This window comes from Crocodylus siamensis, chromosome 14, assembly GCF_052110815.1.
Source record: "Crocodylus siamensis isolate JL-2025a chromosome 14, ASM5211081v1, whole genome shotgun sequence".
NCBI lineage: Eukaryota > Metazoa > Chordata > Crocodylia > Crocodylidae > Crocodylus > Crocodylus siamensis.
This window is the reverse complement of record NC_143408.1, coordinates 14408731-14466007: the sequence shown is the minus strand read 5'-3', so window position 1 is coordinate 14466007 and position 57277 is coordinate 14408731. Positions and strand designations below refer to the sequence as shown.

The following is a 57277-nucleotide window of genomic DNA, read 5'->3' as shown; positions in this document are numbered from 1 at the left end:
CATAGGACCCTTTAATCTCTCCAAATCAAATTGGAACCCTCCAATTAGATTCAGAGAGATTTGGACATAGACACAGTTTAAATGTTTTTTCTACATATCCCTAGGTAGCAGGCAGCTTGTGAATGCTGTGATGCTGGGGTGCATGGAGTGTCCCACAGAAGTGCAGGGAAGGGGGTCTCCAGTGCGCTTGGCAGCAGGCCCGGTAATGGACCAGAAGCACTTCCAGTCCACTTCCAGGTCTGCCGGAGGGCATGTTGGAGGGCCCGCCCCATGCCAACAAGGCTACAACCAAAACTCCTGCACTATGTTCAGTTCAACACAGGATGCTAATTTGACACTGCCACACACCACAAAGCAGCTACAATAAACCAGGGATTACTGTCATTGCCACCTTTTTCCTGGGGCACCTAGTTTGTACAACACCAATACTCCCTGGGCTGGAAATAGAGTAAAAGTGGTTAAGGAAAGCACCATTATGCATAGGTACTGAACTAAAATGTATGTAAACCTGGATTAAATACTGAAGCCAATGCCATTGTTCTGAGGCAGCTGTGATCAGACTCTGACCTATGGAAAACCTGTACTGCAGATGTGTATTTGTTAAATAGTGTTCCACATTTTCAGCTTTTACTGAATTTCACTCGTAAATTACCAGATTTTTTAAATTGAAGTTATTCAGTTTTTACTGATTTACACCTGGTTTACAGTGCAAATCAGTAAAAAATGATTGGGGTGGGGCAGTGGCAGCAGCCACACATGGAGCAGGGGTGTGGGGAGAGGAATGACAGTGACCACATGAAGGCTTGGGGAGGGTGGCTGGAACAGCTGCCTGGGGGGACAGGGCTTCTGGCTCCGACTATGGGCAGCATGGGAGGGGCTGCAAGAATTGCTTGTGGGGCAGGCAGGTCCCAGCTGCACCCAGCAGCTCTGGCTGCAGCCCTGCCCTGGGCGCTGGGAGCCCTGCCAGGGAGGTAGGCAAGAGAGCTCAGCCCTGCTGCCTGTGGCAGGTGCTGAACGCAACTGCTATGCATGGGCTCGTGGGGCTGGAGCCGCTACCCAGGGGTGCGGGCCTCCTGGCTGTGACCCCAGGTGGGGCAGGGAGAGCTGGGATCAGGTCTCCCCCCCACCCCCAAATGCAGCCACATGCCAATCCCCCCTTCCCCCAAGTGCCAGGCTGCTGCAGCTGGGAAGAGAGTGCACCACAGCTCGTTGGGCGCTCCCAAGGCTGCAGGGCATGGGGGAACAGCTCTTGCTGCTAGGCACTCCCCAGGAGGGCTGGGGACTGAGGTGGGCTCTTCACGGGGGGCATGTGCCCTGAATCTGCATGTGGGACAAGAGCAGGCTGGCCCCAGTGGTGGTACCAGGCTCTTCCCACTGCTCAGGGCGGGCGGCAGCCTGCTCTTGTCCGATGTGCAGATCCGAGGGCACGTGTCCCATGGAAAGAGCCCGGCACAGCTGCCCAGCATGCAGCCCTCCCAGGGGGCATGTAACAGCAAGAGCTATACCCCGCTGCCCTGCCCCACACTGCAGGGCATACCCACTGACAGCTCCCCCCGCTTTGCTCCCTGCTGCAGTCCTGGGAGCGGCGGACAGGTTGCGCTGCCCCCCTCCCCCCACCCCTTCACTAGTCTCAGCCTTACTCCAGTCCCTCTCTCCCTCACTGCTGCAGGAACACATTATTATTTCCCCCAATTTAAACAGATTTTTTTTTCTTTTCTTCCTTTTATCCCAATTTCAGCCTGGTTTTTATGTTTGGAAGATAAACCCTGAAATATTCCTGGAATTTTTAAGTTTTTAAAAAATAAAAACTGAAAATGCAGAACACTAAATATAAAGCAGATACACTTAAACCATCCTAAGTACACTACTTGCAAAATGATTAGTGCAGGAGTGAGAGGTGCTTGCCATTCTCTGCAGCAGAACTCCCTCTGCTGGGAGCAGCAGGAAAATACATTTTTGCTGAATGAACTAGAGAGTTGATGTGTATAGGCTCTCATAGGATTCATTGAGAAGTAAGGCTGGAAGGGACCTCGAGATCATCTAGTCCAACTGGGGAACCTGAGACCTTGACATTATTAACACCATGCTCTAACCAACTCTCATTCTTTAAAGGTTTCAAGGACCCAGGGATTCAGTGGTGTTGGTGTGGCTCAGCACTTGCAGACCTGGGTCTGCATTTCACTGGCAGGACTGGGCCCTTGCTTTGCAAGTGGCGGCGGGGGGGGATTGGTTCTCTTTTGTTCTTTAGTTTATATGCAAGTTCAGTCATAATAGTACCTGCCAACAATGTTCTAAGGAGCAGTACTCCATGAGCGCACCACTTTGGTCCTACCTTCCTCTTTTGGCACAGTCTGCCCATAAGCGTCCCAGAGGAAGTGTCCAGGTAGGAGCAGACAGGGTTCAGCTACCATCCTTCTCCATGCCAACTGCTGCCCAGAGCAGCACACTGGAGTGCTGTGGCCCAATCAATGATAGAACTGAAAGGGAGGCACCGAGGCTGGTGTGGGACACTTACCAAAGTTAAGTACCTCACTCCTCATGCAGAGCAGGCAGCGGCTTCTTCCCGAGGGGAGGCAAGGCGAGGCGGGGACAGGGGCTGGTGCAGGCTCCGCTGAACTGCTCTGCTCCCCTGCGTTGCCTCTGGGAGCGAAGAGGCACATGGTGTCAGGGCTGGGGAGTGGAGCAGTTCCCCAGAGCCAGAGGAACCACATGCCTCCTTGCTCCCTGAGGTGATGCAGGGGAGCGGAGCAGTTCCCCAGAGCCAGCAGAGCCTGCCCCAGCCCCACCTCGGGGAGGAGCCACTGCCTGCCCTGGGTAAGAAGTGAGGCGCTTACCTTCACTAAGTCTCCCACGCTGGCCCCAGGGCCTCCACCGCACTCTGTGCTCAGCTTCTCTCCCAGCAGGTGCGCGGCTGTAAAAGTTTGTGCACGGCCGCGCACACGCGCAGCTTAGAGGGAACACTGCCTGCCAAGGTAATTTATAGTAAACCTCCCACTTAGCTGCTGGAGTGGGAAGGACTTGGCTGGAAGGCCACTTTATCGAAATGGGAGATTCCTTCCTGACTTGCCCCTGGGGCCTCACAGCTGAGGGCAAGCAAAACTCAGGGGCAGCCGAACCCCGAGTCTCTAGGCTTGGGCATACAAGTAAGATGTTTCCAAAACCTTTGCCAGGAATCTGAAGCCCCAGATGGGGGTGAAGGATGTTTGCCAGTAGTAGGGCCACTAATGGTTCTGGACTGACTCTTGTATTTGTAATTTGTTTTGGCTAATTTGGCTTGGAATACAGAAAATTTAATTAAAAAATGCAAATTAAATCAAAAGTTAAAACAAGCATTCTGATCTAAATAGACAATACTTCCCCAGCAGAATGCAAGACTAGAGTGCATTTACAGATCAAGGGTACTTACCTTTTACATTTTTATTAAATATTGTCACTGAGGAAGGGGGGTGGGAGGGAGATAATCCCTGGAGAAATCAAGTTTGCAACTCCTCCTCTGTCCTGCTCCTAGCCACCCTGATCAAGGTGCCAGAGCATCTTGTGCTTGTCCTGAACTGGCATACTGATGACCTTGTTAAAGCATGTGAGGGGCACAGGGCAAGCTCTTCATGACCCCCATGGGTTCCTGAATAAAACGCAAACACCCAATAGGTTCTGTGCCCAGTGCATGCTCCACGTACACAATACGCACATAGCAACCACTCATTTTGCCCAGAAGCTTCTTCCTGACCAGTGAGACCACAGCATCCAACAGCCATCACAGAGCACCTATTATACCCTATCAACTGAATGGGCATCCTGGCAAGTGCCCAGGGATTCCCGCCTGTATGTACGGTGTTCCCAGATCCCTTTACACACTCGCTTTCTGTTTGCATGCAGCACCCTTCTCTTTTCACATTGAAGCCATGTTGAGCAAGCCCTTCCCCCCTGCCCAAGTACGAGCAGCATTTACAGTGCCTGCGTACTTTTTCCATAGGCACCAAATTGCTCCTATAAGCAACCCAGACTCTCTGCACACTAAGCAACTGCTCCCCCTTGCAGCGGCACAGACTAATTGATTTCTTTGTGCATAAAGCAGCTGTCAAATTGAAGGGTTTCTTTAGCAAAACACAGTCCAAAATGACCCCATCTTGCTAAGTAACCCACCTTTCATGAAGACTAGGCTTGGCTTACTCATTAATTTGGAACAGGTTTGAAGAATTTTTCCTGCTCCTTCATGCTGAAAATATTTCAGTTTGGAACAATCCCACAAGAGGACCCACAATAAACATTTTAGGCCAAGTGATCTTTCCACAGATGTGCATCTACTTGTAAATCAAGCTGTTCCTTGCGCTGGTGTTGCCTCATGAAAACTCTGTTACTAAGTTGGTATTTAAAATACCTTATCTGTTCACCTTGCAGCAGCAAACCCCTGCTCGTTACTAAACCAATAAAGGCAGCAAGAAGTAGCAGCCCAGGTGGACTGAGTCAAGGACTAAAAAGGCCAGGGGGCTAATGTGATGCACTTTGCTTCCCTTGGTTCCTGGATGCAGAATATCTGGTCACATGGTTGGAAGGAGGCTGGCCTTGGGGATATAAGCCCAGTCTCTGACCATTCAAAGGAAGTCCCTGAAGGCAGCAGGGAGAGGAGCTCCTGGGGATAGGCAGGCAGGCACCAAAGCTATCCAAGGGAGCTAGGGTGAGATGGCTCCAACAGAAATAAGGTCCATGGTCAACATTTGCCCTGAGGAAGGAAAGCTATGTATTTTGTGAAGAAGCTAGCTTGAGTTTTTGTTCTGTTTTGAACTTTAGACTAGAGGACTGGTTTGTGGCTACAGGGGAGGGGCCAGCCCCAAGCAGGGGTGCCTGGGTGGCAGTCCGCTGCTATAGGTGATAGAAACTAGCCCAAAGCCAGAAGGGCTGAGACTGGCATGGTGAGACTGGAATCTCAGGAAGGGCTGACACTAAGATGGGGCCGATGCCTGGGAACTGAGGTCTCACATAGTGGACCAAGGCTAAGGGTGCAGCCAGAGAAAGAGGGGGCAAGACTGTGACAGCTGAAGCTCCAACAGATGTTTTAAGGGAATGCTTCTCCAGGCTTCTAAAGGGAAGCACTCAAAGGAGAGCACAGGCCCCAGGTGGGGGGGGGGGGGGGGTTAGCCTGGCTAGGCAGGCAAGATGACTAGTGAGGTTACTCCTGGTTCAAGAGACCACATCCCCCTAACAACAATCAAAATAACATCAAAGTTGTGGCAGGAAAGAGATTTGTGGTGACGTGGGCCCAGGAAAGAGGCAGCAGGTGGGGTGGACCAGATGCTAGGGTGACAGCCCCCAAAGTACTATGCACCTCAAAAGATCCCAGTACATGTAGTAAACAGTACAGAGTAGCAGTGAGCAAAACCTGTGACACTGAGGGCTATAACAGCAACTTGACAAAAAACCCACGGCTGCCGCTTTGAAATATCTTTACATACATCTGCATGATTTTAGGTTGATTTGCATTCCCCCTTGATGGATTTGGAATATTGTTAAGACTGACTACTACTCTGAAATCCTACAAAACACTGGCCAGAACTAGTCACATGTAGATAAATCTTGCCAGGTGTATACATTGTCCATTTTTTTAAACTTCCCTTTTCTTGATTTCCCTTCCCCTTACTCTGGGAGACAGCATGCTCATTTCCCTTTTCCCCTCCCATTATTGTTTTACTTTCTCCTGCTGTATTTGTCTTTGTAACACCACTGCTTTCTCCCTCCCATCTATCTCCTAGAATATTGGACTGTGTTCTACTCACTGAACTATAAATGCATCTCAGTGGATAGCACCTTACATCATGAAACCCAATTAAATAAACTGAGCTTCCCCTTAGGTACGTGTTATTTCAAAACACACTTGACAGAAACAGTGGATTACACATAATACACAATCTGCAGCCACAGCTCAGCAGGTAAATCAGTTCAGTAATGGCATCACAACATATTTACCTTGACGCAAGAGTACATTTTCAGAATGTAGCTTGAGCTCTGTTGCCTTGCCAGTGGCTTTATTTTCTAGTATTGTAATTACAAGGACAACTTCAGAAGTCAGTCTGGGCTGATGGGATTTATGCCTGCAAACACCAGAAAGTGCAGTTTACAGGGCTGTGCAAAGCTTCGGGTGCCGATTCAATTTGGAAGAGATTTGGCTCGATTCAGTGACCAAATCAGAATCAAAATCAGGAGACCAATTAAAAGGTCTGAATAGATTCGAAGTTCTCTGAATTGATTCGGAAAAGATACAGAGAGTTTCGGCAATTTGGGCAGTCCCCCTGGCTGCAGCATGGAGCTGGACCCGGACTCTGTGCTGGTAAGTAAGGGGAGGAGGGCCTGGAGGAGGGGGGAGAGAACCATGGGGGGACCGCTGCCAGGCCGCATCCCCTGCCTGCTCTCCCAGGGCCCCTGAGCACTCCCCAACCCCTGCCCACTCCCCTAGTCCCTGCCCATGGCTGCCCTGCCTGCCCCAGCTCCTGGCCCTTTTAAAAAAAAAAAAAAAAAAAAAAAAAAAAAAAAAAAGCCCCATTCCCTGGCTGCTGTTGGGCAGGGGGGTGACCCCCACCCACTCTCCCAGCCCCTCCAGCGGCTGCCCTGCCCACCCCAGCTCCCAGCCCCTTAAAAAAAAAAAGCCCCAACTCACTGGCTGCTGCAGCGACCTCAGGGCTTCTGAGGGCTCAGGACAGAGTCCCCCACATGGCATGGGGCAGTGGGGGCAGCAGGGATCACCCCCCCCCCCCGCCTGGCAGGAGCTGGTGAGTGTGGGCTTCTAAAAAGAAAAGGCTGAGAGCTGGGGCAATCATTGAGAGGAAGTGGGGGATGGGGCCGAATCTCTGAATCAGATTTGGCTGAATCGATTCAGTGATTCAGATCACTGTCCTGAATCGAATCACTGTCCCCCGAATTGGCCGAATCTGAAGCGAATACCAGCTGCTTCGCATAGGCCTAGTAATTTATACCAACTCACACTGTAGCAGGGTGAATGCTAAGAGGAGAGCATGTAGAGAAACAGAGCTGGTTGGGACTTAAAACAGGTGAGCTAATCCAAACCTCTGATCAAGCCAGGATTACCTTCTATCAATTTGGAGAGGCCCAGTGTAAATGAACTGCTCCTTGCCTCTTTTCCTTTACACCTTGAAGTGTTCAGGCATCTAAGAAGTCTTAGTTTGGTGCTTGCACCTGGAACTATAATGTTTCATGCTCAGTGGCAGATCTATCCTGGAAGAATTTATCTAATCCTCTTTTGAACCTAGTTAACTGTTGGCTTCTACCATGAAAAAGGACTTCCATTTGTTTGTTTTAAATGTGCTTCTTACTAATTTCCTTATGACCCAGTTTGCATCTTTGAAAACTTATGGCAGATTGGGAGAGGTCCTGGATGACTGAAAAATAGCAAATATTGTGCCCCATCTTTAGGAAAGGGAAGACAGAGGATCTGGGAAACTACACTGGTCAGCTTCATCTCAGTCCCTGGAAAAATCATTCAGCAGGTCCTCAAGGAATCCATTTTTATGGAAGTAATTATGAACAGTCAGCATGGATTCACCAAATGCAAGTCATGCCCGATCAACCTGATTGCCTTCTATGATGAGATGACCAGCTCTGTGGATGCAGGGAGACCAGTGGATGTGGTTGTACCTTGCAAGGCTTTTGATACGGTTTCCCATAACATTCTCAGAAGCTAAGGAAGTATGGGCCGGGTGGATTGTAAAGTGGATAGAAAACAGACTGGATCATCAGGCTCAAAGGATATTATCAAAGGCTCAGTGTCAAGCTGGCAGCTGGTATCAAGTGGAGTGCTCCAGGAGTTGATTCTGGGGCTGGGTTTGTTTAATATCTTCATCAATGACTTGGAAGATGAGATGAAGTGCACCCTCAGCAAGTTTGCAGATGACATCAAGCTGGGGGGAGCAGTAGCTATACCAGAGGGTGGGGCTAGGATTCAAGGTGACCTAGACTAATTGGAGGATTGGACAAAAAAAAATAAATCTCAGGACTTTCAATAAGGAAAAGTGCAAAGTCCTGCACGAACGATGAAACAATCTCATGCTCTTGTACAGGCTGGGGTCCAACTGCCTAAGCAGCAGCTCTGCAGAAAAGGACCTGGTGGTAGAGTAGACAATAAGCTGAATGAGCCAATAGTGTGCCCATGTTGTGAAGAAAGCTAACGGTATACTGGGCTGCATTATTAGGAATACTGAAGAAGATCAAGGGAAGGGATTCTTCCCCTCTATTCAGCAATGGTGAGGCATATCTGCAGTAATGTGTCCAGTTTCAGGCCCACCACTACAAACGTGTCCAGATATGGATAAAATGGAGTTGTCCCCAATTAAAATGGTTACAGGCCTGGGGCACATGTCTTCTGAGGGGAGGCTGAGGGAACCAAGCTTATTTCTAGAGAAGAGAAGGCAGAGGCAGGATTTAATAGCAGCCTTCATCTTCTTGAAGGGTGGTTCCAAAGAGGAAAAAGAGTTCTCAGTAGTGGCAGAGCAAGAAGCAATGGTCTCATGTTGCAGCAAGAGGAGTTTAAAATAGATATTACAAAAAACTCTCTCACTAGGAGGGTAGTAAAGCACTGGAACAAGTTACCCAGAGAGGTTGTAAAAAACATCCAAGGATGGAAATTCAAGATCTGGCTAGACAAAGCCTTGGCTGGGATGATCTTGCTTTGAGCAGGGGGTTGGACTAAAATGACCTCCCTCTTGGGAGAAAAACTGTTTACTAGGGCACCCCAGGGGAGGACAAGCAGCAATGACCATAAACTGTAAAGAGGATGGTTTCAGGTTGGATGTAAAAGAAGAACTTTTTTTTATAGTAAGGGTGACCAGAATCTGGAATAGACTTCTCAAGGAGGTGGTATAGTCCCCAACTTTGGAAGCCTTCCAGAGGAGGCTGGACAGACACCTTGCTGGGAACATTTGATCTCAGCAGTATTCCTGCCCAGAGCAGGAGGGGTGGACTTGATCGTTTGAGATCCCTTGCAGCCCTTAATTTCTATGATTCTATGACAACCCTAATTGACTATAAATCTATGATTGTATAGATCTCAAATCACATTTCCTGCCTCCCTCAGTCATCTTTTCTTCAAATAGGAAAAAAAAAAAAAAAAAAAATAGTCCCAGCCGATTTAGTCTCTACTCTTATGGAAACCTCTCCATGCCCCAACCATCCTTGTTGTCAATTCTCTGTACCTTTTTTAATTCTGCTATATCCTTTTGAAGGTAACAGGGAAGACACAAGAATTGCATGCAGCATTCAAAGTTTAAGCATATCGTGCATTTTCTGATTCAGTACCTCTGATGCTCGAGGAGGGAAAGGTGCTTAATATACCTTCTCCAGGAGGATGAAATCCAGAGTGAAGAGCGACTCTCTTGATTGCTTTGGCAGCCCAAGTCTATTCCCCATGTCCAAAGATTCTCTGCATATCTAATTTAATTAAATACCTCTCAGTGGGGCCACTGTTCATTCTCCTCAAGCCATGTTTAGTGGACAAGATTGCCACAGCAGTTAAATACTTCACAGGCATCAGAAACACTTCTGTGGTAGTAACCCGTGTAAGTAACCAGTCTAAAGAGCAAAGCAATTTCAAATGTTCAGAGAGCTCTTGTAGGCACAGTTTGGTAGCACAAGCAAGATATGAACACAGTGTTAACCACTCTCAGTCAAGGGCTGGTCCAGGACAGTTTGGCCCTCCCTCTGTAAGTAGAGACAGTTAGCCAGTAAAGTGAAAACCTTCTCTCCCATCTCCTTCCATAGACCAAATACCCTGAGAACACTGGAATCCCCTAGGGAGAATAGGGTATGGGGCTACAGGCTCATACTTGGGGGCTTGATTGAATGGAAATCCTAATTTTCAGTTTGCAGGAAGATGAGGAAACAAGAACTAAATATGGCCAGAAAGGACATTTGGTAATGAAGGAGAGGAGCTGGGGTGACCATTCAGCAGAAGGAACAGAGTTCTATCTAGCAGTAAAGCATGAAGGAGAGAAAGTAAACAGGCCAGGTAGGAAGATTCCCACTCTGACAGGTCCCTGGGAAGCAGAGTATGTCCCATTTACAGCATTTCAGACAAGGGGAATAATTTGCAACAAGTAACAACTTCACCCCGGACCAGGTCAGTTTGCAGAACACAGCCTGTAAGAGAAAACACACTAGGGCAACACTGCAAAGGCAAGGAACAGGATGGTTTGTTGTCCAGCTTCTAATGAAAGCTGTGGAGTTCCCTAAACTCATTGTAAAACCTAACAGGGGTAGCAATCCTTGCTCTGCTCACCTTCCCACACGGACATACACTTCTAGGCTAGAAGTTTCCTCTTTGCAATGCATTCTACGTGTATTATGGAATAAATGTGTACACACAAGCACTCGGAGAATGAGATACCTCATTTTGTTCTCCTTAACTTTGTGCAACACTTGGATATTACATAAGGACCTCAAATGAACGCGGGATCCATAAGTGTCTGATCTTGAGTGCTATGACTCTAAAGTCCACTTATGTCTGCAACACCATTGCTTCATCCACCAGCTGGTCTTCAGTTTCAGCCTGTTCTTAGCATCCAAAGGATCTCCAAGGGGACAACTCTTCTGAAATAACTACAACTCAGCCAACTCTCACCTTACTTTACTTGCTCAGAAATTTAATAGTGAAGGGCAACCCTGCTTTCCTTGTTGCATCTGGCCAGACTTCCAGACTGGCCACATTGTACCCCATTCTTTCCATCAGAGATGTCTTAGGCCACATTGTGCATCCATGCAGTACCTAGGATTCAGTTTCTTTCTGGTGACTTTATTTGGCTCTCTTGCCATACATTGTTGTTCCACATAGGTCCCTCCCAGTCTGATCTTATTTCATTTGGTCAGGGTCAGGCTAGCCCTTTCAGAGTTGAAAGGCTCTACTTTCCCGTTCCACTCTCAATATTTCTAGTCTTCACAGTTGCATTGTGGGGTGGATATTAATTCAAAGCAGTCTTGGATTTGGGGAAAACATGCTAGTACCAGAACCCCAGTCAATACTCTCCTCCTACACCAAAAACCTTTGGAGTTAGTCCCATTTTTACCTCTCATAAGGTGATCTACATTGAAGAATTAGATTTTTCCGAGTTTAAACACCGAAATTGCTGCTAATGGGTTTCTAATACTATCCTACCATGGGCAATGTGCCTGTACTTACCAGCTGAGGTAGTGTAATTCACTGACCATACTGCCACACATTACTTATCTGACCACTGGCATACTTTGGCAGAGTGGTAAATAATGAGCCAGTCACACAAAGCAACTGAATAGGCCGAGTCTATTAAAAAAAAAGGAAAGAAGAGCGTGTTTTAATGCAGCCAAATGCAAAAAGTTATGCACCCAGACAGAAGGAATGGAAACCCAATCTGCAGAATACAGGAACACATCCTGGAAAGCACAGACTCTGAAAAAGGTTTAGGGATCATAGTGGATAAACTTTTCAACGTAAGCTGTGTGTGTGCAGTCCTGGGGCAAAAGGTAGAACTGCAATGTATAAATATGCATGTCTGCACAGGGGAGTAGTGAATAGTGGCAGTGAGGCAATTTAAGCTCTACATGCAGCACTAGTGAAACAAATACTGGCACACAGCATGCATACCAGATAACATTTTAAAAAAGGGTGTTGACAAACTGGAAAGGACATAACCACAGAAATTGTTCAAGGGCTTGATAAAATTTCTTAAGGGAAGAGACTTGAGGTATTCGACAGTGTGATTAACAAAATACACAAAACCAGAGATGACATGATCACATTGTGCAAGTATACCTCAAAGAGAAAAGGAAGGGTCCTAAAGGGCTTTATCAGGTAGAGAAAGCAAGAACCACCAATGAACCTGAAGCAGACAAATACACATGTGAACACAGGCACAACATTTTGACAAGCAGGGATGACAAACCACTTAAATGCCTTTCTTAAGCAAGCAGTAGATTCTCAGATATTATTTTGTTGCCAATGGGAGTGGAAATTGGTCTGCCTAACTGTAATTCAGAAGTGGGTTACACCATTAAAACATTTAGGAACTCACAGCTTAGTGAAATGATGATTTGCAGTTTATTTTAGCCCAAGGACCTGCTCATACATCCTACAGTACTAGCCCCTTATGGTCCAGGCAGTATGAGGGCAGAGGCTTCAATATTTTGTATTGCTTCTCTCTGTAAATAACTCTGGTCCCAACATGCAGGAATTTGTTACAAAGTACTGCCATGCAGGGAAACAAAGGTGTGAAAATACAACTTGCATCTCAGGCTCTATCAATTTTCAAACTGTACTGTTTCCTGTTATCTTCCGTTTCCTTCCTAATAGACTGCATTAAGCATATTAAGATGAACGCCACTCTGCCCCAGTCAGCATCCTCACCTGTGCTCCCAATGCCAGATGCACCAGTCCTTTTGGGAGACAAGTTAATACCTGGAAAGCCTTGATGAAATTAGTTTAAAGTTCAGATTTACTAGGGGATGACTTTGCTTAGAGTAAACTTATATTCTGAAGCACCTTCTATCTTACATCTTTCAAGTATAGGCATCCTGCAGGTTATCCTGTGCCACTGCAACACCAACTCTTGGCTGCAGCAAGATATACATTTACTTTTTTCTTCTGTTGGTGGAAAGGGCTCAAGTCCTAAGAAATGCTGGGTCATATGTATGTTGACTTATTTTCCAACTCCTTTTATGTATGATGTATACATTTCTAAAAAATACACAAAGCATGAGAAATCACTTAGTAACAATCAAAAGTGCTATCTAAAAAGCTGCTGGTACAGATCAAAGTATCTTGTAACAATATAACAACAAACATCTTACAACTTTAAAAATTAAGCCATCCTGAAGGGTGTTCTACTTACTGTCCACAAAGAATATCACTGGGGGGAAAAGGCTGCTTTCCAAAGCAGACCATAAGTACTGTTTCTATTGCTTGCTGGAATGATGCATGTGGGATACAGGCACTGTAGGGGTAGGACATGGGTAGAACCAAGGCCACTCCAGTACTTTCTCCCACCTGCTAGAACAAACCTGAATGGAGACAATGTGGGCAGAGTTGCATCAAAAGTTAAACCAGTTATACCCAAGCATAGGGACACTTGTGAAATACTGCCTGCATAAAGCACTGTATGGTGCTTCACATGGCACAACCAGAGCTGGGGCCAACTCTAGTGCAAGTAGGGCCAATCTAGCCTCTCATTACACTGTTTTCTTATTTTGTTTAGCTCCTCTGCCAACCACCAGTTCCTTCACATTAATCTACGTCTCCAAACCTAGTGAAGCTCTGCTTAATAAGCAGTGGATTTAAACTGACACTCTTAAGTTAACATATTTATAATGGCCTCACTATACGGTATGTAATGTGCAATGAAAATTCTCACCCGCACTTACCATCGACTCTGTGCTGTTGCGGTCTTCACAGTAACTGCCCTCTTAAGAATTATGGTAAATTCCCTCCTACACATTTAGTTGAAAATTTCTGTTAATGACTGGCTAATTGTGGCATTATGATGCAGATTGAATTTAGAAATTCAATGCGTCTCAAGCACTGCTTAAATGTCCGAGATTTGCATGTATCCATTTTTGTAAAAGGCAATACAAATATTTTCATAAATTTACGTCCTTTTCATTCCCACCAACAAAAATACAAGTCATCAATAATGGAAGAAAACCTCCAGCTGAAGGAATGAAGCTTGGATACAAAGTTTTCATGGGTGTAATTTATTACCCAAGTTGAACTAAACATCCACATCTCTATTGCAAACCTACCCAAGAAGAGGGTAGTTTCTGCATCCAGGAAAATCAGGTTTAGTAAGAGAAACACATTTCTAGAACTCCATCTGTGTATGCTTTTTTTTTTTTTTTTTTATTAGGACTGACACATTCATTATATGTCACAACTTCCACTGATCAATGAGTTTTAGAAAAAAATCAAAATGCCAGCACCAGCCAGCAAGATAATGGGGCTTATATAGTAACAGTTCTGAAAAGGCATTAAATGTTTACTCCCCATCCACAATAGCCCCCCCTCCCCCACCCTAACTCCCCTCTTCCCACCCCCCTCCCAAATTCTCACAGCTTTGATTGTATTGATAAGCATGGTTTGACAAAATGTTTCCCAACTGTCAGGTTATTCTCACTGCCACAAAGAGGCTAGCTAGAACTTAAAAAGGCCAGGAGTTATTTTAATGTTAAAAAAAAAGCTGATATGGCAACACTACTAGTAAAAAAGTGGGATACATCACAGAAACAAAAGTCTTTGCAGGCAACACTGTTTGGAAATAGTAAAACACTTCTGATGGGTGAAAAAAGTGAAACTCTAAATTATATACAATAGTAGCTAAGGGTGGCATTGAAAGTCTCATTTAATGTGACTCAGTTTAACTTGCCATTATCTATTGCTTATTTATTCAGATCTGTAATAACACTTATATAGAGACAAGATGTGTAAAAATGAAACATTGTGGAAAAACAGGTTTTCATATGAAACGCAAAGTAAAAGCTCTGTCCAATGTGGAATGTACCTACAGTCATTTTGTTTACAGGGCTTTCCTCCTTACTCTTCTCCTTATAAAACTAATTGGCCTGCCAAGCTGTACAGTTTACTTGCTCAGGACAAGTTTTTGTGATCACATGCAAGCATCTTTCACTTTGAAGTTCATTTCACTTTGAAAGTCTGACTTGCCCAACTGTGAACAGATAGGATCCACTTGTTTGCGAACAACAGTGAAAGGAAACAGGAGCCCTAATCCTTATGAAGGACGCGATTCAGTTGTTAAACCTTAATGGGTATCCAATGGCTTTTTCCAGGCACTCTACCAAAGAGCCAGCAGAAAGAAAATCCCTCTCCACTTCCACAAATTTTATGTAGATGGATTTAGGCGACACACCAGGGTCTACGATGCAGTTCTGAGATAAAAATCCATTGATCCCAACCCACTCTTTACTGAAGGTTTTGGTGTTTGCCTGAAAATGTAAAAACAAGCACTGCTGGAGAGTTCTTACCTCAGCAATACCAAGGTAACAATAGATAATTCTGGTGGACTCCATATCCACCCTGAGAGAGGCCTGTGGTGAAGGGACATCCGTCTCCCCATGAGTCTCTTTGCCAGGATCTTGGCCTCTGCGGTCTGCAACAGGTGACTGGGGTTTATCATGGCACTCTTCATAACCAATAGCATACAAACCAGGGCTTTTAGGAATCCCCCCTGGTAATAAATACTGAACAACATTTCCTCCAGTTGGCTTGGAGTGAGCTATAGGTATCCAGTCAATCTCCATGTGCAGCTCCAGGCATCTTGCTTCACTAATTGTAATCTCTAGGAATTTATAGTAAACATTTTTCCAGTTCATTTTCTGTACTCTGGTCATAATGACCCTGCCCTCTGGCTTCTCTGAATTGAAATATTCCCGAAGCCGTTTGCCGAGAGGCACCTGTGAACTGATCTCGGCATAGTGGTAACGAATATCCTCCTTCCAGCGTGTGTTATAACCAATGCCAAAAATGGCCAGTTTGTTAGAAAGGTGCAGCCTGGAGAAGTCTGTCCAGCTCTGAAACAGCTCCCATTTTAACTGGACCGATTCCAATATTTGCATAATATTCTGCATGACATCACGTTTTCTAGAAAAATGAACAAACATAAGCTGTAAGACAGAGCCCCACTCAGATCAGAATAAAATGTTTACAACATCTCAAGTTTGAACAAGTGTATCAACTTTAGGAAAACAGACCCAGAACAAGAGCATTCAGAGACAAGCAGAGAACAGGGACATCAAACTCATCTGGCCCCATGGGCTGAACCCAAAGCAGGGAACCAGCCCGCAGGCTGGTAATTTGGCAATGGCAGTGTTAATTTCTGCCCCCTCCTCTCACCAAATTTCCAGATGACACTGCTTCACGCTCTGAATCTGGCCTGTGAGGCTCTCCATGGGGCCAGAAATTTTGCGGCTGAAAAAGTGGTGATGGTGTTAACTGAATTATAGAAAATGAGGGTTGGAAGGGCCTTCAGGAGATCATCTAGTTCAACCTCCTCGTCAAAGCAGGACCATCCCCAACTAGATCATCTCAGACAAGGCTTTGTTGAGCTGGGTCCAAGGATGAAGATTCCACCGCCTTTCTTGGTAACCTGTTCCAGTGCTTTACGAGCCTCTGAGTGAGAAAATTCTTCCAAATATCTAACCTAAACTTTTCCTGCTGCAACTTGAGACCATTGCTCCTTGTTCCGTCATCTGCTACCACTGAGAACAGTCTAGATCAGCGGATCCCATCCTTGGGTCATGACCCAAATGAAGGTCGTGGGGGCAATGCCGGCAGTGCCACACACAAAGGACGAGCTGCACCACATGTTGGGAGCTCCCCCACCCCTGCCCCCAGGCCACCACCACACTCTGCTCCCAGCAGCAGGTCATAGCAAAAAAACCCCACTGGTCTAGACCCATCCTCTTTGGAACCACCCTTCAGCTAACTAAAGATTGCTATAAATCCCCTCTGTCTTCTCCTGTCCAGACTAAATAAGCCCAGTTCCCTCAACCTCTCCTCAGAAGTCACGAGCTCCAGGCCCCCTAACCATTTCTGTTGCTGTCTGCTGTACTTTCTCCAATTTGGCTAAATTATATGCAATTGCTATGGCTGTGGGAGCTGCGGCAATTAACACTGCCATCACTTGTCCACATACCACATATCCAACCCCATGGGGAGCCCAGCAGGCTGGATGACAACTCTGTGGTCTAGATCTGACCCATGGATTGCATCTTTAATACCCTTGGAATATATGGAAAAAAGTGGTTCTCTTTCATTATTAATAATTTTGAGCAAACATCCCTATGATGCTCTGGGCAATGAGTTATGCAGTTAAAATAATTATCTATAAAGATATTATTTGTATATGGACAAATGTATCATTTGAAAAATCTGCACCTCTGAAATGACTATTCTTTCCCCAAGCTGCAACCTCTTGTGATCCATAGACATGCAACTTACATTTCAAGAAACTTGAGATCACCTTCTGAAGACAGAACTTAATAATATAATAAAATGCTCAAAAACTGGCAACATACCCTATCTTAGCAGAGGATTAGGGAGTATTAGGTTACGTATACATGCTTTCACTTGCCAAAAGTTATGCATTACAAAATTTGTGATTATGTACAGGTCAGGAGCTAAAGGTGATGGCAGTCTAGTCCACAAAATACTTTTCGAAAAGACTGAAGTAAATGTAATCATCTGAAATAGCTTTGGTCAAGAGACAGAACTTCTAGGGATTCCACAGGCCTGTTCTGCCTTAAAAAATAAGACATCCTTAACTAACAATGCCAGAGGAAGTATTACTAAAGGGACTTACATATTTATAACTAATTTAGCAAGTATATTTGCATACATCATCATACCTGAGAACAGATGGGATATGCATTTATGACAACTCTTTCACAGAAATATTTATCCTGAGGACCAATAGCCAGCATTATCAAAGTCATATGCAAGTACTACAGCTCTTTTGATAATTGAATAAAAATCTGGTTCAGTCCAGCAAATCTCACTCACACAGCATGTGGCACTTCAATAATATTCAAAGTACATCTCTACTAGGTAATCATTTCTACAGCACAAACAGGATAGGGTTTGGGGACTTAGCAGCTATCTCCTCACTCTCCCAGCTTGAAGAAATTACATGTTGCATCTTTAGCCTTGTAGAAAATGGATGTTCTCTCTTCACCTAGAAAAAGGGAGTGCCTGTCACAACTCCCACAGAACAGGGGTGCTGCAGAGATGCATTCCAAAGTCACCATGGTAAATCAAGAGGCATTCAGTTCTTACAGGTGCAGTGCTTCATGCACAGCTGAAGATGGGGGAAAGGATCTCTTGGAAGAGGGGGTACAAAGTGGAGAAAGGAGAGCAGGAAATGAGGGGAGAACTGAAATGTGAGTGTTAAAAGGCAAGAAAACCAAGGAGAATATTAAGACAGAAGTATGCAGGAGAAAGAATCAGGTGACAGGAAGAAACTCTACTCTGGGTGACAGGGAAGCACCACTACTTTTGGGAAAGCCAAGTTGGTTTGGGACATGCATCTAATGGCATAAACAGCCCACTCATTAGGGAGGCAGTGAGACATGGTAGACTCAGTTTCATTTTCAGCTCTGCTACAGCCTCCCTGTGTGATCATGGACAATTTATGCTAGAAACAGATATCCTCAGCAAAGCAAAATCAGCTGTGCCTGATCACACTCCAGAGGTATCTATAGATGTGCCCAATTGCTGTCCCAGGGCAAATCTACAAGTAGGGGACAATCCCCCTCCCCCAAGCTGGGGAGCAGGAGAATTCCCTGAGGTGGTTATTCCATGTACAAGCACAGAGTGCCAGGGGGGACTCAAGCAGGGGTCTTGAACAGCCCCTCCCCCCCACATTTACAGTTGTGCATGGGCAAATCCTTCTCCAAGGGACTCGTTGTCCTGCACACAAGGGAGAGAAAACTTGCATTCCCCTTCCACACTTGCACTCCTCCCCTCCCCTCCACTTGCAGACACATGGGGGAAAATCCCCTGCAAGGTCTGGCTGAAACCAAGGTACCCAGCCAGACCTGGGGCTTGGGTCTGGCTGAAGGGGGAAAGCACCACAGAGGTAACAGATGTCTGCTGCAACAACAGGCCAGAGACTATTACCACCTTGTGTTGCACCACTGATTTTCCTTTCACACGGCATAACAAAGGGTAACCAAAGTCTATTTGCTCAGTATTCATGATGCCATAAAAAAAACTGTTAGGGTGACACAAGTGAAACATCAGGCAGCGTCTGATGTTTCCACCCCCAGTGTCTCTGTAATTCAGCCCCCCATCTAAGACATTCAGATAGCACCAGTACTGCAATATGTAAGTATACAAGATAGAGGTAAGAGGAAGGGAACAAAAATCATGGCATCCTCATCACAGATAAGGAAACTCCTTTGAACATACATCTAAGACAGGTTTGAAAATATACTTTTTTTTCCTTTAACACTGATGATCCTAATCCCAAAACTGCTCAGACCCGATGAAGAATGTCTTGCATTTTAAAGCTTGTCTAACTTCATCCCAACTATGCAGGTGGTTCAATAAAAGCTAGCACCCCAAGAAATCATTGCAAAACTCCTGGACAGTTATGGCTACAACATTACTTTAAGATTACCAAGATGATTTTTTGCTTTGGATAATTCATAATCCACTTGGTATGAATTTCAAACTCTGGATGTGATGTGTACAAACCTCATGTAAGCAGACTGGCGACAGCCATTGTGTACTTCATAAACTAAGCCCAGATGAATTGGGTTAGGATTGTTTTCTTTCTATAAAATCTCTCTCTCTCTCTCTCGATATATAGATAGATATATATATCTATATAGATAGATATACAGTAGTTGACTAGATGCATCAGCAGTAGAAGAGTGCACTGCCTCTCAGGACAGCAATCAAAGGAGGACAGGGAGCCCTAACAAATCATTCTCTCTTGCAGTTTTCCTAAACTGCTATTGTCCACATTTGTTCATCAGCAAAGAGAAAGAGCCCAAAAGGTGTGGGGGTTTTTTTTCAAAGAAGTTCCTTGTACTCCATCTTGCACAAGTTTATCATTTGAAGTGATACTGCTGCTTTCTTGAAAGCTTTACCAATATTCTTCTGGAAAAGGAAAATAGCCTAGCCTCCTCTCACATACACTCACCATTTTGGTGGAAAAAAATTCAAGGATGTGAACACCTACGCTAACTCAAGAGCGGGACTGACATCAGGCCCTGACCGACTATCAGCACCATAAAAAAAGTAACACTACCATAAAAAGCAGAAGTATTTCTAAAGAGAATTGGAAACATTTTATTAATGCATCGGTCTGGGCTAAAAAAGTACAACTGAGTTATTAGAAAGCCAGCCAGCAAGGGGCCTGCTGGCTCTAGAAACCCTAGGAACAGAATTCTGCCTCAAACAACAGTTTGCCAAGAAACCTGTTGGATGCCAAGATTGTTTTAATGGGTTCCTTATTTAAAAATATTTTGTAGGAGTACTTATAATTGCTCAAAGTAACAAAAATATTGTATATTTAAGTGCACATGTATTTAGCCAAAATACATTTATATTAACACATGAAAGACTGTAGCATACAAGCCTGTACTTTTTCAATGGATAAAGGTGGAAAAAGCCTTTTCTATATGGCTTTTCTGTTGGTTCTTCAGATTCCAAGCCTCAGATGCTGAGCAGCACTGTCACTACAGCTTGGAATATGGCATCTCAAACTTTCCACTTTAGACATTTGGAATTGAAAGTTCATCATCTTCTAGGGACAAGACAGACAAGGTAACATTATAATTTGCTGTCTCATTTAAATACATTGTTGTTTGATAACACAGAACTGTGTAATACTGATAGCAGTGTTATTCATACATTTACTAAAATAACTAAATTATTTTCTTCTTAGAAAAACAGTTCCATTTAAAATTAAATACAGCAGAAAGCAGTACTTGCATTGTTCAGTTAAACACTGAAAGAGACAGTTTAGAACGAAATGTCTTGAAAAACAGGATTGTACAATGCGATCAATAAACTTCACTCAAGCTGTGACTGAGGATCACGGTGGAAAAAAGTGTCATAATAATCCAACCTTGTCAGGCACAGCACTGATTTTACTTGGGGACACGGTCAGGATGCAGCTGAGAAGGTGAGAAATAAGACCTTCAAGGATTGAGACTGGACTACAAGTACACAGGAAGCAGGTGGTATGATGGTGGTTCAAAGAGCTATACTTGCTATTAAGTTCTGTTCCCACCTACAACAGAGTTAGATGGCTCAGCCGAGAATACCTGCAACTCAAGTTTCCAGGATTCTTTCCAGAATCTCCATGACTTGAAATCTGCATACCAAGGGGACTTATGAATACTATACCATAACACACAAAATTCCAGTTTTAAAAGCTGCGAATGTCATGCTATAATAGAGACCTCGTGTACAGTAAAACTAGAATATTTTGGAGAGTGCACTGTACTACAACTGCTTCCCTTTACTTCTACAACCAGCGTATTAGCTTAATTTAACGCTTCTAAAAACTCTGTAAGGCAAATTGCTCATTTTGCAGATAGAAAAAAAAAGGTTGAGTAAGCAATCAGAACTGGTAGGATTATAGTACGGGGTTCAATCTAGGTATCCATCCACTGGACTAGTGTATGTAACCCTTTGTTCTGTTGACATGTTCTGCAATTTAAATGAGTAAAGATAGAAAACTTTGTATGAATTTATTTTAAGACACTTTTATATACAGGAGACTTTACAGAGACTGAAACAGCTGGTTTCAGTGAACAATTCAATTCTCAAAGTTACTGTTTTCAAAACGTTTCTAGATTCTAGAAGTGCTGTTAAAAAAGTAGCAGAACAAATATGTAGTTATCCTACCTTTTCAATAACAACTTATCTTGAACTAATGGGTTAACAAGTTCTAATTCATGAGGGACTCTTCAAGCTTATTTTACAATGCAACACAAACAGCAGAAAAGAATGTGCGCGAGAATATAGCTGTTCAGACGGTCATAACCAATGACCACCTACTTTGTCAGATGCTAGCATTGCTTTCTTCTAATAAGTAAATTATTGCCTATGAAAGCTCATGCCCCTCTGAATCGAACTCTGAAGGCATCACCTTGCTCTACCTTCTGCCTCATTTCTGACTAACATAGATAAACACCTTGCTAACAAGTATGAATTCCACATGGCTTACTCATAGTTTTTAGTCAGTGAAATCTGCTCCCTGCTTCTCGTGTAGGCTGCAATTTCAAAGCACAGGGATGGAGTCCCCAGGTTTTATTTTACTACTCAAGAACAATCCATGGTAGCTTGGCTGTTTTCTAGGGACATGTTTACAACCTACTGTCCCACATTCCTTCTTGAACTCTGGAGTATGGGTTTTAAGCACGAGGAACTTACAGAGCTTAGAGGCCAATCATTTACCATTTGATAGTCTAAGACAAAAGAGGTTGCAGCTTCAGTACCTGTCACTTCTGTATGCAACAGTCTTAGAGAAATTAAGTACAGTGTCCACTCGTAATAAGAATCAAATAGGGCAGATCATTTTTATTCTAATAAGTGGAGATTCTAAAACAGTGACGTGACAAAGTAAAAAGTCCATGAAGAAGTAGAAAATAAGCATGTTTTGGGGGGTTCAGTTATCATATGTGGTTGATTCTATTAAATGAGATGCTAATAACTGGCAGTGGTCCTGGGTATGACTGTAAGCTGCATCCAACTGAAGCTCCTGGTGGCAATGTGACAGCGCTACTAGTGGCAGGGAAGCTCCTATAAAATACCACAATGCTGCAACCTCCAGAATAAGCAAGTATAGGGCAACTCAAAATCCTGGCCCCACTGCCTTGTGGGTACTCCTTGGTTGGAGAAAGGCTAAGGGACATCACACTGACATAAAAGTGCCTCACTGAAGTATTAGGCAGTCAGCAACAGTTCTTATCTGTTGCTCTGTGGCAGAAGCTACTGCCATTGAATGTTTAGACTCGGTCTGGTCTTTGGATCCTGCTTCAATGGTTGAAAGCAAGGGGTTCTCAACCTTTTTTGTACCAGGACCCATCTGAAAAGACTGATGGCCAGACTCGACCCAGTAAATAGTTTAAGTAGAAAATGGTGCCCTGGTCCTGCTGGTGCCCCTCACTCCCAACCCCACCCCTCCGTGTGTGGGGAGGGGGTCGTGTGGGGAATGGGAGGGGCGAGGGACAGGGACAGACATGCAACCCCCAGATTTGTGCACCCACAGGGCCACAGCCTGGCTGGACCAGCACAGGCAGGAGACGCCTCCATGGCCCAGCAGGCAGGATGGTAGAGTGGGGCAGAAAGACTCATTGCTGCTGCTGCTGGGACCGCCCCCCCCAACCATGCCATCAGCAGCATGAGGAATAGCAGATGGGGAGGAGGGCCACACTGTCCTCATCCCCTCTGCCTGCCAGCCTCTTGTGCTGGGCCACGGCTCTACCCCACCTCCATGGCCTGGCCACCACCGCTGCTTCCCCTTAGGCCACCTGTGCTGCCCACCACCCCACCTCCTCTACAAGGTAGAGCTGCAGCCTAAGGCGAGCAGTAGCAGCAGATGGGCCATGGTGGTGGGATAGAGCTCCAGCCTGGCGCATGAGTAGCTGAAGGCAGGAGGTTGTGAGGCCAGCGTGGCCCCCTCCCTTGTCTGTCACTCCTTGTGCTGCTGCCAGTGCAGCTGGCGTGGATGTCCTGGCAGAGGCAGCAACAAGTCTCACCAGCCTGCTCTGCCTTCCTGCACCAGGTCCCACTTGCTGGATCATGAAGGCGGCTCCTGACTCTGCCGGTCCACCCAGGCTGCAGCCCCATGCCTACTGTGGGTGCATAAGAGTGTCCCCCTTGCATAGTCTATGCCTCCCCATGACCCACAAGCTTGCCTGCAGGGAACTGTGGGAGCTGCTCTCCAAGCTGCCTGGCTGCCACATCAGGTGTGTGTATGTACATGCATGTGGTCCCCCCGTCTTATCGCCCTCCTCCTCCGCTTCCCCCGATGCCAAGCAGCCTCTTGCAGGCTGGAACTTTGCTAGCCTGCAAGAGGAAACATGCAGTTTCCCAGGTTTTTCTCCTTTAAAGGAGAAAAATCCATTTTCCTGCAGCAAATAGAAAACCTGGATCCCTGTTTATTAGTATGCGCTGCGTTAACATATGGTGAAGCACAAGTGGCATTTTTTTTTTTTTTAAATGTATGCAAAATACGATCCATTTTTAAAGTTTGTTCAGGACCCTTTCATATATTCTTGTAACCCACTTGTGTCATGACCCACGGGTTAAGAAAGGCTGGTCTAAAGGGCAGATGGTAGGTCTTGGGCAGCTTCTACTCCTCCATACTTCTGCATAGGCACATGCATCAAAGGTCTTGGTGTGACGACTGCAGGGCTCTGTACAAGCAGATTCATCAGGCACCCGATCAGACCTCTTAAGTGTACAGCAGGTGTTCTCAAACTGTGGTACAGATACCTCTGGGGGTATACAAGACATCTGTGGGGGCATGCGGGAGAACTTGTGCAACAGCAAATTTAATTTCCACTATAATAATAATAATAGACATTTAAGGGGTTAAAATATAACACCGTTGCTGGTAAAGGTACGAGGCAGCTGATAAGTCTGGAAGGGGGTATGCAATAATAAAAAGTTTGGGAATCTCTGATCTAGAGGATTGACAGTTGTCTACGAATAACTGGCAGACACCATGTTAAACTTGCTCATTCAAGTCTCAGATCCTTTTCTTGGCTAATGAGAAGAATAGAGCTTTCCTGATAACTCAGGGAAGTGCTGATGAAACCAGCACTAAAACGCAGCAACTAAGAAAACTATGCTACAAAATACTTCCCCCTTCCTACTCCCCTAAAGAATCCAAGTCAAACCAACAGAGTGAAGTAGACATTTGTGCATTTGATTACATATAGAGAAAAGGCTAGGTAGGGCCAAAATTTAGGAGATGAATGCCTGAAGTCAGGCACCAAGAACAACATCCCTAAATTCATGCGTTTTTAAAAGAAGAATCCTTACACATCACAAATCAAGAAAATACTTAAGTATGTCTTTACTTAAGTATATAAGCCATATTGATTTTACTGGCATTACCATGTTTAAGATTTGGCATAAGTACCAGGTGACATCAAACCTACTTTGTTACAGGCCTTCCCCTTAAAGTCTATAAGCTGGGGAACACACAATGTTTTAACAACATCCTAGATTATTAATGAAATTCTCTAGTTTACTATTAATCAGTTTGCCTTATGCAATGTCAGGCTGGACCACAATAAAAAGAAAGCGGGGTGCACTGATAAAGATTTTGGGGGCCGATACCAATAGCCAATCTTTAAGGAGGCATACCAAAGCAATTTCCGATACCAGCCCATCAGTTTGGAAAGCTGAGTGCAGCTGGTAAGCCTGATATGGTGGAAGGGGAGGAGGGAGGAGGAAGGGAAGGGGCATGTGAAGATCGAGGCCCCTGCGGCGAGGGAGGAGTGGAGCTGGGGCAAGCAGTGCCCAGCCGGGGTGGGGCAAGTGTAGGATGGAGCCGCAGCTTGTCCAGGGGGCAGCTCTCACCACTGTGCCCCACTTGTGCAAGAGCCACTGGTCTGCCAGCTTGTCCAACAGCTCCTGCCGTTCGCCGGCGGGGTGGGGGGGGGGTGTGCACTTGGATCTCCACAGCTCCAGGGCTGCACCAAGCTCTTTCCGGCAGAACAAGGCTGGACTTGGGGGGCTACGGTGAATTTTGGGGGACTGCAGCACCTCCCCCCCATGCTCCCCCAGGCCCAGCACCACCGCCACCCGCACAGAGCCCAGCCCCACCTTACCAGAAAGAGCTTGGCACAGTCCTGGCCCTGCGTAGATCTGGAAGCACGTGTCCCCGCCATACCCTCTTGGATGAGCAGCAGGAGCAGCAGCAGGAGCCGCCAGATGAGCAAGCAATGGATGAGCCGCTGGAACACGGGCTCCCGCACAAGTGGCACTGCGGCCCCCACCCATGACAAGCCTCGGCTCTGTCCCACGCCCGCCCACCCTGGCTGGGTAGTGCTTGCCCCAGAGTCTGCCCCATTTCTCCCTCACTGTAGGGGCGTTGATCTGCACCCCTCCCTTCCACCAGTTGCATACAGCTCTCCAAGTAGCCCAGCTGTGCTCGTCACTGCCTATGTAGCGTACTGTGGCTGCGCGCATGCATGGGCCATTTATTGGCCATATCAGGCAGATTTCTGAAACGGACAATTTTCTTTATATTGGTGCCGATCTGGTGTTGGACCGATGTACTGGTGCACCTCTAAAAGAAAGATAAACTTAATCTCACTTATTTCTACTCAGGTCCACAAAGGTATCACACACTCACTGTTGATAAACTTACAGAAGAGAAAAAAATAGTTTACAGAGTCTCTCTGTTTGAATCTACAAAAACTATATAAAATAATATACATAAAAAGTTGGATTTGTCTATGTTTTACACCAAATGTGTTTGGATTCTGCTTCAACCATTCTACCTGGAATGCTTATTTTCTTATTTCCAAGGAAAAAAGCCAACATGCTGGTTGATACATTAAGTACAAGGTGAACACTATCATATAACAATCACATTGTGGAAACTATATCAGAAATGAATGTTAACTTTGTCAGCTAATAGATTTATAAGTTGTCAAGCTGTCTATAGCTGGTTCAATAGTGAAAGAACAGTACAAACTTTGCCCAAATGTGAAGGTCATTAGGAGAAAAGATCATAATTTAAAATTTAAATTATAGTGACAAGATGTTTTAGTATCTTTTTTCCTAAACTCCTAGATCAGGGGTTAGCAGTGTTTTTGGCTGGAGTGCCAAAGCCACCCCAACCTCCACCCATGCCTCAATTTGGTGTGCCAGAGATGGGGGAGCTGCAAGGGCCCTGATCCTCATTGCTGGCAGTGGCTGCATGCATGTCTCTGGGTGGATGACAGGGGAGGGGTTGCACTGCCCCAGCCCCTTCCCTGCCATGCACTGCAAGCCACGCATGCACCCACTGCTGCCAAAGAGTTAGTGCCAGGGTTCCAGAGCCCAGTGCAGCTGTCTGCAGCCTCCCAGCTGCCTTTCATAGCTGGCTCAGGCTCTGGGCTGCTGTAACAGGCAGCTGGAAGGCTGCAAACAGCTGTGCCAGGCTTTGCAGCCCCAGCACTGGCTCCATGGCAGCAGCAGCTGCACACATGCCTCCGGGCAGTGTTATGCTGCCCCAGGCCCCTTCCTGGCTATGCACACAGAGGTAGGTGCATGCATAGCTGCTACAGCCACAGAACTGGTACTGGGGCTGCTGAGCTTCATGCAGCTGTTTGGAGCCTCCTGGTTGCAGCTGGAATGGCCTTGCGCGCCATGCTCTGGCACGTGTGCCCAGGGTTGCCAATCCCTGTCCTAGATACATATCTACACTAGATAATCTGAGATGGTGCAATTAAAGCCTATGTCATCAAGTAAACCCAGAAAGAGAAAAGATTTCTCGCTTCACTTTTGCTTGCCTACAGCAATAGCAGGATTGTAGAGCTAACAGGTTTGTTTAATTTGGTCTACCAAGATAAAGATTAATATAGAAATAAAAGGTTCTTTGCTCCACAGGAAAGAACTCGTCTCCCATAAAGCTCAGGATTCACTGCATAGTTATAGACTATTTTAATCTCTATCAAACGTATAGTGCTTAAGGTACAACAGTATGGGAATCATTGCTGCACACTAAGAAGTGCGCAAGGGTTTAGAGACTTTGCCTGTGTATTCTGTAAAGGTACTTAACAAGATATGAAAGGTCTAAACTCACACAGAGCTATGCATTTATGCAGAATAAATCCTCCCAGGCTTTTATTAGCTGTTTAAGCATGACATTCAGGTTGATAAAATTAAACCCTATTTTTAAAGGAAAGCCCATAAGGCACTTCAAGTGTTCCAATATGAATTTTAACTTCATTAATTCCAGGAGGCAACAAAATATTTATTAATAGGAAAATATTTCCCTTCAGCTCAATTTTAACCTGCTAAAATAATATTGCTCCACCTTAAAAGTTCACTTTCAGATATGAACCAAGTTTGGATATTCCCAGTCCAAAAGGGGAAAAATTAGAAATGACTGAAACCGGAATCTGGACACTAGAACTGAAATCCTCATAATTACAGAAGCCAATGCTCCTCATGCCACAAGAATAGAGACACAAGTTATACTACTTATATGCATGTATACAATCTTTCCTAAAATAGAATTAAACTGTTGTTGGGCAGTAGGTCTTCCACCCCAAAACACACACACACACACACACACACACACCCTCTAAGAAATTATTATAACTATTGTTGATAGCAAAGTATCTTCTCTTGTAAAATTCTATTATTCTTCAGATTTAACCAATTTAGAAAAGTAACAAGTCATCTTTAATGAGATGCAGAAAAAGTTACTACTCACGACACAAAATCAGCTCACCTGTCCTTCACTATGGCATTTCAGGATTTGTTTTGCCTGTACAGACATTACTTACGTGTGTATGCTCACTTAAGAAAAGGAAAGGGGCAATTCCAGTTTTTCCCCACCCTCCTTTTACTTTTACTGTAGAGGTATTTTTCTAGTAGTTCTCAAATATGTTGATATCAATATCTGGATACTAATTTAAGCTACTCTAATTACAGTCAGAGAAAAAGATACCTTTATGATATTCTTATTATTTACATTTTTTCCCCACTTGCCCAAAGGAACAAAGGGTCAGGCAGACAGAAAAAGAGACTGCAAAATAGACCCAAAAGTCTGGACCTGTCCCATGATACCTTTAGGGCTGCCCACACACATCCCTAATGTTTGTGATATGTATTTATAAACAGTTTAAACCATTGCACTCATGTAGCAAGTCCTGTTTAATTTGATTTGCTGTATAACAAAGCCAAAAGTTGTGAAGCTTTCCACATGTTTAGAGGTAACTGGAAAAATGTAGAGAGCAGATTCAACTGCATAAGTCTTGCACAATGCATTTATAATTATTATCAGAAGTTTCAAATATCTTCCTCCCGCGCAACATCCCTAGGGAAATGTTTTCCATGGCAAAACATTCATAAATTACTTACTGTGCATCTTCTGAAGATTCCTGCTTTATCTTTAATGTTCTTTTTGTGGCAGGCATTTCGTCTGAAAAGTAAAGTACCAACAGAAAATTATATTTTAAAAGTGTTCTCAAGGCTTTTGGTTTTGAAATGCAATAAAACTGTTCATATAGCAGGACTTTCCAAGGAAATCTGGAAATCACATGCGTAAGAATGCCACAGCTTTTATATTAGCTACATCTTTGTAATTACATTTTTAAGCTACAACACTGCCCTAGCGAAGCATGTTCTACCTCTGGCCCATGGGGCTCCTCATGGGTCTGGAAATTTGGTGGAGGTATTAACTGCCATGGGTTTCCAGAGTCACAGCAATTAACACTTCCACCAGGCCCCTGCTTGCGCCATCATGCAGGGTTATTCCACAGCTGAATCACACCCATGGATTAACCCCACTTGCTGCTCCCACACAAGATCTGGCCTGCAGATCAATGCTGGCTGTGGGACTTGTCTGGTCCGCAGGGCTGAAAGGCTAAACGTCACTGAGCTTGGGGAACAGAATCTGCCCCTAGACATGCAAATTCCTTCAAGGATGAGATTAATTCCTGTTCTTAAATCAGAACCTGATTTAACTGCAAGCTACATTCTGAAAGAGACCATTCTGTTTTCAAGAGCACATTTGAAGTGCAAGGATCAGAAAAAATGCATGCATTCCATTTGAATTTTATGTCCCAAGTACTTTTTTCATAACTGTACTCTGAACATAAAAAACACCCACTGTCACCTCCAATTCCCTATAAATGTAACTAATTTTATTGAGAGAAAATGGTGACAAAATCCAAGACCAGAATTTGAGTCATCAACATCTTTATCTGGGATTAGGGTTCTGCTTCTTCAGAAATAACCTTCCACTTTCCCCCCTACAATTATCCCTACACATGTAATTTTCTAATCGCCCTACTGCTCAATGAATCTCTCTCTCTCTCTCTCTCTCTATATATATATATATATAAATAAATTAAGAAATTACAAGGGCGTTTCAGAAATAAAAGCAATTTCAAAGTAACAATCATTTACTGAATCATAATTTCTCTACATAACCGTAAACAATGGGTACATTTGACAATACTGTTAGTGTCCCCTGCTATGTAGCTTCCTACTGTTGCACCTATAGCGCATAGGCAACCATTTTGCAACTGGTTTTTGAAACACTTGAAGTATTCAGTTAATATAAGGGGGGGGAGGGGCTACTACTTTCATATGAAATTACAATTATTCCACCACCGGTGCAACGTCAGAATGTACCCATCCCTTGAACACTGTTATTGGAAGATGCACATTCATGTCCTTTCCCCCCACCCCGAATTGTCCGACAAATAAAGACGGAAAACAAAGCAAGAGTTATGTCTTTATGTATCCATCCTTCTCAATACATCCTTAATTTTCAAAGAAATTCCATTTGGAAGTTAATCAACCTTGATAGCTATGAGCTTCCATTGGCAGCTTTTCTAAGGATAACTCAAAATGAAAATAAGCTTAAGAAAGCAGATCCTCCTGTAATCTTTTATCAGGGTTAGGCAACAGAATGGGAGGACATTTTTTGTAAAGGCAAAACGTGGTGATTGTCTTGGTATTCATTGTTTTAAGTCCTTACCTAAATTTATATTGATTCTTTTGACATAAGCCTAATTTTACTTTAACTACAAGTGTTTGCTTTGCTTTGTTGTTTTTTAAAAACAAAACAACACCGAGTGATCATGGGTATTGACAATACAAATCAATTATCCCACTTCCCTCCCCCAGTTGTCTTTTAAGCAGGACTGAAGTGGTCAAGTACCACACTAACACCTTGTGAGGAACAGCTCCAAATTTACATGCAAGTTTACACGTTTTAAATAAAACTCACCAAAATGCCAACAAATAAGGACACCTGAATGGGAAACAGAGATTTCTAACAAGTAAAGTCCAATAACAGAACCAGCAAGTGATCATTTCTGTACTCAAATTATAGTTACAGGAAGAAGGTGTTTTAAGACTTTTCAAGAGCCAGGGCTTACTTTTGAGGTTCAGCATATAAGCTGGACTCTAAACTTATACAACTGCACAATGTAAGAGACCAGGTTTTCCCCACTTCTGATTTACTGTCCCTGTTTGGGACCTCATATTGTAGGATCATTTAAAAGGTTTCTACCCAAAAAGGCAGAAGTAGCCGAAGAGGAAGTATGGTACTAAAGCAGCTCCCAGGACAATGCCAGAGAACACAAAAAGACTAATAATTGATTTCTTACCCAACTCCTGTTCTCCTGTTTGGTAGCAATGAAGATCCTGACTGTGGTTTCCCCAATCCTCCTGTGAATATTCCTCCATAGTGCTGCCATCAGATTCCAGCTCCTGGTACAAGCCACTGCTGTTAATGAGTACGGGCTGGCAGGGCTGAGAGTCCCATCCTCCCTGACCAAACACCTGTTCCAATTGTTCAAATGTGTAACTGCTTTTCCTTTTCCCAACACCATGTTCTTTCACTCGACTGTAACACCTGCGAAGGGTCTAAGACACAAAACCTTGTGTTACTCAGTTGGTACTAGCTTTCCAGAATGGCAGACATGCACTTGCAACTGTAATTATAGGAATGCTAGGCAATTTTTATTCTTACTTATGCTGATAATTTTTCTTTTTTACATGTACTCAGACACTATAATCCAGACATGAGGCTGCTAAATTAACCTATGTATGACAGGAGGTATCACAAATATCTGATGTTTCCAAGACACAGTGCTTTAACTTTAATATCTATTGTAGAGAACGATGGCACATAACCTCTACAGGTTCACCAGTTTCGAGTTATGAATTTTATTTTCTTCCCATTTGCAGAATTCACCCAAACCTGCTAAGTAATACAAGACAAAAATAATCCCAAATCCCCAGCCAGAGATACCAATCAGCAAGTAGAATGCACACCTACAAGAAGGAGAAAGTACAGCTGCTACTGTGCCCACAGTTTGGAGAAGGTGAGGGGGGGAGAGGAGATAGACAGATAGAAAGAAGAGTCCCCAAAAGCAAAGATGGTCCACCTTCCTTATGCTGGGAAGAAGATATAAAAGTACAAAAAAAATGTATTCCTAAACTGTTTAGCTAGTAAAATATATTACTTACATATTTTTCATTGCTTACTAACTCACTCTGCCTCTTGAGAAGCTGCTGAAATTTAAAAGAGGTCAAATCAATAATGCTCCAAATTCCCAGACTCAAACATCAATCATCAAGTCAGAAAATACTAAGCTAGCCAGGTCTAAAACCATTACATTAGATTTCGGGTCAGATTCTGAGCTTCCAATGAAAAGAGCTTCTAATGATCACTAAGACAAGTCTGGGTTTATTTCCTATTCTAACATCTTTGTGGGTAGAAAGTGCAGTGTATTACCACATGTCACTGAAAAAGCTCATTAACTGAATACTCTCTTCTGCATTTCCTTCCTAACCTCTCAAGCAGGGAACAGCTGTTTTAAAAAAAGTTGTATTTATGTTTCTTAGTGTGTTTTTAATTTGAAGTACAGTTCTACTCTGAAAAGTGACTACATAGCAGGGTTCCAGGTTTATCGTGTCTCAATGACTTCCACATGAGATGCACTCTGTTTACAAGAAAAAGAGGTTTTTAACTGCAAGTACTTCAGTCAACCTGGTATCTGGGGGCTGGGGGGGCAAGGGAGGAAACAAATCAGGCTCTGTTTTCTGCAACAGTCATCAAAGCTTGAAAGAGCCATTCACTAGGGGAAAAAGCTTGACCTTGGTTTCACCTTCCACAGATCCACTGATTTTTTTTCAAAGCATCTTTAAAAACTTATCATTAAAAAAAAAGCTTTCCAGAGTGAGCTGATGTAGTATCACCATCTTCAGTCTCCAGACACCTCTAGTGCCTGTGCTGCTGCTCACATATTGGCCAAGCAGCAGTAGTAAAAAGTTAACACAATTCTCACCCTGATATTTAGAACCATTAGAGGAGGAATGAAACTTAAGCATTTCCAGTTTATGTTGTTGCTGCTTAGGAAAACTAAAATAACCACAGGCTCAAGAGTTATTCAGGGGTGAACAGTCAAAAAAATGGAAGCTGGGGCAGAACAGAGAAGTAGAAACCTCACCTTCCCTTGATGAAGAGGAACAGTTGTTTCCACACGTAGAGACAGCTGGCTTCAAATAAGAGACTCCTCCTAGCCACAGCTACTACAAGAGCCCCATGCAGCATCCAGGGGTAGTATTCTAGCAGAAGTACCAGGAAAGATGGCAAAGAAGTTTAGATTCTCATCCTAACTATTCTTACTGGCCCCACTTCTCCCTTTGTCATTCATATCTACCTCTAGCTAGTGGGTAACATCCTCTCTAATAGGCACTGGGTGCCTTTTTCCAAATCCTAATCCCCTGTGCAATGACACTGCCTTACAAAGGATGTAACAGGTAGTGGAGGGCGGAACCATGCCCTGCTATGGATGCTTAAATCTGTTGATGAACCCAAGTCCTGTCAAACACCTTGGCTGGTGCTGCAGATCTCAGTGTAATAACTGCATCAGTCAACAGGCCAAGCAGTAATACCTGAGCATATGCAGAACTGCAAGAAGGTGCAAGTTGCATGTCACTTTTCAGAGCAGAGGAGCACCTGAATATACTTTTCACCTATGCTGTTATTTTTCTGTTTGTTTGTTCAAGTTTCACAGAGCAATATATGCAAACTGCCGTGTCATTTCAAGGTGTTTCTGGGTTTTTTTAGAAATCCATGGATACTCAGATTTTGAACAGTTTTCCTGAATGAAAAATTGTTTTTGCCATGCTTCCCATATTTTCTTAGGTAATTGAGCAACAATATTATTGCCGGTTCAAAATTAGGGCTTCATTAGAAATTAACTACTTTTATTAGTTAACATTAACACTACGGCTAAACAAAGCATATCCAGCAAAGCTAACCCAAAAGTTTCACTCTCTTCCAATTGGGTCTCTTGAGAGACTTCAACATCTGCAAATACTCAACATTCAATTTTACAATTCAAAACAGTTCTTCCTTGCAATGAAGTAACCAAACTGCTTTTTTAAGACTTCAGAAGTGACAATCTTGCAACAATCATTTACTCTACTGAAACTTTAGACCTATTTTGAAGGTCTTAGGGGAAACAAAGTTTTAGTCAACAGAGACCAAAACATGAGATGAAGGGGGTAACACACTACTTTGAATGAATGGTGTACTGCTACTCAAAAGACCCTGGGCTTAATTTGTGGAAGCCATTTTCACATTCATTTTTGGGCTGCAGAGGTCTGAAATGTCAAGCATCCTACACACTCCACTGATTTCTGGAAGTCCCCTGACAACATCCCATATGCCAAAAGGAGGCTGGGGGAGAGAAACCTATATCCTGGGGAGCAGAAAAACTTTTTTTTTTGTTTAAACAGATAGCCCTATCTGTCCCTGTAGGTCACAGAGCTCGTTTCTAAGCAGCATTACATAGAACATATTTCTTGCTGGTTTCACACCTGCCCACAACATTCAGCATAGCCACAATGAAGCTGATCAGCTGTCTCACTCAGCAGTTGTCTGCAAACCCCAGAACACAATTTTGCATCAAGGTTTTCTATAGGCTTGCCTCATAACTCTTAGTACCTGATTTTTTTATATATCTTTTTTTACATAAAGACTTAAATTTAACATTACAGGATGGCTCATGTACCTTTCTCTTACCCCAAATTTGGGACAGGCCTTTTCCAAAGACTTTTTCGAACCTGGCAGTTCTCTTGCCCCTCTCAAAGGGAAACTAGATTCCTACTCAAGGGTATTATTAATGTACTATATATTATGTAGTACTATATTTTATAATTAGAGGTGCATGGATATATTGGTTGCCTAATGCACTGGTGCCAATAAAAGGGAAAAATGACATTTTAGGCTCTTTTTTGGGGCTGTTGTAGCCAATAGTGTTTACCAATAATTATGTCTTCTGGCCAGGGCCTTGGACGCCTGGGTTCCCTCTCTCTTGCAGTGCTGGGGCCCCTTGGGACATAGCAGGTTTCCCCTTGCAGGCAGGCAGCATTCTAGCCTGAAAGGGGTCCTGCTTGTGCTGGTGAGAGCAAGGCACATGGCCAGGAATACAACCAATCAGCATGAAGAGCAGCTCCCTGCAGATAAGTCTACAGAGGGGAAGCAGTGCAGGGGAGGGGGGAAGATCTCGATCTGTAAGGGGCAGGGGCTGAGGGCACTGTCCAGGCAGGACGGTGCATGAGACCTGATGCCAGGGTAAAGTGGGATGGAGCCACAGGAGGCTCATCCAGGGGATGCGGAAGGATGGCTCCCTACCACTGAGCACACCCCGTCGGGGAGGCATAGGAGGGCATGTGACTCCCCCCCCCATTTCTGCACAGGGTAGATGTTGGCCGCTCACTGTGGGCTGGGGGCTTTCTGCTCTGCTGCCTTTCCCTTGCTGGCTGTGCGCCTTCTGTTCACCCAGCAGAAGGGGGCGCAGCAAGCTATGCCTCCCACTGCTGGGCTGGCAGGTGGTGCGCAACCATGGCGGGGATCCCTGGGCAAAGGCAGCAGAGCAGAGAGCCCTGAGCCCACAGCAAACAGCCCGCATCCACACTCATCCTGCTCAGCTCTGCTCCACTTAGAAGCATCCCCATGCTTAAAAATGGTGGCGGCAGCGCTTGAATTAAAGCCCATTCAATGAGCAAAAAAGAAAAGGTTTATGTCAGTGCTTTAAAACGCCTTGCATTTTTAAATAAATTGGTTAGTGCATTGGCATCAGCTGATATGGTCAGTTAATAATTGGCTATCCGTATTAGCCAAGAAAATCTTTATTGGTGCACCCCTATTTGCCTGAAGGACAGGCATGGGAGAAGAGGAGCAGGAGTTGCACTTTTTGTAAGAGCCATATGACCTGCTCAGAGCTCCAGTATGAAACTGGAGAGAGGCCTGTGCCCATTGCAAATCTCTGGGTTAGGGTCAGAGGGGAGAGCAACACGGGTGATGTTGTGTTAGGGCTCTGCTATACACCAGACCAGGAGGAAATGGTAGATGAGGCATTCTTCAAACAGCTAGTGAAAGTTTCCTGATCACAGGTTTTGTTCTCATGGGGGACTTCAAATCACCCTGACATCTGCTGGAAGGGCAATACAGCAGTGCACAGGCAATCCAGGAATTTTTTGGAGAGTGTAGGGAATTTCCTGGTGTAAGTGCTGGACTGGCCAACTAAGGGCCATGCTCTTCTTGATCTGCTGCTCACAAACAGGGAAGAATTGGTGGGGAATGTAGAAGTGGATGTAGCAACTTGGGCAGCAGTCACCACAAGAGGTTTGAGTTCAGGATCCTGAGAAAAAGGATGGAAAACAGCAGACTTAGCAAGAACCATGGGTTTCAGAAAAGCAGACTTCAATTCACTTATGGAACTCATGGGCAGGATCCCTTGGGAAGGCAGTCAGAGGAGTAGGGGAGTCCAGGAGAGCTGGCTGTACGCTAAAGAAGCCTTACTGAGAGTGCAGGAGGAACAAACCATCCCTATGTGCCCAGAGACTAGTAAGCATGGCAGAAGACAAGCTTGGCCTAGCAGGAAACTCTTTAGTAAGCTAACACACAAAAAAGAAGCTTGTAAGTAGAAACTTGGATAAACAACTAGGGAAGAGTATAAGAACATTGCTCCAGCATGCAGTTATGAATTAAGGAAGGCCAAAGTGCAATTGGAATTGCAGCTAGCAAGGGATGTGAAGGGCAACAAAAAGGGTTTTTTACAAGTATGTCAATAACAAGAGGAAGATCAGGGAAAGTGTGGGTCCCGTACTGAATAGGGGAGGCAAACTAATGACAGAGGATACAGAAAAGGCTGAAGTATTCAGTGCCTTTCTCACCTCAGCCTTCACAGACAAGGTCAGCTCCCAGACTACTGCGCTGGACAGTACAGTTTGGGGAGAAGGGTAACATAGCCAACAGTGGTGAAAGAACAAGTCACGGATTATTTAGAAAAGCAGGACATATACAAGTCATGGAGCCAGATGGGAGGTACCCGAGGGTGCTGATGTGACTGCAGAGCTGCTGGCCCTCATCTTTGAAAACTCATGGTAAAATCGGGAGAGGTCCTGAATGATTGAAAACAGGAAACAGTGCCCATATTTAAGAAAGGGAAAAAAGGAAGATTCAGGGAACTACAGATTGGTCATCCTCACCTCAGCCCCTGGAAAAATCATGAAGCAGATCCTCAGGGAATCCAATTCTAGGCACTTGGAGGAGAAAAAAGCTGATTAGGAACGGTCAACATGGAGTCACCAAGGGCAAGTCATGCCTGACCAACCCGACTGCCTTCTATGATGAGATGACTAGCTCTGTGGATGCAGGGAGACCAGTGGATGTGGTATACCTTGATTTTAGCAAGGCTTTTGATACGGTCTCCCACAACATTCCTGCAGGCAAGCTAAGGAAGCATGGGCTGAACGAATGGACTGTAAGGTGGAGAGAAAACTGGTTGGAGCATCAGGCTTAAAGCATAATAAGCAATGGCTCTATGTCTAGTTGGCAGCCAGTTCAACAAGGACAAGTGCAGTGCTTAGGGTGGAAGAATCCCATGCATCAGTACAGGCTGGGGAGCAGCTTTGCAGAAAAGGACCTGGGGGTTACAGTAGACGATAAGCCGAATATGACCCAGTGTGCCCTTGTTGCCAAGAAGGCTAACGGCATACTGAGCTGCATTGGTAAGAGTGCTGCCAGCAGGTTAAGGGAAGTGATTATTCCCCTCTGTTCAGCACTGGTGAGGCTACATCTGGAGTACTGTGTCCATTATTGGGTCTCCCACTACAGAAGAGATATGGACCAACTGAAGAGAGTCCAGCGGAAGGAAAGAAAAATTGTTCTGGGGGCTGGGGGACATGAGTTCTGAGGAGTGTCTGTGAAAACTGGTCTTATTTAGTTTAGAGAAGAGAAGACAGAGGGGATTTAATAGCAGCCTTCAATTACTTGAAGTGGGGTTCAAAAGAGGATGGAGCTAAACTGTTCTCAGTGATGGAAGATGACAGAACAAGGAACAACAGTCTCAAGCTGCAGCAAGGAAAGTTTAGGTTAGATTAGATATTAGGAAGTATCTTCTCTCTAGGAGGGCAGTAAAACACTGGAACAGGTTACCCAGAGTGATGGTGAACTCTCCATCCTTAGAGGTTTTTAAGACGTGACTAAACAAACTTTGGCTGTGATGCTATAGTTGGGGATGGTCCTGCTTTGAACAAGGGGTTGTACTGGATGACCTCCTGAGGTCCCTTCCAGTCCTAATTTTCTATTATTCTATTTAAAATATAAAATAAGTTAAAAATATATATTATCCTACTGATACATCTACACTATTGTAAGTTTTAAGACAAACCTCTTAATTAAAAATATATATTCAAACATTGCACAGGCTGTTAAGAACAGATAATATGTTTGTTCTTAAAAACTCTGACTACAGGTAGAAAGAGGCTATGTCCACCCAGTGCTTTAAATTTAAGCTGGACACAGAAATCCAGAACAGAGGATAGAGACCTAACCATATATTAAAAGTTCTGCTTTTAACTGGATTTCCCAGTATCTCAACCTTGTGAGAACTGTGGTTATACAGCAGAATTAAATGAGATTCATTTGCAAGTCACATTTTAAGAAGTGCTATAAATTTAGCCACGCTGAAACCAGATCACCTAACTGTGGCTGTGGAGTGCAATGTCATCAGGTAGTTTTGTCCACTAATCCTACAATTAATCCCAGCTCAATGGCACACAACTTTTGAACTGTAAATATCAAAGTAAAAATCTATAAAAATGGATGTTTTTGCCCACAGGGATCATATTCTCACTGCTGACATATTCTGAAATGGCATGCCAACTGGTTTGATCTAGTTATAAACAATGTAATCTAGTAAAACAGTTCCCTTGAGACTAAATGAGCAGTCTTTCAAGGAACTTTCTTTTACCATTCCTTTTCATTGGAGCAACAGCTTCTACACCTTAAAAAAAATGTTAGCCAGTAAGGAAACCTTATTTCCCTTCCTTTCCAAGCAAAGTCAACAAGGAGCTGGGCCCAGTGTATCCCTTCATGGGACCAGGTAATGGTTTCACCAATGGCTAACTGTAAGTGGTCCCTGATCTTTGATTCAAGGTATACTGTAGCCAAGCTGGAAGTTAAGAACTGAGTGCAGGGAGCTCTGAAGTTCTTTGGCCTGCTAGATGTTCCCACTAAATGATCATGATGAGCCCTTCCAGCCTTTAAAAAAAGGCAAACAAAAACAAAACAACAAACTCCCAAATACACAGTACTCCTGATGTCAGAATGGGTCCCAGTCTCACAGTGTTAAATCTGGTTTTAGATGACTCCAAGGTTCAGACTTGCTGATTACTGAAAAAGGTATTTGTGTCCTTCGACACTGAATGGAAAGATGTTTGTCCAAATCTCTCTCCTACTCAAGCAGTTTTCAATATCTTTTCTTGTACCATGATGATATTTAAGAGTTGCAAAGAAACAAACAAAACTATTCCAAAACTGGAAGAGTTGGGATGAAGCTTGGAGTGGTTGATAGAGCAATTTTGCCTTGATAAACAGTACAACAGCAGCCCACTAGTAATAAAGCTTCATGTTTGTAAGTCTTTGCCGGGGCTATAAGAAAAAGTAACAGAGAAGCCTGAAAGAATTTGGATTTTGAGGCTCCTTAACTGGAAGCACTCTCAGTAACAAATACCCAGAGGAATTTTTGTGTGGCAAGGAAGACCAAAGCATGAAGAATTAGCAGCACCCAGCATACTTCTTCAGGGAAGTCACCAAAATGTATAAGGAGCAATAGTAAAACAAGATGAAGCACATCCTGCTAAAGTAACTGTAACAATAGCTTTTAAAATTGTTCATAGGAAACCACATTCTTGTAAGTTCTGTAATCAATGAACTCCAAGCTTCTACCACACAGTACCTGTTGGGACAAGGTCCTCTTTCTATCTGCCCTAGTTTCATATGGTGCTAGTGGGGGAAGTGGCCTCCATCACCTTTCAAGTTCCATAATTAATTGACAATTCACTTTGACCCCATTCTGAGTATGGAAGATGGGTATGGACAACGGATACAAACAGAAATTCATTCTAGACGCCTACATTTCTATGGCTGGGTAATTTTTAACCCTTTGAGAACCAACTGTAAAGCTTGTACTCTAAGGAGATCAGCAAGGAGTTGTCATTCTGCTACAAACATGAAGATGTTAAAGAATACCTTGAACTGGGCATAAGATAAGGAAACCAAGACAAAGCAATAAAGGTGTGCCAAGGATCACAGTTTCACATACTGGCCCTGCATAGTTTCACCACAAAGATGTAAATGACCTCACTGAGATGGGACTAGAGTTCCCTTTAGATAGTAATACAGGGTGAAGATACAACCACGCTATCCAGTAATACAGCATAAGGGATATCAGCTAGTCAAGCCTGAAATATAAGATCATTTAAATAAGATTAAGTAGACTGTGGAACAACTTACCAGAGGTTGCAACAGATTCTCTCCCACAATGAATTTTAAACTGTTATTGTTATTTTTGTTTTTGTTTTTTTATTGCCAGATATAGTGTAGTTCAAACAAGAATGGACATTTATACTAGAGGTTAAACTAGACCACAACATCCCATCTGACCATACGATCTTAGGTGAAAGAATGTTTAGCTCTCCAGACTGATAAAGGGGAAATGAAGAGTGCTGTTCCTACAAAAGCAAAGAGAAGGGTACGTAAAAGAGCCCGAAGTTTCATTTGCCTGTGTTCTGAGATCTGAACATTATACAGTCAAGACCAGAGGTGGGCAAAATGCGGCCTAGGAGCCAGATGCAGTCTGCCAGGCCATTCTATCTGGCCAATGGGGCCCCTAAAAACATTTAGAAAATTAATATTTATCTGCCCTGGACTGCCCGTCACGCGGCCCTCAACGGCTTGCCAAAACTCAGTCCGTGGCCCTCCGCCCCTGGTCAAGAGGAATGCAGAAAGCCAATCTAACTCTCCGACACGATGGGCTTTCCCTTTCCTTTGTTGATCTAAAATGATTCAAGTCATGGCCAGACCCATGTAAGAAAGCCATACAGTTGCTCATTAGTAAGGCTCACCTGCAGGGGCTGAAGAGCATGTTTTACAGCCCAGAAGAACTGCCCAGCAAGATGTTTATACCAACTGGTATGAGAGAGGCTGGACCGTAAAACTATTCACATCTTCTTGAGTGGCTGCTGATGTTATTGTGCCCCTCAGAGGGGAAGCAACAAATAATCTACAACTCAACACATGGACATTTTGAATATTGGACACTTCAAACTTAGTCTTCGCTAACTCCTCAGGTCTAAGGGACCAGATGCATGGAAGCAAAACTGGAAACAGCAAAACAGCAGTTAGAAAGATCTCCTCTAAGGAGAGGCAAAGATTCCTCAGGATGGTATCTGTTACTGGACCAGCTAGGCAGCTGGGATCAAGTTAGACAAGTTTTTAAATGCAATACATTCTTCCTGATGACTCTGACAGGGAGTCAGGCACAGCATAATTTGTAGCCCATCAGAACTACACCACCACTCTTACACACCTTGGAGGCTGAAAACCTACGGAAAACACTGCTTAGACCAGAAGTCCCTAGGGGTGTACTGATAGAGATTTTTGGGGCCAATACCGAGAACTGATTTTTAAGGAGGCATATCGACTGATACTGATTTCCAATACCAGCTCGGCAGCTTAGACAGCTGCATGCAGCTGGTAAGTCTGGTGCGGTGAAAGGGGAGGGAAGGGTTGTGCGGAGGAGGGCACAGATAAGGCCTCCACGGTGAGAGAAGAGTGGGGCTGGGGCTGCCTCGCTGGGGTGGGGCAGGCATGGGACAGAGCTGCGGCTTGTCCAGGGGGGCGCAGCTCCCACTGCTGTGCGCCACTTGCCGTGCGCTGGGAGTCACAGCTCCACCCTGCGCTTGCACTGCTCTGCCCCAGCTGAGCAACACCTCCCCTGCCCCACTCCTCTACTGCAGGGGCCTGTGAGCTGCACTGTGGCTGTGTGCATGCACGGGCATTTAAATCGGCCAAATTATCACCCATATCAGGCCAATTTCCGATACAGACAATTTTCTTTATATCACTGCCAATCTGATGTCAGATCGATGTATCGGTGCACCTTTACCACTATTCATAGCTCACAGGACGTTACTCTCAACCGCAGAAAATAATAAAAAAAGGGATGTGGAGGAGATCATCAGCAGGCAGAGCAATTTATAACATAGCTCTCAGCCCATTTTTTGCTCAAAATTGTTGCCCAGGGTCCAGCACAAGTTGGAGACTGCTGGCCTACTCAGTTCCATAAATCTAAATCAGACTTGTCCAACATACGGCCTGTGGGCTGCCAGGCGGCCCACCAAGGCATTTTCTGTGGCCCGCAGTGCTGCGATGGGAAATGAAAATAAACACGGTTTACTTTTGTTCCCACCCCTTAACCCTCTCCCAACCTCTCAGCAGCTTCCTAACGGCTGCTGAAGGGCTGGGGAAGGGACAAGGTTCCCACACGCACTGCATCAGCTTGACGTTCCTGACGTAGTGCGTGTGGGAAGGGGAGTAGCCATGTGCCTCTTGGGACAGGATGAGCCCAGCCAGAACGGCAGGGGCTCAACTGCACTTCCCCCTACCTGCGACAGTCAGTCCTGAGCAGCACATGGCTCCGCTGCTGCCTCTGCTGGCTGGTGCCGACCCGGGTGGGTCTGTCCCATCCAGAGCAGCACACAGCTGAAGTCAGCTTCCCACGTGCTGCTGGGAACGGGAGGAGGCCTGCCGGGTCAGCACCAGCCAGCAGAAGCGGCAGCAGAGCCATGTCCCACTCAGGGCTGACCGATGCAGGTAGGGGAAAAATGCAGCTGAGCCCCTGCCGCTTCAGCCTGGCTCGTCCCGTCCCAAGTGGCACACAGCTCCGCCACCACTTCTGCTGGCTGCTGCAGACCCAGCCGGGCTCCTCCCGTCCCCAGCAGCTTGTGAGGATCCGACTTCAGCTGCATGCTGCTTTGCCTGGCCCGTGCTGACCCGGCTGGCTCCGTCCCATCCAGAGCAGCATGCAGCTGAAGCCGGCTTCCCACAAGCTGCTGGGGACAGGAGGAGCCTGGCCAGGTCTGCACTGCCAGCAGAAGTGGCAGCAGAGCTGTGTGCCATTCAGGATGGGACAGGATGAGCCCAGCTGGAGTGGCAGGGGCTCAGCTGCATTTTCCCCCTGCCTGCACCAGTCAGTCCCGAGCGGCACATGGCTCTGCCACCATTTCTGCTGGCTGGTGTAGACTTGGCTGGCCTCCTCCCATCCCCAGCAGCATGTGGGAAGCCAGCACGGGGGTGGGCCTCGGCAGGTGGGGTCCCCCGGTGTGACCTCTGCAGGGGAGGCGGCGGGAGCCAGTGTTTGCCAGACCCCACATTCCAGGCTCACAGTGCTGAGGCCACCGGGGCTGTGTGCGCAGGCAGCTGGGCACCACAGTGAGCAGGACTATGCGGGCAGGCGGGTGAGGGGCTGTGGTGGAGCGGCTGCATTGCTCCAGCTCCCCTCAAGCAGCACCGGTTCATGGGGCTGCGCTACTCGGGGGATGGAGATGTGGAGCTATTTATTTCTCCCCTTCAGTCTCTTGGGCAGTAGCTGGCTGGATGCAGAATGGGTCCCTCCTGCCCCTGCCCACCAGCACCTACCATGAACCTTGCAGTAACAGGCAGGTGCAGGAGGGCTACACAGGCAGGGTCTCTCAGAGGGTGTCTGAATGGCTCACTGGTCCACTGGGTGATAAAAAGTTCATGATTCAGCCCCACATTCAAAAAGGCTGGACACCTCTGATCTAAATCATAGTTTCTCAACCTGTGGTATGCATACCCCTGGGGGTACATGAGGACCCCAAAACTCTCTCTTGCCCCTTCCTCCTCTCAAAACTACGGCAAAAAAATTTGGTGCGCTGTGCATTGTGCAGCGCTTTAAAGTCCCCAGTAATAATTTGGTGCACGGCACTAGGTTCAGCCCTCCTAGCTTTGGCCAACATCACCTCTAGCTCAGGTACACTTGAGTTGTGCACCCCTGGTGTAAAAGGTGGCACCCCTACCCACATCAGATCAGACATCTGTCATATCACAGCCTTATATACACAGTCCGTCTTCCAAAATATGGCACATGTTAGTCTGTAAATATAAAATCCCCTGGAAAATTGAGTGTTCAGGTACTTAGTAAAATTTTCAGAAATTAGGGGGTACTTACTACTTAAAAGATTGAGAAACACTAATCTAAATAATGCTGCAAGGAGAATGTGATCCAGAGGCCTCAGAAGACTCCAGAAAAAGGACACTGATAGGGTAAGTGCATAATTTAGGCAAAGAGCCTCACTTGTGCAGCTAAGAGAATAAGACCTGACTTAGTCAGACACCACAGAAATCTGGCATGGACTTTTAGTGTCATGCCTGACAGTAATTTGATGGCATTAGGCCATTTGGGTGTTAAGACACCAATGGAAAAAAATGAAGTAACAGAAGAAAGATTTCAGCCAATAACATAGTCCATTGGGCTGGTACCAAGGGAAGCCTGGAATACTCAAATCTGCCTAAATCTGGAACAGGGAACTCTCCAATACCACAATAACAAGCTTTAGACAGATCTAGGTCAATTCAGAACACGTAGCCCGTGGAAGAAAAGGGGAATCTATATTTCACATCAACGTATTAAAGCTTCACCAACTACACTAGCAGAAAGATCTTTCATTCCATGCAAGATAGGCTAATTGTACAGATTCTTAAGAACTATGTGGGGTAAGGAGGGGTCTTTCCCAAAGCTTTCACCTATTAACAATTCATTTGCAGATTACAGAAGAACAGTCCTTAAAACCACCAGTGACAATCAGCATCAGCAAAGGGGACAAATTAGAGACAATCTGCACAATATTCCAAGGTAAAGTAACAAAAAGTACATGAGGTCAAATTTCTCAGCTAGCAGCAATAAGGCAAAAATCTCTGGGCCAACATTATTAAGAATTCAGAAGCACTGATGCATCCAGTTATGCCATGGGGCCGCCTGACATTTGTTAAAACAAGCAGAAATACTCAACAGACGATACAGATGTAGCTTACATCCATTCCTGTCCTCCTTTCAAATGAAAAAACATAACTGTGCCTGATCTGGGTTGACTTGGAACTCACTCATCATTCAGATCATAAACTATGAGCGCAAGGAAGATAATGCGACTGCAGGCAGCAGAAAAGGTGAAAAGATGGCAATCAACAATATCAACATGCTGATGACACTGCAAGCATCTCAATTTATACTAGTAGCTTTGAACAGAGATCAGAGATCAAAAGAAAAAGTATTATAGAACCTTTTCGAAGATCAGTTAATTAATGTTAATCTCTGGGATTTCAGAGAAAGGATTTAACCCAAAAGGGTTTAACCCAAGATCCTGAATGTAACCAAATCCAGCTAGAGCTGCCAACAGAACTAAGGTCATTATTCACACCTCATGTACTGCCAGGAAGATGTTATCCTCTATTAATGACATATCTGATACCAGAGTTTGCACATGACACCAACTGTGATCATGGAAATATGGAGAATTCCATTACTGAAAGAAATTATTCCAACTACACATGTCTGAACCTTCCCCAAAAAACTTTAAAATCTGCAAATGAAACCTATTAACTAGTTATTGTAGCGAATTTGAATATAAAAATTGCATAGGGTCAGTTTGCTTTTGTTTATGTGAGTTTGGCTGCCTTTTTAAAGGCAATAAAGTTCCACCACCCTTCTGAATGACAAGTGGAGGCAACAGAAGCACTATCAACATAGCTCTAACACCAGAGGGTTTACCAGGAAAACTGCATCTACTGAGGTGCAATGTTTTCACATCTGTAGCTGTTAAAGCCATGCTCACAGTACTCTGTAGCTTAGTAAAAGTTCTGAAGGAGGGGAAAAAAAAAATCTACTCTCAGCCCTACACCCTTGAATAGGATATCCTAACATACGACAATATCCTATATGATGCACAGGACAGAGTTAAAATAAATACATAAACAAACAGAGGTGCATCCATACATTGGTCCATATTGCATCGGCACTGATAAAAGGTAAATTGACATTATTGGCAACTGACTTTTTTTGACTGATGTGGCCGATAATGTCACTGATAAATGCCGCATGCACGCATACAGCTGCAGCATGCATGCAGCCAGAAGTGCAGCCTGGCAGCTTGGAGAGCAGCATCCAGCCATTAAGTCTGTGGAATGTGTGTGGGGGGACAGATCAAGACCCAGCTGTGAAGGAGGGAGTGGAGCTGGGGCAGGCACTGCCCAGGGTGGGCGGGGGAGTGCACATGCAAATGAAGAATGGAGCCATGGCTTGTCCAGGGGAAGCGGTTCCTGCTGCTGCACACCCCTGGAGGAGGCATGGAGGGCATGCGCCCTGCTGATCTGTGCACACGGTGAGGGCAGGCTGCCGCTGTGCGCTCTGGGTGGTACCAGGCTCTTCCCGGCAGGGAGTGTGTGTGTGTGTGTGTGTGTGTGTGTGTGTGTCGGGGGGGGGATGCTGGTGGGGCAGGGCCCAGGCTGTGCTTAGGGTGGGTGGCAGCAGCACTGGGACAGAGCTATATAAAGAATTTTGGGGTGGCTCTAGCCCCTCCTCCCAGCACTACTGCCCACCCGCCTCAAGTGCAGCCTGGGCCTGGTATCCCCCACCAAGAATAGCCCAGCACAGCCTCCAGCCTTAAACGCACAGCAGTAGCCCACCCTCGCCTTGCACACAGATCCAGGGGGCATATGAATCCGCACAGATGTGGCACACATCTGAGCTATGGCTTGTACCCCACCTACCCCAGCTGGGCAATGCCAGCCTTAGCCCCACTCCCTCCCTCATCATGGAGGCCTCAATCTGCCCCCCTCCCCCCACCCTGAAACCTCCTTCCTTTCCCTTCCCTCCATTGGACTTACCAGCCAGACCCTGTCTCCAAGCTGCTGGGCTGTATATTAGTAACTGGATCAGTATTGGTTGATATGACTGGTTAATAAGCCATTGGTATCAGCCCAAAAAATCTTTATCAGTGCACCCCTATAAATAAATAATAATGAACTCATATCCTCTGGTGATGCATTATTCTCCATCCGACAAACTTCAATAGAAAGAACTGTTATCGTATACTCAAAAGGTACATATGGTTCTCCAACAAGGAGTTGGAATCTGTGGCCCTCTGCAACAGTGACCAAGGCCTGGAAAACACTGAAAAGATTAAAGCATTTAAATCTATTTAGTTTAATCACAGAAAAGATCACAAGGTAACCTGACCTTAAGACTATCTCCCTACAGTGACTGCTTCACACGCACAATCCACAAAGGCTGCCTTGGCAGAGTATCAGTCCTTCTCCATTATAGGTGAAGCCACTGACCCTCAAGATAACTACATGCCTCACATTTTATTTGTACTAGGGAGCTGGACCGAATGGGACCTGCCTGTGTTTCAAACAAAGCCGGTCCACCAGACATCTGTCAATTTTTCTATCATGTCCCAAACTATTGTGAAGGTAATTGTCAGCTAGGGCACAGACTTTAACAAGTTCCCAGCATTCTTGTCTGAGCCTTGCATGTGTACATGGTATTGTTTCTCCAATGTGCTCCAAGGAATGCTGCCCAACACTGTTCATGTCACCTGCAATGTGCACACTCTGTCCCTAATAAGTGACATCTGACGCACACAGTTCTCCAAGGTGGACAGCCTGGGGTCTTCTTCCAAGAAAGTACTTCAACTACTGTCCAGGCCATATGGTCTGGTACAGACAATCTGTCGCCAGTCCAAGTGGGGACTCACATGCAACTGTGCTGCTGCCACCAGGGACTGTGCTCAAACAGTGGAACCTGTGGTTCAATGCGGCCTGTTACCATGTCAAGCACATGCAGCACTACCACCAGTTTGAGCGCAAGCTGAAAAAAAATCACACCCAGCACACAGTGTTTGCTCAAGCTTCGAAATCTCTTACGGAGATGCAAAATTCAAGATATTGTCAGCCACAAATGTCTCTATCACCTGCGTCATGGAGCTCGTGACGTGGTTTGAAGGCCAGCAGGCTGTGATCCACAACGCACACTGTAAACTGATAGATTAATAAGCTTGGGTGAAGACAGGACATCACAAGAACCATCAAGCTGTCCCCATGAAAACCAGTGCAGAAGGGACCTGTTCCAGGCAAGAGCTGTGAACCTGAACCAGTAGTCAAGTATGACCCATCACTGTCACTGCCATTCAGAAAACCAGCTGCACCCTTCCTTAGTGAGATTTGCATTTTGAACCCCAACCAGGTGCCTTTACCAAGTTTTGACCCTCAGCTACTGCAAGCAATCCCAGGATAGGGGAAAAGAGCATGACAATGAACATGTTGCTTATGTGAACTTCATCAAAGAGTGCCAGATGCCTGTGCCCGTGTTCTGATACTCTGTCCCTGATCAGTTTCCACACCTTGATGCCCTGGCAAAATGCTGCATCACCATTCCAATGAACTCAGTGGATGATAAGCATGCCATCTCAGTATATGGACAAGTGCTCACCCTACAGAGACAGAGGTCTCCAGTGACTGCAGCCGGGTACAGCATGCTTGCGTTTAATACACATAATGAACTGCCTGTTTCAAGGTAAGTTCTTTTTATAAAGTCCTTTAATAAAGTGCATCTAGTTGATATTACTTGCAATTCATAGTGTGCATTGCTTTATTTTAATATATTTCATTTTAGACCTTAATTATATGCTTAGCTAGTTTAATAATGTATCAATTAATGGCTTCCGTGGGCTTAATCAGGGGATTAAGCCTGTGGAAAGCATTAATTGACATGTTATTAAGCAAGCAGCGGTTTCAGGCCACCTGACAATCTGTGAAGAGGTGCAGGACTACTGAGGTTTCTCAGCCATAAGTGTGGGGGGCAGGGTGCTGCACGTGACCCATGAAAATGGCTGCCAGGCCCATGGTCTGCCTGCAAAATCAGCTGGCAACCACCTTGAGTTCAGCAGACCCCCTACTTATAAATTAAAAATAAGATGTTTGTTGACGATGCCTGAAAATTAGTAAAAATCTATACCACACTTTGTGAAGTATAGGCATCTGCTATATTTGACCTAGAACAGGGGTTTTCAACCTTTTTTAACAAGTGTACCCCTTTGATCTCAAAGTTTCAGTTCACATACCCCATCGTATTTTTTTGTTTTTAAGTGGGGCAGATAGAGGCCCCCGTGGTAAGGGAGGGAGTGGGGCAGGCGCTACATAGGTGAAGGGAAAAAGAAAAAAATACTGGGGGGGGGGGGGGGGGGGGGGTGTTGATTAGCGCATTTGTGAATGGGGCCCTGGCCTGGCTGGGTCAAGGGACAACCCCCACAGTGCAGGAGGGAGCGGGCCAGGGGCAGGGGTGAATGATTTGCCCCACCTCACTCTCTCTTGCACTGTGGTGGGCTCTTCCCAGTGGAGGGGGGGGGGCAGGGCGGACTGTGCTATGGCAGGGGCTGCAGCTACCCCAAAATTTGCCATAGCCCACCAACCCCTTCCCAGCATAGGCCAACATCTCTGCTGAGAACAGCCCAGTGCTGCCCTGGCCCCAGCCCACAGCCTGCCCTGCCCTACATGCTGATCCAGGTGCCCTCCCAGGGGAGCACATAGCAGCGACACTGGGGGGGGCCTCGCACATGGCAGCCACCATCCCGCTTGGCCATGTACCACCCGACTTTCCTATGGGTGGCCATGGCTCCACAGGCTGCTGACGGGCCTTGAGCCTAGCTAGTCAAGCACAGTCGGGGGTGGGCACAACCCACCCTTCCCCCTGCCATTCAGACAGGCGGGGACAAGGAGGTACCACAATGTGCTGTGTGGGGCCAGCATGCCCTTCCCCTTGCCCAGGTAAAAGGCAAATGCGCTGGGGGAAGACAAATGCAAATGAGGGGAAGGTAAAAGGCAAATGCGCCGCCACGCCCCAGGGCACACTCTGTCTCTGCGTGTACCCCCTATGACCTATTTAAGTATTCTTAGGAGTATGCATACCCCCAGGTTGACAACCCCTGACCTAGAACAACAGTGGATGTACCATCAACATCTTCATTGTTTTACACTAGCTGAAGATAAGGACAAACATTAACTTATTTTTTTAGAGTTCAAATGAATTCCCTCCTCAGATTTGTAAAAGTGTTGAAATGGAAACTCAGATTTGTCTGAAAATAAGCTAGCTATATTAGGGGAAGTTAAGATTCCTAAAAACAAACCCCCTACTTATAAATTAAAAATAAGATGTTTGTTGACGATGCCTGAAAATTAGTAAAAATCTATACCACACTTTGTGAAGTATAGGCATCTGCTATATTTGACCTAGAACAGGGGTTTTCAACCTTTTTTAACAAGTGTACCCCTTTGATCTCAAAGTTTCAGTTCACATACCCCATCGTATTTTTTTGTCAAAAATACTGTTCAAATGAATTCCCTCCTCAGATTTGTAAAAGTGTTGAAATGGAAACTCAGATTTGTCTGAAAATAAGCTAGCTATATTAGGGGAAGTTAAGATTCCTAAAAACAAACAAATTCATACTAAAGTGTGTTTATAAATATAAGCAACTACACAAGTTACTGTCCAAAGCATAAGCAATTTCTCTTTTGTGGAGACAAAGCGTTTGAGGAGAAACTGGTTTTTAAAAAACCTGTTTGAAAAATATTTTAAAAAAAAATCCAGTACACTCTTCAGTTAGAGTTTCTTGGGTTTTTCATTTTTATGTTTTGATAATGCTCAAAATTCAAAACCTAGCACTAATGACATTACACAAAGGGTATAAGCTGCTATTCCAAGCTTCTCTACCTAGTAATTTTTCATCTATGCATATGCATGGCAAAAAGTAACAGAAGCAAAGCAAAGACTACATGCATCTTAGCAAACAATTCTGTTAATAAGAATGATAAGACCTCAAGCAATTAAGGTGTCTAGGAATAAGCAGTAGACACTGTTGCTGGGCAAGTAATAGCAGATGTAAGGAAACAACTTTAAAGTGGTATGACAGAGTAAGGAAAAGACAAAGGGTCAGAAAAAAAGTTTGGAATCCTACAAATGTGGAAACTGAGTAGCTCTGAGCAGGGTGGATTTGATTTAAATGAAATAGGTTTAAATCATTATTTAAATCACTGGGCAGGAAGCCTCTATTTAATCAATGTTTTTTACAAAAAGTGCATTCTTGCTGTTTGATATAATCTTCATTAAAATATTTCCAAACAGGGTCTATTATGGCCTGGCAAGCCTGCTACCATGATAGGTTTTCCCTTCTACCACACCATTCCCCTCACTAGAACTCAAATCAATAAAGAAGCTATACTCAGAAACTTTTCCCTCAAAATGTCTGGAATACTCTGCTCAAAATTATTCTCTTTTGTTTCTAGTGCCCCTCCCTCCTTGCATTCATCTCCAGACTCCTCCTCCTTGCCCAGATTGACCCCGTCCCCAATAATCCTCTATTCATTTAACTTCTTGAAACTCTGCACTTTTAGAGAGGTAAGGGACTTGACTCTGTGCACACAAACTTGCAGAGAAACAACAGGGCTGATGGGCAAGTAAACAGGTCTGTTCTCTCTTATCTCCATATACTGCCGTTAACAAAGATGTTTTCTCTGGAGACGCAAAACCACAGTTTGAAAACTGAAACTAAGCATCACAGAGATGCTTCATGCTTCTAAACTGAAGCATAGAGAGGTAGAATGGTTTTCTTTAATCTCTACTAATCTATAGAGAAGCCTCTGGGAACCCCATAAGATTGTGCCCCTAATATAGTTCATGGCCTGTTGTGACCTACTTAAATAACTTTTCTAAAAAGGTTACATGAATATATTGTCTCATATAGTATATAAATTAAAAGTTATAATTCCTATTCCACTTAGATATCTTTGAGCTTTAACATATTAAAGATATTTTTAATTTAAGATTAGAGCTTTAAAAAAATAAACCTAACAAAAAAACCATAAAATAAGATTAAAATCAGATTTTTTTTTTAATTAAATAAAAAAATCCCATTTAAAAAAATGTTGATATTGACTGGTTAAGAGAACCCCTATCATCTACAAAGTCTGATTCAACACATCTCTTTTGGGGGAAAAAATTGCAATAATTCTTGGAACAATTCTGTGTAAATCTCTAAATCTAAGACAGACTTCCTAGGATAGCCAAACTGAACAGCAGTCTTATTTCCAGACACCAGGCCAGCTCTGTGTATGTGGAGAAAAGCATATGCAGATGTTAAAAGCAAAGTTTGAACCAGGACTTTGTTTAACATCCGGTTCAAATTAGGATAGAATGCACATATTTGATAAAATTGGAGAAATGGAAAAAAATTATTCAGCAGAGAAGAGGACTAAATTAGTTAGGGAGGAAGTTAAGGTTCTACAGATGCCAGGGAATGAGTATTTTAAAGCATTCAAAGTGTAAGCGGGATCCTGAATATTTGAAGGCATAATTTATATTTAAACGCTCCCCACAGTTCCTTTAATTAAAAAAAAAAATGAACATCAAGGGGGAACCAGGAGGTTAATAGGTCTTATAACATTTGTGGAAAGACAGAATGTACTAAAGCTATAGCTGACAATATGTAAAGCAGCAAGAGGATTTCTTTTTTTTGTGATATCTTACTGAACCACCTACATAATTGAGAAAGATGTCTGACAAGATTTCAGGCACAATTCATCCTTGCCTTGTACATTTCCTGGACTATCCTCATTACAAGATCACTCCAACTCAACTACAATATACAAGATGAAATACAACTGAACCACTTGTTTATCAGCCTTTAATCTCATGTTCAGACAACTGGTACCAGAAGATGACCTATGCAGTTCCAGTGGTAGCAGAATATGACGTATGCAGTTCTTCTTTTTAAGAGTATGCTGCTTGCCTTTCTTGACCATATCTTAAAGGTGACTTAAAGCAATGACCTATAGAAAAATTATCTAAAATGAGATTTTTAGAGAAACAAGGAATGCAATTCTTACTTAAATTCCATGGGAATTAGAAATTCATGGCTGGAAGTAGCTACTTTGATTATCTAGTACTTTGATTATCTACTTTGTCTTCTGAATAATCATAAGCCGTAGAATTCAGGCTGGTAATTCCTGCATCAAGACTAGTTCTTGGCTCCTTTGAAAAATCCCAGTATTAGACACTACTTGCTAAATAGCAGGGTGATGCTAAACTGAGAGTCTAATCCAATTTTGAATGGCACAGAAAGATGCATTCTTCAGTTCATCAGATGACTGTACTGAAGATTTTTATAACAGACCTCCAGGATATACACAAGATCATACTGTTACTTAATCTCTCTGATATGTGGTGTACTGTAACATTAAAAAACTGTCAATGGAACATGTTAAAGATTTAAGAAGAACGCTGGAAAATTAAAGAGTTAACCTCATAAATAAGTAGACAGCACATAACAATAATTTAACTACTATTCTTCACTTGCCTGTTTTGGCCTATTCCAGTGGTGCTCAACCTTTTCACCCTGCAGGTTGGATGGAAGATGCCTGGTCCATCTGTGGGCCAGATCCAGCACATGGGGCAGGTGGAGCCCATGCTACTGCTCCTATGTTGCCAAACTTCCGAGAATGTGTGTGGAATCCCACAGGCCAGATGCCTTGACTCCGTGGGCTGGATTTCACCCATGGGTCAAGAATTGAGCACACCTGGAGCATCCTATACAAAATGGACTTGCTGAGGAATGCTCGATCAATGAGTACCACTGAGACAAGAGTGTGAAACAGAAATACTAGACTTAATTCAAGTATCAATTAGAACAATCTACACAGGCAATTACAGGTGCATCACTCATTGACAGACAATTTTAGAGCAACAAACTTCTGACAGAAATGCAAAATAATGCTGCTACAGTCAGCAAGATATAAATTTAAGCATGATGCTTAGGCACCATTATATGCAAAAATGAAATAATGTAACCAATTCATATTCTTTGCTTTCCTGAAATAATCAAGTTGAACAAAGTTCTGTTTAACCTCTTCAGCTTCACAAGAAAGTCTCCCAAGCAAAAAACTAAGAAGAGTCAACACAGGTACACGTTATGATAGATTTATTAAATGTGCCAATAGTAGGAAAGCAATTTGGTGACTACTCCTTGTGAACTACTCAAATGAAGTCCCATCCAAAGTCAAATGCTTAGCTCTCAGCCATGCTAAACATGAAAAATTTGTCAAAAACCTGCTAAGAGTTCTTATATAACATTTAGTCCAGTGCCTGTTACAATTATAGTTGCATTAACCTAACAATTGTCTACAGACTTTGGAGAAAGTTTCCCCTCCCATCCAAGACAACTAGAACTGTCAATGGTTTTAAGCACTGGGGGCACACAATGCACCTCTAGTAAAGACTCATTCATTTTTCCACCACACAGAAAAACCTGCAGTAAGAACAAGTTTCCTGGAAGCTTAGTTAATTCAAGGAGGAAAACCGTGGAAGATGCCCAAACACAAGGGATTCAAAGAGGTTTTGCAGAGTATCAATTAAAAGCAAGTGGAAGCATAGAGGCACCAAATCTTTTAATGAGAAGCATTTTGCTACATTTCAAGTATAAACAGAAATTACTTCGTTGAAGAGCAGAGCATGCCTGTGGCTTTTACAGAAATGTGCCGGGCAGTACAAAAAAAGGACAAGCAGCAGCTCAGACTAAGCAGCCAAATATACGTATATACAATAGAACCTGAGTTTGGTGTTCAACAAACAATGCTTTCTTCATTCCTTTTAATGGAAGACAACTTAAGTCTCTCTCTCACAACTCAGATGCACAGCAATACACTTGACACTCATAGTAATACAGTATTCTCAAACACTCCCATCATATATATGTTTAAGTGATTATACTATAGAAACAGTACAGCAGTCTAATGAATTACACACAAGGCCACCACTGAAAAGAATCTTAAAAGCTTACTTTGTATAAACTGAAGAAAAAAGTCACCACGTCAGGGAAATGCATCCACTTAGAAATACAGTTTGGGTTGCTAGCATTATTATATTTAATAGTTTGAAAGGAAACCCAGAAACAGATCATTAATTATCCCACTCCCCAGCAACAACATATTAACAAAGGACAATAGCAGAATTTCCTCCTTAATAACTAACTTATTCACATTATAACAGGTTAGAAGATTTGCATTCCAAACAGAATCCCCACCTTTTAAGAGAAGTAGATGTAGAAGAGTCCATTCAGAAAAGCCTAGACTTTCTGAAGTGAATTATAAGATTTGGAAGACTGGACTTTTCAGTCCATGAAAACAAACAGAATTAGTAATAGGGAAACCTTTTTTAAGTAGTAGATGTTTGCTATATTTAGAACACCTCAGTTATTAAAAAGCTTTCTACTATTCATGAATCATGATACATTCTAGCAGGACATCCAAGCAGAAAAGTTCTTACCTCTACAGGAACCTTAACTGCTGTACCTATTTAACCTGAAAGAAAGGAGCAGCAAACTCATAAAGCTTAAGAACGAGAATGACCCCTAATTAGATATTAAGAAAAACTTTCAGGAGGGTGGTAAAACACCGGAACAGGTTACCCGGAAAGGTGGCGGGATCTCCACCTTCGGAGGTTTTTAAGACCTGGCTAGACAAAGCTTTGTCTAGGATGATCTAGTTGGGGATGGTCCTGCTTTGAGCAGGGGGTTGGATTCAATGCAACCTCCTGAGGTCCTTTCCAACCGTAATTTTCTATGATCCTATGACCTGTCACAAACTAAAACCTCAGTGGTTGCACCCCTCTACACTGCTTGGTCTTATATGTCACTGGAAACCAAAATACATAAAAAGAACCCAGAGTCTTCCATCATATTATTTATCTGACTAAAAATCTTACAGGATAACTAGTCAGCATGAGCCTTCCTGTGCAGCAAGATTTAGATATTGAAAATTGAGGTAAGATTCCAGATTCCTGGTATCTGATTCATAAATGCCCACCACAGACTGCCAAGCAAGATGAGAACGTCCTGTGGAAGTAATGCACTTAAGAAAACCCAAAGCTCAGATAAGAGCTAAAAAGCAGAACTGCATTTCACGTCAAAGAAGTGATCACCAATAGCCTAACACCAGAACATCCCTAGCATCATCCCTAGCATAACTACACCAACTCCAGCGCAGGGGGTGACTGGAGCCCACGCAGCCAAGTGACCCAAATACATTGCAAACTCTCTTTCCCAGTGGGATTTGATCATCCTGGGAAGCACCAGTTAGCAGGGCCCCGTAGATGGGCCCAGGGATGGCTCAGACACAGCACTGAAGCCCTGCACAGCCGTGATGGCCTGGGCCGCCGCATTAGCAGCCTTCCACAGCCTGAGGGGCCCCACGGCGGCATCAGGGGTGGCAGAGAGGTCGCGATGTCCCGACCCGCCCCCCGCCATCCCCCGCCCGGCGCTACCTTGATACGCTCGCGGCACTGCGACGGGGTCCGCTCGTAGCCCAGCTCGGCCAGCGCCCGGGAGACGCGCTCGTACATGGCGGGCCCGGGGGCCTTGCTGCCGAACACGGTGCCGGCGCCCTCCAGCTGCTGGTACCGCGCCTCCACCAGCCGCTCGTTGCCCCACACGGCGATCAACGCGTTGGTCTCGGCCGGCGTCCACGACATGCCCCGGCAGGCGGCGGCCGCGGCGGCGGCGGCGGCGCCCCCGGGCGAGAAGGAGACGGAGGGCGAGGCCCCGCCGCGGCCCCCCAGCCCGCCCGCGCCGCCGCCCCCCGCCCCGGCCCCCGCGGCGGCGGCGGCGCAGCCCGGCCCGCCCGGGCCCAGCGGGGAGGCGCCACTGGGCGTGGAGGGGTCCGAGAGGCTGGGGTTGCCGTCACTGAGCGCGCCCGGCGAGCCCGGCGACAGCACCTCCATCTTGGGGATCTTCAGCGGCGACTCGGCGGCCGCGAGCTGCGAGGAGCCACAGGACGCCGCCATATTGGAGCTGCCGAGCGAGCGGGCGGAAGTGACGCGCGCTGGGAGGGGCTTCCGGCAGCGGTGGCGGCTGCGGCGCTGGGGGGCGCGACGGTGGGAGCTGCCGTGGGGATCCCCCTCCCCCTCCCGGGCAGTGACCCTGCGCCCACGTGCCGACCCCAGCCCCGGCCCCGGCCTGGCCCGGCCCGGGGGGAGCGGCCCGGCGGGGAGGCGGGGCAGGTGGCGCCGGGCAGTCCCGCCCCCAGGGCCGGCTCCGGACCAGGTCTGGGTTGCGCTCCGGTCCTTGGGCTGGTCTGTCCCGGCCGGGCGGTGGCAGGGGCTGCCCTGGCAGATGTCGAGCCGGCAAGTCCTGGCGCCGGACGCCTTGATGTGCAGCTTGACATGATTTTCTGGCGTTTTTTAACTCTCTTACAAGCATGGAGGAAAGGACTGCCAGCCTGCTTTGTTTCATTTGCAAAAGTGGTCATTCTCAGGCCAAGCTCATACACGAGCATGGGGGCAATTCATTCAAATAGATTCATTTGCCTCTTATCTCTTAACATTTACCTTCCTTGAGAAGCTGCTCATTTGACCCCAGGAGCTGACATAACGGTGACATCAAAACCACATGCATAAAACCGGGGCTTCCTGATCTGGGGATTTCCCGGCTTCTTCAGGCACACATACACACACTGGTTTTCTGTTAAGAAATGGTAATCCACCTGCTTTAACCAAAACAATGTAGCAATATGCAATAAGTAAAAGGGAATGTGAAACTGAGAAG

General features: G+C 44.9%; 1 protein-coding gene across 2 annotated transcripts; it reads right to left on the bottom strand.

Moving 5' to 3' along the window:
• Nucleotides 1-14067: 14067 nt before the first annotated feature.
• MSANTD2 (Myb/SANT DNA binding domain containing 2) lies at nucleotides 14068-56602 on the bottom strand. Of its 2 annotated transcripts, XM_090027758.1 has the most exons (5): nucleotides 55999-56602; nucleotides 31718-31762; nucleotides 30853-31111; nucleotides 28592-28652; nucleotides 14068-15619 (listed from the first exon to the last, which is right to left on the bottom strand). In XM_090027758.1, exons 1-5 carry the CDS (start codon nucleotides 56515-56517, stop codon nucleotides 14767-14769), a joined length of 1737 nt encoding a protein of 578 aa, XP_089883884.1. In that variant the 5' UTR covers nucleotides 56518-56602; the 3' UTR covers nucleotides 14068-14766. The 2 variants fall into 2 exon arrangements, with proteins under 2 accessions (XP_089883884.1, XP_089883885.1); XM_090027759.1 differs by lacking the exon at nucleotides 31718-31762 and having other exon boundaries at nucleotides 55999-56598.
• Nucleotides 56603-57277: the final 675 nt, after the last annotated feature.

Bases quoted from the DNA above. Each gene is read 5' to 3' on its own strand.
- MSANTD2 (XM_090027758.1), bottom strand. From the start codon at position 56,517: ATGGCGGCGTCCTGTGGCTCCTCGCAGCTCGCGGCCGCCGAGTCGCCG. The intron at 31,112-31,717 runs GTAAGTAATATA...TTTGTGTCTTAG, and splicing joins TAGTAAGCAATGAAAAATAT to ACCCTTCGCAGGTGTTACAG. The intron at 28,653-30,852 runs GTAAGAAATCAA...TTTACTTTTCAG, and splicing joins AACAGGAGAACAGGAGTTGG to ACGAAATGCCTGCCACAAAA.